General features: G+C 45.8%; 2 protein-coding genes across 9 annotated transcripts in view; both read left to right on the forward strand.

Annotated features, from left to right (window-relative positions):
• The window catches only part of DHCR7 (7-dehydrocholesterol reductase), a 20,437-nt gene extending 9,584 nt beyond the window's left edge, over positions 1 to 10,853 (forward strand). For both annotated transcript variants that reach the window (XM_056801141.1, XM_056801142.1), the window contains exons 8-9: positions 1 to 7,380; positions 10,596 to 10,853. The exon at positions 1 to 7,380 is cut by the window's left edge and continues 428 nt beyond it. In XM_056801141.1, coding sequence (XP_056657119.1) covers positions 1 to 37 — 37 coding nt within the window. In that variant the 3' untranslated portion in view covers positions 38 to 7,380; positions 10,596 to 10,853. The remainder of the gene's footprint in view (positions 7,381 to 10,595) is intronic.
• A 13,338-nt stretch (positions 10,854 to 24,191) lies between these two features.
• LOC100017854 (actin-3-like) lies at positions 24,192 to 51,556 on the forward strand. Of its 7 annotated transcripts, none has more exons than XR_008912678.1 (9): positions 24,192 to 24,347; positions 25,323 to 25,462; positions 30,985 to 31,113; positions 36,160 to 36,270; positions 38,897 to 38,981; positions 40,320 to 40,481; positions 41,685 to 41,826; positions 48,497 to 48,678; positions 51,297 to 51,433. XR_008912678.1 is itself a non-coding variant. In XM_056801143.1 (9 exons), the coding sequence occupies exons 1-9, from the start codon at positions 24,218 to 24,220 to the stop codon at positions 51,438 to 51,440; spliced, it is 1,293 nt and encodes a 430-aa protein (XP_056657121.1). In that variant the 5' UTR covers positions 24,192 to 24,217; the 3' UTR covers positions 51,441 to 51,556. The 7 variants fall into 7 exon arrangements, 6 of the variants coding, with proteins under 6 accessions (XP_056657121.1, XP_007497839.1, XP_056657123.1 ...); XM_056801143.1 differs by having other exon boundaries at positions 41,685 to 41,894; positions 51,297 to 51,556; XM_007497777.3 differs by having other exon boundaries at positions 41,685 to 41,867; positions 51,297 to 51,556.
• The last annotated feature ends 20,013 nt before the right edge of the window (positions 51,557 to 71,569 follow it).

Consider the following 71,569-nt stretch of genomic DNA (forward strand, 5'->3'; position numbering starts at 1 on the left):
CGCCGTGCCCAAGCGCCTGCTGCCCGGCCTCTTCTGAGAGCCCTCAGTGCGGCCTGGCCCCCGCAGCCGGGCTCCTCGGTCACCTTTAAGAACTGGATGGGCGCAGAGGAGGCCGGGACCAGGGAAGCCAGCGGGAAGACGCTCCCCTGTTTGGGGGGGCCTGTGGCCTCCTGGGGGACCCCTCAGGCAGTGGCCACCTTCTCGGCCTCGTCTTCCATCACAGGCCTCGGGCAATCCAATTTCTTTCCCCATGAATCGGAGGAAGCCCTTTTTCTCCTCTTTGCTGAGGTCTTCATCCAGGCAACCGTCGGTGACTGACTTGCATTTGCACCCACCTGCGTGCCAGGTGTACAGGAAGGGCGGACAATCGCCCTGACGCTCGAGGATCCCTGTCCAGTGGGGAGACAGTGTGCTCAGTCATCGGAGGGAGACCAGGAGAGGCTTCCTGTAGGAGGAGCCTCTCAGCCACAATTGGGGGCCCTTGGGGCTGTCGGGTTCAGGAATCCTGGTGATGCCTGGGGTGGCGGGGGAAGGGTCAGCGTCTTGGGTAGACCTGGACAGGGGAGGATGGGCTGGAGTTGGGGGGGGGGGGATGGAGGAAGGGACCTCACTAGCAGCCCCTGCCCTGACCCAGAGCAAGGGCCCGGTTGGAGGAGAGGCTGGTGCAAAGGCTAGTGCAGATGGCATCTGTGAGAAATGTCTCAAGGCTGAGCCAGGGGCTGATCTGGAGGCTTCTAGGCTGGGGGAAGGGATGGCCCCCAGGACAGTGGGGTCGGGCTTGGGGGATGGAGAGCTGGGACTCGAGATGGGAGGTCCTGGGTTCTAATTCGTACTCTTAAGAAGGTAAAGGGCTAAGAAAAGGCTGAGACACAGCTGAGCTCTCCATCTAGCCTGGGAAGGGAGAGAGAGGTCAGGGCTGGACAGAGAATGGCCTGACTGAGGGCCTTGATCTGGCAGAAAGCTTGGCCTTGAGGCCGCAATGACGCTAGTGCGAGTTTTGCCTTTGGCATAGACCAGCCAGAAACGAAGCACTGATGGTACTTCTCAGTGCCTCCATGAAGGGAGCTGAGCTCCTCTCATTGGTGAAACTACAGGTCTGGACCCTCCCAGCTCCCCCAAAAGTGCTCCGGACCCAGCGCCCTCAAGGCCATCAGAGATGCTGCTGGCTTCATGCCCGTCTGGAGCCATGTGGCCCCAAGCTGGTTGCTAGGAGGTCCTCCTGGTGGCAGCAAGCAGATCCTGGGGCTTGGGGTGATCCTCCCTTGCTGGGGTTCCTTGCCATCTCAGGGCCCTAGCACCCTGCTCACACAGTGCCTTTGGGGACAGCGGGCATCTAATGAATGCTCACTGGCCCAGCATGGAGCCTCGCCCCCCTCTCTGCTGCTAGACTCGGGATTCCCCCCCCCCCAGGTGCTGCCCCTCCCTTCGAGGGCCATGGCCTGGCACAGATTCCAAGTTTTGCTGCCCACCTGCTGGGGGGCTTCTTTAAAGCCATCCCAATCTCTACCCTGAAGCCTCGGCCCTCGTCATCCTGGATGCCCCCAGGGTGCTTTGCCAATCACAGGGTGCTGACTAGCACTGAACACAGTGGGGTCCTCTCTGGGGCCCCTCCAGCCTCTCCTCACCTGTGGGATTTCTAAACCCAAAGGAGGCCCCTCATTCTTAGGGGGGTCTTCCTGCTCCAGCCAGCCCAAGGCCTATCTCTAGGCTTCAGGATCCATCCTCAGCTGGGAGCGCTGGGCAGGGACATGTATCTTGGCTCAGAGCCTTCACCCTCGGCACTGACAATAAATATTTGTTAAAGAATCGATTCTGGTGCCTGCTTCCATGTCAGGCTCTGGCCTGCCCTTCTGTGGGGTAAGTCAGCCTCCCACAGGGGATGGGTTCTTGGAGGTGGGACGGTGTTGGCGAAATGATGGATGGGATACAGCTTTTGCATTCAACCCACAGCACAGATTTCACAGGATAAACTGCTCTGCCTTGGCTGAGGCCTGACTTTATTTTATACCCTCATGATCACACATCTACTTGGCACACAGTTTCTTCTCATCACACGTTTCCATGGAACCTAACAACAGACAGTGAGCCTAGAGAGATAGTCAATGAAACATTGTTGCTAAGTCTAGGATCAGAGGGTAGAATCAACATGACCCAGATATAGGTTAGGGAATTCAAAGCACAGATTTGCCAGAAGTTTTTATGCCTAGGAAAGAGGGTCCTATCTAAGTGGGTATATAAGAATCCTTAGGTTTAGTTTTGTAAGTGGGCTCTCCTGGTAGTATCCTAGGGGAACAGTGGGACATCTGTATTAACTCTGAAAGCATGTTGCTCTCATCTATTTTTCCTGGGGCTAAGTAAGAATAATGATCATGGCAATTCTAATAATAAGGGAATGTTAATGAAAGTCACTTAGAGGGATTTCAGTGGGTGTTTCCATCCTTCCTGGGGGCTGCTTTGTAGTCCCTGGTTTCCATGTGTGACAGCGTGTTCTTTGATGGCTCCCGGTGTCTCCCCCTTTTCCGTTTTTTATTGGAGTGACTTCAATTCATCTTGGACTTGATATAGGGTAGAACCTAGTTATGAATGCTAACTGTTATGCAGTCAATCAATCTAATATGTATGTGACATTCTACAATTTGGATATTATCAAATCGCCTAAACAACACTCTTGCGACATTACTACAACAAAGAATTCCGTGATCATTTACTAGGTTTCTACAACACTGTGATAGACATGATTAATGTGAATAAAGCCATTTGTAGGTTAGCACCCCTTGACCTGCTGAGAGGATCGCTGTGCTTTTGGTCAGCTTTCACTATCAATCACAACAACAAAACATATTTGTATCTAGGTTAAAGCAGGCCAGTTTGGGGTTTTTCCTCAGTTTACAAGTTCTTTTTTTCTTGTGTTACTTTAAAGCACCTGGCAGTGTTGCTTGGTTTCTGTCCATAAACAGAATTCAGTGGAGTGTGTCTTGAAGGTGGTTGATGTTCTTGGCTTGCCTGGCTTGTAATGGGAGTGAATGTAGCTCTGTGAACAAGGAAAGGAGGGGGGCAATGGGTAGTGATCTTTGGGTTTTAATTCTGTAACTGCAAGCTTTTGGGGAAATAACCTAGGGGGGCTTAAAGTAGGGTATATGTTTATTGAACCTACAAGTATTTGCTCTCATATTATTTCTCCTATATTGGGGAGAGAATAATAACCATAACAAGTCCATTAGTGGGGGAAATTTGGGAAGAGAAGTCACGGAGGGGGATCATGAGGGGGGCTCATTCTGGGGTCTGCTTTGCAGACCTCCTTTCCTCAGACCGTGACCTTGTCAGCCAGTCAGGGTCTTCCTTTTTGTTTTTTAAAGTAAACGACTTCATCTCGATTTTGACTTGACGTATGGTGGATTCTAGGCATCCAATGACAATTGGAAAGCAAACAAGAATGAGAAAAAATAAGACGAGAGCAAATCCACAGGCAATAAGGGTGTGAATGAGACTATTATGGGACCCATAGGCAGAAACCTTGTCATAAAATGAATTTGCAATAGATGAGGCCGAATAAAGGGAAGTCCTGGAATGGCCAGTATCCATCACTTGCGTATGCAGTGTTCTCAGGTCCATGGAGAATTCTGAGTGGCTCCACATTCCAAAGATGTGCTGTTGTATGTTCTCCCATTATGAGGAAGGGGAGAAAGCAATCCGTTTGGCCTCCGCACGGCGCTTCGATTTCCATCTCTCCTTTATATTCTGTAACTGGCTGCCAATAGAAATGATGGCTTCTTCCAAGACATTGAAAGGAGCCTGAGCCTCGCCTCGTCTCTGTGTTCGTGGGTTAGGAGGCCAAGGGAAACATTCTTTTTTTTTTTTAAATATATTTTATTTGATCATTTCCAAGCATTATTCGTTAAAGACATAGATCATTTTCTTTTCCTCCCCCCCCCCACCCCCCATAGCCGACGCGTAAGTCCACTGGGCATTAGATGTTTTCTTGATTTGAACCAAGGGAAACATTCTTAGGAAGCTTGTCTACACGTGCGCAGCGTGGACTGCTGGGCCAGGCGCAGTAACGGATACAGCCCGGGATGCGATCGCTGAAATAAGAGCAGCTGTGCCCAGAATTAGGGCGGAATGAAGCGTTTAGGACCGCTTAGACGGTTCGACGAGCCCGGGACCATCATGCCACTCCGTTGCCCAGTTCACAGGGAGCATAATGAAGGGGGGTTAACAACGAATAGGGTTGCAGAAATAGCTGGATCAATACAGTTGGCCAAAATACGTCCTGAACAAGAAATCTTACACGTTGTGGGAGATTCACGTGGCCATCGTGAGGAGGAGAAACTGCTGATTGTTTGAAGAAGCAAAGCATGGGGAGATCTGACACAGGCGCAGCCACATCTGAAGTCTTCCTTGTTGTTGGGACGGAACGAAACAGGACGAAGCAAGGCAATCGATCTCCACAAAGTGCCTGGGCATTGCTTCCAAGGCAGAAGAGCAGTAAGCGCTGGGCAATGGGGGTTCAATGACTTGCCCAGGGTCACGTTCAGCTGGGAAGTGACTGAGACTTGAACCCAGGACCTCCTGCCTCTCAGCCTGTCTCCTGCTTGGCCCCAGAGCGAAGCCCTGGGAATGATAAATTTGGTCTTGATGACAGGAAAGCTTCCCAATGACCAGGGCTTGGGGAGTGGAACGGTGCCTTCGCTGGAGAGGGAGGTCTGTCCCAGGCAGGCCTCAGAGGTCCCTTCTGTGTCTGGGATCCTCCTGTGCTGAGGAGGCTCACTGCTCACCTCGGTCTGTTGTGGTATCCCCTGGGCCACTGAAACAGGAATTCCTGAGGCAATCAGTTGGGCCAGGTCAGCCGACAGGAATTTATTAAGCTCCCCCCTCCCCCCCCCCCCCCCGGTGGTGTGCCCAGAACTGTGCTAAGGGCTGAGGATGTTCCCCCCAAATGTGAGAAGAAAACCACTCCATGAAACACCTTAGAGAAGCGGCTTTCAAGTAGCCTCGGTGAAGGGTTTGTGGGGGCCATTTGGACACATGGGATGACCTGGGTGACCCAGGCAGCAGCTCCCGGTGGGGGGGTCAGCTTCAACCCCCAAACAGTGCCGGGGCTGGCTCAGGCTCGGGCATTCCAGTACAGGTGGGCACCCATGGAGACACCCTTCCCTTGGCCGACAATGGCCACTGCCAATAAGCCATTAGATGGCTGCTTCGAGCCAGGGGGCCAAATGGACATTCCTCAAACCCAAGGAACGTCCCTTTCATAGGCCCAGCACAGGGTGGCCCAATGCATATAGCCTGGGCTCAGAGGCCCCCAAGCAGAATTCAAATCCTTCCTCGGCCACCCAAGATGGAGAACCCTGGGCCATCACTTTGGTCCTCAGTTTCCTTATCTGTAAAATTGGGATGATGATAATAAGAGCATTTAGAGGATGTTTTAAGATTGATCCTCCTTAGCTCCATTTTATAGATGAGAAAATCGAGGGGGAATGAGGAAGAGATTTTCTCAGTCGCACAACGAAGACACCATTTGAGGAAGGATTTGAACTCCCTGACTTGTTCCCTGCAGACCCTTAGCTGCCTCCCTCCAAAGGCTCCATCTCTAAGAGGAGCCTCCTAATCCCAGCCTCCACCGCCTCTGCCTTAGGAGCTATTTAAGTCCGCCCATTCCTAGGGGGATTCCGGGTAAAACAAGGCACTTCATCTGTGGCCAGCTCTGAGCAGCCCCCCACAATGGCTTGTGTCGCTCTCTGGCGTCCTGGAACAGGAAGGAGCAGGTTCTCCTGCCTCAGGAGAAACCCCTGCGCAGAGCTCCTGGGCCTCTGAGGAGCCTCTAGGACAGAAGCTGGAGAAGGGCCTCGCCCTGCTGTGCCTAGGCTCGTGCCCTTCCTCATGGCCCCTGAGCAGAGCTCCGGACCCCTCTGATGACCCAGGTTGGGGCACTGTGTGTAGAGTGACTGGTGTGGGCTCCGTAGCTCCTCCCCTCCAGCCAGTGCCTGGAGGCCAAAGAGCCAAGGCGAGCCAGAGGAGGAGGGGAAACCCTGGGAAAGTGGGAAGGCCAGTGGGCCGTTGGAGGTGCTCCCTAAAAGAAGGGGCGTCCCCTCATCCTCACTGACACTCATAGAGCTCCTCCTATGTACCAGCGCTTTACAATGAACTCCTCTGTGCTCACAATCACCCTAGAAGGGAGCTGCTGTTATTATCCCCATTTTACAGTTGAGGAAACTGAGGCAAACAGGTGAAGTGCCTTTGCCAAGTGGCTGAGGTCACACTTGAACTCCGGTCTTCCTGACTCTAGGCTCCTCTTCCGCAGGGGCCCCCTAAGCTGCTTCTCAGAAGGGGAGGCCCTAGTCACCCTGCCCTGTGGAGGAGCCCTTCCTCACCTGTTGTCTCAGTTACCGTAGTCCTCTGGACCACCAGAACTGCTTCCCTCTACAAATCAGTCTGGACCAGAACCTCTGACTGGGTCCCCCCCCCCTCCTGCAATAAGCTCCTATGGATCCCCATTACCCCCATCGCAGCTCTTCTCTGACCCTTCCAGCCTTCTGCACAGTCCCGCTGCCAGCGCCGGCCTCGAACCCCAGACTCCTTCCCACTCTCTCCTACCCCCCCCCCCACAGCTTTCCCTGCCTCCTTCTCTTGGGTGGCAGCCCGAGGGGGCAGGCCCCTGTCCATCCTTCCCTGGGTAGACCTCATGGGAGCCTCGTGGAACCAGAGCCGGGGGGCTCGTGACCTTCCGAGCCCCGCTGGCTTGTTGGTCCCCAGAGGATTCCTCTTCGTCGTTCTTAAAGCCTCCCGTGTGACCTCGAATCCATACCAAGCACTGCTTCGAGACAGAAGGGTGGGAAGGGAATGGGGGTCAAGTGACTGGTCCAGGGTCACCCAGCTGGGAAGGGTCTGAGTCGGATTGGAACCCAGGCCTGACTCTCCAGCCACCGGGCCACCCCCTCTCCCAGCTGGACCTCACAAAGCCAGCAGCAGCTTGGGAACAAAGCTTGCATTGTGATCTCAGGGCGGCATCACTGGGCGGCACCGGGGCGCCCCAGGCCAGAGTCCCGGCCTCCTCCCAGCCCCCAGGGGTTAAAGGTTGGGGGATTCCCGCCCTCCCGGCCCAGGCCTGCCGTCCATCCCGAGAGGCTGCACGCGATGGGCAAACTGCTCTCCCAGCATCACAGGAACCCGGAGGCTGCCAGCTCGGGGAGTCGCTGCTGCTTGATGCAAGAGCTCGGCTCTGAGGCGGACCTCTGCTCCGAGCCCGGCACGGCCCCGAGCGCCGCCGCGGCTCCCACAGGCGCCAGCTCCGACAGCTGGCACCAGGCCTTGGACTACCTGGACGACTTCGACTCCTCGGGGCAGGACTGCAGTTCCACCAAGCTGCTCTGCGCCTCGGAGGTAGGGGCGGGGCCGGGCGGGGCGGGGCGGGGCGGGGCGGGGCCTCCTCCTCGGCCCTCCCCTGCCCTCGGCCCCCGGGCTCCCAGCCTTGGGGCGGCTTAGAGGAAAGCTAGAGACGCAGCCCTTCCCAGCGCTGCCCCTCCAGGTTCTGGCCCCCCGCCTGCAGTTAAGGCCGGAGCCACCAGAGGGCAGCGGTGAGGAGCAGCAAATGCTCTCCCTCGTCTTTGGCATCCCGGCGAATGGGCGAGATCTCGCCCGCTGCGGTTACGCTCGCGCCCAGCGTGGATCACTGCGTAGCGTCAGATCGCGGCTTTTCTCTCTAGTTTGTAATCCGCTGCAGCTATTTTACTGCGTGCTCGAGCTGTACGTGCCATCCCTGGGCAGGGCAGGGCAGGGCAGCAGAGAGCCCGCCCGCCCGCCGCTCTCACCCGCAGTGCCCGGGGCCTGATGGGACCCCTGCGGAACGCACGCGCTTCCCAGCCCTCCTGGCCTTTGATCTTCGCAAATGGCTCCTGACGTGGTCCGGCCGCCGGGCACCATGCTGGGCACTTTTGAACCCGGCTTCCCGCCCTCCCCCTTGGCCCCGGGAGATCCCCGCTCCCGCCCTTGTGATCCATCCTCAGGAGGGAGGCATCACAGAACCGTCCCTGTGCCCATGTTGCAGATAAGGAAACTGAGGCTGGGAAGGGGAGCGACTGGTCAGCTGTGGTGCCAGTATACACACGACACCACGTGGGCCTCCCCAGCGCCCTGCTCACGGAAAGGAGCCCATAATCCACTAAGCATTTATTGAGCACCTACTGTGTGCGCCAGGGGACTGCTAGGTAGTGCCAGGGGAGGGTGCAAAGGTAGGGAAGGGATCTCCAAGCCAGATGAGGCCGTGGAAGGTGGACTGAGGGAGGAGAGACTAGACCCCCCACCCCCACCCCAGCAGGCCGGGTGAGGAGGGGAAAGAAGAGAACCCATGTAAGAGGGCAAAAGACACAAGCCACAGGCCTGGGCACATCAAAGGAGAGGAATGGCGGCAGTTCTGGCTCAAGAGCAGGAAGATCTGGGTTCAAATGTAGCTTTCCAGCTGCGTGACCTTGGGCGAGTCACTCCACTCTCTGCCTGGGCTTCCTCCGCTGTAAATGGGGATAGACAGAGCCTCCCTTCCTGAAGTTGGTGTGAGAATCAAAGGGGAAAGTGACTGCCTGTGTGCAGTGCTGAGCGCTGAGCCCAACCCCAGGACGTGATTCTGGTGGTTATCTGAGCTGGGGGGCGGGGTGGTGCCCCAACACGGTCCTGGGGAGGTTTAAAAGGGAGGTCATGAATACAAATGACAGGCCTGGGGCAGCGAGGCAGCCAGTCCTGGCATCGGGAAGACCTAGGTTCAAATATGGCCTCCAATACTTCCTAAATGGGTAACCTGGGCAAGACTCAGTGTCTGGGGGTCCGAGAGAAAGGGAGGGGCAAAGAGAACCAGAGAAGGGCAGGCAAAGCCCAGCCTCCAGGGATACAGAGAAATGGGGTCACCCAACTGGGACAAAGGCTGGGAGGGGGGAGATCTCAGACTTTCTCAAAAGATGACCCTTTTACAGGTGTCTCCTCAGGCTCAGAACAATGGCGAATGGAGTTGCGGGGGTCTGTTAGAGATGAGAGCCTGCTCATCCAGTGCACTGGGTTCAAATTCCGTTATGCTCTCGATGAGTTCTGGGGCTTTGCACAGCTCCTTGAGCCTCAGTTTCCTCATCTGAAAAAGGAGGAGGCTAGACTTGGGGCCTTGAAGGTCCCTTAACTGTCTGCCTGGGGATGCCTGAGATGGAAAGCTATTCATGGAGGAATACTCAGACCTCTCCTCCCCGTCATTGAGTCCTCACAAAACCTTTGCACAGAGAAGGAAATTCAGGGTCCTCAGAGAACAAAAAGCATCTGAGGTGAGATTCAAACTCAGATCCCCTGACCCAGGTGTTCCTGAGCTCCTACCCCACTCCCACCCCAAGGCAGGCTCTTGATGGACTCCTGAGACTCTCCAGGGAGGAATGGTGGAAGGAGCCATGAATTTAGAGTCAAAGGGCTTGAGTTCAAATTCTCTGCTCTGTATTACCTTAATGCTGGTGCCCTTGAAATCTAAGAGAGGACACAGTGCATTGGATGGCGGACTTGGGAGTCAGAAAGATCTGAGTTCAAATCTTGACTCTGTGTGGCCCTGGGTGACCCCCCTCGGGTCTCTGCCTCAGTTTCCTCACCTTTAAACTGGAGCCAATAAACACATATGCCGCATCTTGCCAGCCTCCAAGCACTCTCCAAACCCTGGCTCATGGCATCAAGCTCTCTAGTCCTGCCTGCACTCAGGCCAGACAGCTGCCGGGGGCTCTCCCTATTCCCCGGGGGTGGCTGCACACACTGACCGGTCTGTGCCAAGGCGCAGGAGGTGGCCTCCAGGTTTCCTGGTTCTTCCTCTGGCCGGCCAAGGCAGGGAGAGAAGCGGAGAACCCGCTGTCGGTCAGAATCAGGCCATGGGGGGTGGTCAGCGTGCCGCCTCCTCCCCTCTGCACGGCCCTCCTCTGACCCCCCGATGCCCACCCCAGGCTGCTTAGGCTTCGTGCCTCCTGTCAGCCCTCTGGGCCAGGCAGAACAAGTCTGCTCCCTCTGGCCTGGCCCAGACTGGAAGGCAGCCAGTGTGTCCGGGTGGAAGAACCCCGTCTGCTCTGATGGATGCCCATTTGGCTGGCCTGCTGCCACACTGGGCCGCCCTATCCTCGTGCACCGACCACAGCTCCCTCGGCGGGTTCTCCCCAGGACAGGAAGGGGCAGCACGCCTTCCTCCAGAGGCCTGGCCAGGCTCAGGTGGTCTCCGGGTACTTCCGTGGTGACACTGAAAAAGCTAACTTCTGGGGGCAGCTGGGTGGCTCAGTGGGTGGAGAGGGGGGCCTCCTGGGTTCCAGTGTGGCCTCAGGCACTTCCTGGCTGGGTGACCCTGGGTGAGTCACTTCCCCCCCCCCATCCTTGCCCTTAGCACTCTTCTGGCCTGGAAGTGATACTAAGGGGGCAGCTGGGTGGCTCAGTGGAGGGAGAGGGGGCCTCCTGAGTTCCGGTGTGGCCTCAGGCACTTCCTGGCTGGGTGACCCTGGGTGAGTCACTTCCCCCCAGACAGGACGTAGGTGAGGGCTTGAGAAAAGCAAAGACAAGATGACTCTAACTTGCCGCCTACTCTGCTTGCTTTCCGAGTCTAGAATCTGAAGCACGAGCTCGGGCTTCCTCAGCAGCACCCTGGGGACGGCCCCACCTACCCGAGACTCCCAAAGATATGGAGGAGAAACTGAGCCCACGACCCCCGCAGGGCCGAGTCGCCGTCTGAGCACCTTCCTGGGCTCCACGGGGAGAAGCGCCTGGGAAGCGGCTGGCCCTGGACAAAGCAGCAGGCAGGCGGGAAGGGAATGGTGGGAGCCTTTTTCTGAGGCAGAAATTAAAAACTTTCTGATTTAGAGGAATGAAGCGTGCAGTGAGTGAAGCCAGCGGGGCCGGCCTTGCCCAGGGGAGCCCGGAGCGCCCCTCCCCCCCCCCCATCCCGGCCCTTCTGGCAGGGCCGTCTAGGACGGGCTCAGCAGGCCAACGAGATCCGTCCTGGCTGGATGGCGCTGGGGTGGCGGAGCGAGCGCAGGACCGCGGAGGGCGGAGCCGGGCCTGGGGGTAGGTGGGTCCGCGCTGTCTAGGAGAGAAGGGGAAGGGCTGCCGCGGCCCGCACTGCCGCCCCCAACTGGCAGAGGCGGCCGGAGCAGATTTCGTCTCTGTGGCCGAGCCTCCCGCACAGGCTGGGACGCTCTGAGACGGGGCTCCCCGCAGCCCCCTGCCTCGCTGCCCACCCTGCGCAGCACCCAGCGTGCTCGAGTTGGCTCTCCAGGGCACCCTCGTCCGCTCGCCGAGCCCCCCTTTCTTGTGTTTCGGCAGTTCTCGGGTGGCGTCGCGGGCGGGCGGGCGGGCGCTCCTCCTCCCTTGGGGGCTGCCCGCGCTCCCTCCCCTGCCCGGGCTGCTCGCCTCTAGCGCGTCCTCCCTGGGAAGAGCTCCCCGTCCCTGCCGAGAGACGCCGAGGCCCGAGGGAGCCCAGAACCGGCCGAGCCCCGCGGGTGGCTCCTCTCCCATCTTCCATCTCCGGCTGGAGGCTGCCCTCCTCGGAAGGCTGCCGGCCTCTTCCGTGTCCCAGAGCGCCCCGGCTGCGAGCTCGGCAGAAGCGATGAGGCTGCCCCGACCCTGTCCCAGCGGAGCCTTCGCCGCCGGGATCTCCCGGGCCCAAGTCGAGGCTGGCCTCCGCCCGGCCAGAGCTCCTCTTCCTGGACGGACATTCGTTCCTTTACAGACCTTTAGGACGGCCTGCCGGGCGGCACTGGAACGCCAAAGCCAAGCGATCCGTGCGGGAGACGGCCTGGAAGAGCCCCGTCACACCCTACCTCGCCGTGTGACCCTGGCTGAGTCACGTGGCCTTTGGGTTTACCCACCAGCCAGCTAGTAGTGAAGCCCAAACGAGGCCAGAAGGTATAAAGTGCTTCGCCTGTCGCAAAGCGTCCTCCGTGCTAGCTATTACTTATGCAAAGGGCAGCTAGAGCTCTGGGCTGACCGCAGACACTCACTGGGTGACCCTGGACAAGTCACTTAACTGGTTGCCTCAGTTTCCTCATCTGTAAAATGACCTGGAAAAGGAAATGGCAAACCACCCCAATCTCTGCTGAGAAAACCCTGGATGGGATCACGGACAGCGAGACATCCATAACTGAACAGCGGCAATTATGGGGTAGCATCGAGTACCAGACCTAGAGCCAAGAAGACCTGGGTTCAAATGTGACCTCAAGACACTCCTCCTGGCGCCTAGCTCTCTCCCCTCTGTCTTAGAGTTGTCACTAAGACAGAAAGTAAAGTTTGGAAAACGGAATAAACAATGTCCAAATGCACAGAGTTCAGAGAGGAAGCGCCTCAGTGATTGCAGTGTGCAAGGGAGGAAGTTCTGCTCTCTGGGCTGCCCAGGGAGACTGAGCAAAGGCCCAGAGGAGGGGAAAACTCATAGACCCCTAACGAGGGCTCCACCTGGTCGGACCACCAGCTGCGCCGAGGGGAGGAGCAGGGAATAAGCAGCTGGTCATGTAGGCTGGAGCCGGGACGGTTGTATGGGACCCCCAGCGCAATAGCAAAGAGCCGCCAAAGCCTCGAGCAGGGCCCGCTGGACTCAGCCGCCAGTGGGGAAAGTGGGGGACAAAGGCAAGACCAGGCAGTGAGATCAGCCCAAGGGAGAAGGGGCAGACCTGGCTGAGCAAAACCAGGGGTGGCAGGCACAAAACCCAGGAGACCTGGGTTCAAATCACAGTGCAGACACTAAAAGCATAACCCTGCCAATGTCAGCTTCGGGTTCCTCATCTGTAACACGGGTTACTGACTACAAATGAGATGATATCCGTCAAGTGCTTTGCAAACCTTTATTATATTATAGCGATGCCAATTATTATTTACATTCATTTATTATATACTACCTATAGACGTTATTGTTTATAATGATTTACTATAGATGTAGAAAAAGTTTATTATACAATAGCTATGGAAAAGATGTATATTTATTATGTTATAGCTATAGGAGTTATTTATATTCTATAATAGCTATGTAAATTATTACCCATATGTATTATACCTATAGAAATTATTATTTATATTCACATATATATTTGTTCTTATATTACAGCTGTATAAATTATTATTCATATTTATATTAGTTGCATACATTATTTTTATTGATCATATTATGCCTATAGAAATTATATTTATTATAAGTATAAGCATTATGGTTCATGTTTATTTTATTAGTCATATTTGTTCTTGTTCATATTGATTTTAACTATAGAAATTGTCGTTTATACTTATTATATTATTGCAATAGAAATGCTAGTCTCAGTCATCATCTCACTGCAACATCATTGTTAGAAATCACCTAGAGCTGTGATGGTGAACCTCTGGCACACAGAACCCTCCCTTTAGGTCACATATCTCTGGGATTATAACTCTTCTTATCATTTCTTGCATGCACAACTTCCTTGGTAATATTAGGCAACTACTCCTTCAGCCATCATTCTTCCATGGCCCCTTGGATAACCCAGAATTTTGATTCCTCTGGAGAGCCGTGTGCTCCAGGAATTTCTCCAATATAGATAAGGAAGATTGGTTGAGACTCTAGCCCAGGCCACCAAGACTCTAGCTAGCTATGCTCACTTCACTCCTGATTCAACTCCCTCTCCAAACTTCTTCCCCACCAGTCTTGTTTCCCACTTAACTATTCTTCCCCTAATTTCCTCTTTTCTTTGGTCCTTCCTCATTAAAAAGTAAACTCCTTGAGGGTAGAAATTGTCTCGTTTGTTTCTGTTTGTATTTCCAATACTCAGTACAATGCCTATTGTAAACATTCTTTCTTTCATGCATGTCTCCATTGCCTCAATCTTGTCCTTCATAATTAAAATCATTTGCTTTTAACTCTGAGTCCTTAGTAATCCACAACACAATAGATTTCAATCTATCACCAATACCAAACACCACAAATTTACACTTATATAAAATAAAAAAACATATACACATCAAAGGCACATATGACAACACAGATTGCATAGTTAAAAACATAATTGGTTTCATCCACTGATATCCCAACATCACATACATACATTGAAGAAACAGATAAAAAATTACATAAGGGATGTGTAAAGCACAATCCCACAACAGGTATAATAAATCATTTATCATGTTCCCTGACATATTTACATTCAACATAAAGCCACTATATGTATAGCATATGATGTATTACTATCCACTTTGATTTATATATATAAACAGTAAAGAGCAGAAGGAAAAAAAAATTTTAATGGCTGCCTAGCACATGTGCCTTTGGGCCTTTAAAGTTTAAATACCCCTCAGAGTTCAGTCAGAGTCAGAGAATTCTGTGGCCACCCCCCTGGTACCTACTAAGTGTTGGGAGTGAAAATTAAATCTTTCAGTTATCCCCTACTTGCCTATCTATTCTCTAACAGGTTTTCCCTATCTAAAGTCAAACGTTTTCCCAGATTTAACTAGCTGGCTTGCCAAATGTAATAGGGAGGTTTTAGGGAAGGGGTCACACTAACCAATTTTATAAAACAGATTTATTATCTAAAGGGATAAGGGAATGAAAGGGTAACAGGAGATTACTTACTACTATTAACCCAACCAGATATTCTTAGATCTTCTAAATAAACCTTAACCTAACTAAATAAACTAATAAAAGATAAAAGGGGCTGGTAATGTCCACAGGGCCAGATTCTTACAACTCCAGAGTCTTTGGTTAAGTCAAACTGCAGAATCAAGATGTAGGGTCCTTACAAGGTCCAGGAAGGGAGGAGGTTCATACCCATTCACAGGGTCCAACAGGGTGTAGAGGAACACTCACTAAACCTTTGAAAAGATAATCTAAGTCCTTGGCAGCTCCACAGTTGGTTTCTTCAGGGAGATACTTTGACACACAGCCTCTGTCTTCCACACAGTTTGAGAGAAACAGTTGCCAGTTGCCCAACTGTCTTAGCATGCTGAGCATGCTTAGTATATGTATAGGGATACATATCATTTTAACTTATTGAGTCTCTTTAAAAAGGGGTTTTGTTTTGTTTTGTTTTGTTTTCCCAGCTAATTGGATACAGGCTGTGGAAGAAAAAAGAAAAACAAAACAAAACAAAACAAAACCCCTTTTTAAAGAGACTCAATAAGTTAAAATGATATGTATCCCTATAAGAAAAGAGGTCATTGGTAACTCTTAAAAACTGTTGCTATCACCTGAGCAGCTAGAAGAATTACACTCAGAGGGAACAGTGACAAACTGTATAGGATGAAAGGACAAGACATAAATAGGTATATAGATACATGCATACATAAATACATATATATGTGTATGTGTATATATATATATACACACATAACTAGAGCTAAAAAAGAAAAGAGGTTATGACTAAAAGAAATGGGAAAAGAAACAAATGGAGGTAAATTTATATGTAACAAAGAATCTCATGGTGGGAGGGGGGAGAACATCAATACACTGGAAGGGTAAAGAGGTTGGAGACAGGAAATACTCCAACTCCTATGTACTTTGAAACTGACCCAAATAGGGAAGAACACCCCAATCCATTGGGGGAAGAGAATAGATTTGTGCCCCATAGGGGAGTAGAAGGGTAAAAAACAGACTGGTGGGGAGGGAAGCAGTACAAGGGAGGGAGAGGGTGGGGGGGAATTTTAAAAAGACTATAGGGGAAAATGAGGGAGGGAATAAGAAGGGAAGGGGGTAGAAAGGGAAGTAAAATAAGGGAGGGAAGGGGGGGGGCGGGGCTGACTGTAAACAAACATTGGTATAGAAGGAAATAGTGAAAGAAGAAAAGGCAGGACCAGGAGTAGAAATCAAAATGCTGGGAAATACACAGTTAGTAATCACTACTCTGAATGTGAATGGAATGAACTCACCCATAAAATGCAAGCGAATAGCAGAGTACATTAGAATCCAAAACCCTACCATATGCTGTCTGCAAGAAACAGACATGAGGAAGGTAGATACGCATAGGGTGAAAGTAAGAGGATGGAGCCAAACCTGTTGGGCATCAAATGATAAAAAGAAGGCAAGAGTAGCAATCATGATATGGGACAAAGCCAAAGTAAAAATAAATCTAGTTAAAAGAGATAGGGAAGGTAATTACATCCTGATAAAAGGCAGTATACACAACGAGGAAATATCTGTACTCAATATGTATGCACCAAATGGCAGAGCATCCAAATTTTTAAAGGAGAAACTAGAGGAGCTCAAGGATGAAATAGATAGAAAAACTATACTAGTGGGAGATCTGAACCTTCCCCTATCCGAACTAGATAAATCAAATCAAAAAATAAATAAGAAAGAGGTGAGAGAAGCAAATGAAATCTTAGAAAAATTAGAGTTAGTAGACATATGGAGAAAAATAAATAGGGACAAAAAGGAATACACCTTCTTTTCAGCAGTACATGGTACATTCACAAAAATTGACCATGTACTAGGGCACGAAATCATTGCAAACAAGTGCAAAAGGGCAGAAATAATTTTGCAATAAAAATAATAATTATTAAGGGTACATGCATAGATAAATCAAAAATTAATTAGAAATTAAACAATATGATTCTCCAAAACCAGCTAGTTAAAGAACAAAACGTAGAAACAATAACTTCATTGAAGAAAATGACAATGGTGAGACATCCTTTCAAAACCTATGGGATGCAGCCAAAGCAGTACTCAGGGGGAAATTTATATCCTTGAGCTCATATATAAACAAATTAAGAAGGGCAGAGGTCAATGAATTGGGCATGCAAATTAAAAAACTAGAAAGTGAAAAAATTAAAAATCCTCAGATGAAGACTAAATTAGAGATCCTAAAAATCAAAGGAGAAATTAATAAAATTGAAAATCAAAGAACTATTGATTTAATAAGTAGGACTAGAAGCTGGTACTTTGAAAAAAACAAATAAAATTGACAAAGTACTAGTCAGTCTAATTAAAAAAAGGAAAGAAAAAAACCAAATTGACAGTATCCAAGATGAAAAGGGAGACCTCACCTCTAATGAAGAGGAAATCAAGGCAATCATTAAAAATTACTATGCCCAATTATATGGCAAAAATATGGCAATCTAAGTGATATGGATGGATACTTACAAAAATATTAATTGCCTAGCCTAAAAGAAGAAGAAATAAATTACCTAAACAACCCCATATCAGAAAAAGAAATTGAACAAGCCATCAAAGAACTCCCTAAGAAAAAATCCCCAGGTCCAGATGGATTCACAAATGAATTCTATCAAACATTCAAAGAACAGCTAACCCCAATACTATACATACTATTTGACAGGATAAGCCAAGAAGGGGTTCTACCAAATTCTTTTTACGACACAAACATGGTACTGATCCCAAAGCCAGGCAGGTTAAAAACAGAGAAAGAAAACTATAGGCCAATCTCCCTAATGAATACAGATGAAAAAATCTTAAATAGGATACTAGCAAAAAGACTCCAGCAAGTCATCACAAGGGTTATCCACTATGATCAGGTAGGATTCATTCCAGGAATGCAAGGATGGTTCAATATTAGGAAAACCATCCACATAATTGACCATATAAACAAGCAAACCAACAAAAATCACCTGATTATTTCAATAGATGCAGAAAAAGCCTTTGACAAAATACAACACCCATCTATTGAAAACACTAGAAAGTATAGGAATAGAAGGGCCTTTCCTAAAAATAATAAACAGTATATACCTAAAACCATCAACAAACATCATCTGCAATGGGGAAAAACTCAAAGCCTTCCCAATAAGATCAGGAGTCAAACAAGGATGCCCATTATCACCTTTATTATTTAATATTGTACTAGAAACACTAGCAGTAGCAATTAGAGAAGAAAAAGAAATTGAAGGTATTAAAATTGGCAATGAGGAGACCAAGCTGTCACTCTTTGCGGATGATATGATGATTTACTTAAAGAATCCCAGGGAATCAGCCAAAAAGCTAATCAAATAATCAACAACTTTAGCAAAGTTGCAGGATACAAAATAAACCCACATAAGTCATCAGCATTTCTATATTTCTCCAACCCAGTTCAGCAGCAAGAATTAGAAAGAGAAATTCCATTCAAAATTACCCAAGACAATATAAAATACTTAGGAGTCTATCTGCCCAGACAAACACAGGAACTATATGAACACAACTACAAAACACTCTCCACACAATTAAAACTATATCTGAACAATTGGAAAAACATTGATTGCTCATGGGTGGGACAAGCTAACATAATAAAAATGACCATCCTACCCAAACTTATCTATCTATTTAGTGCCATACCCATTGAACTACCAAAAAACTATTTTACTGAATTAGAGAAAACCATAACAAAGTTCATTTGGAAGAATAAAGGATCAAGGATATCCAGGGAAATAATGAAAAAAAATACAAAGGAAGGTGGCCTTGCAGTCCCATATCTCAAACTATATTACAAAGCAGCAGTCATCAAAACAATTTGGTACTGGCTAAGAGACAGGAAGGAGTATCAGTGGAATAGAATTGGGGTAAATGACCTCAGTAAGACAGTCTTTGACAAACCCAAAGACCCCAGCTTTTGGGACAAAAATCCAGTATTTGATAAAAACTGCTGGGAAAATTGGAAGACAGTGTGGGAGAGATTAGGCTTGGATCAACACCTCACACCCTACACCAAGATAAACTCAGAATGGATGAATGACTTGAATATAAAGAAGGAAACTATAAGTAAATTAGCTGAACACAGAATAGTATACATGTCAGAACTTTGGGAAGGGAAAGATTTTAAAACCAAGCAAGACTTAGAAAAAGAGTCACAAAATGCAAAATAAATAATTTTGACTACATCAAATTAAAAAGTTTTTGTACAAACAAAACCAATGTAACTAAAATTAGAAGGAAAGCAACAAATTGGGAAACAATCTTCATAACAATAACATCTGGCAAAGGTCTAATTACTCAAATCTATAAAGAGCTAAACCAGTTGTACAAAAAATCAAGCCATTCTCCAATTGAAAAATGGGCAAGGGACATGAATAGGCAATTTTCAGTTAAAGAAATCAAGACTATTGTAACAAGGGAATCACTTTAAAAGACTGATATATATTAATTTAAGGTCGCCAAGGAATCAGCTATGTAATTCCTAAATGAAAAACTCAAGTCAGCTGTCAGCCTTTTTTGGAGTTTAATTACAATAGGAGCAAGAAAGGAATTAGAGATATATATAGAGAGAGAAAGGGGAGAGAAGGGAATAGGGCTTAAATACCCCTTCTGTTTAGGCTGGGCCAAAAGGCCCAAGCCCTTAGATAGCTGGGGCAAAGAAAAGAGATCAGTCCCTATTACTCACGTGTCCAAAATGGAGAAACAGTCTCAGAGGCCCCCACCTTCAGCTTCCTTCAGAGCAAGCTTCCTCAGAGCCCCGGAACCACACCGACCCAAAAAAACTCAACCACCTCCAGTCTCCAGACCCTCCTATCTTTAAGGACACCATCCAAGTTGCCTCCCCTCAGTCCTCACATCTACCAATCACTCTTCATCAATTTCCCTGTCAATGGAGGCTCTCACTTAACCCAGGACCGCCCAGAGGTCTCTGGCTTTGCACATGTCTGTTGAAGGTCATATTTTTCAAATGATTAAATCTTTACTCCTTTGCTACAGCCCTTTCTAAATCCTGTTAACTTGAGTATGGTAGAGATTGGAATAATTAAATTTTGATCTAGGCTGCAGCCCTTACTCAATCCTATTAGGACTGAATAGGGTGGAGTATCTCCATTGTATCAATTCTAAAATCAATCATGACTCAAAGAAATTCCTGTTCTATGCTTAAGCATAGGTCAAAGTTCTTTCCATTGTTCAGCAAAGGGTTTCTGTCCTAAAGTAATCTTAAGAAGGGAAGAGAAGGAACCTCCCATGCCAATGGAGTTCCCATTCCAATAGACTATCAGTAAGAAATTTTCCAAGTATGAAATATCCCAATGGTGAAATTTCCAACATTTATAAGTCTAAGGAATTTTGAGGTTTACACTATTAATAAGAAGTGTTCTAAATCTCTTATAATCAGAGAGATTATATGGGATCTCCTATGAGAACAGCTGATAGAAATCCTAGCACTCCTCCTGCCTAGCAGATGATTGTTCCAGGACAAAGAAGCAAAGACTATAATCAGAAGGCAAGCGACAGCAAATGGAATCAAGTGAAGATGCTGGCTCTGGGGTGTGCCAGCCAGAGTTGTTGGCCAGGAAACTGATGACTGCCAATTACATAGGATGCTCAGAAGAAGAGATCAGAGCTGTCCTCTGGAGGGGCAAGGCAGCACAATTATGGCATCATTGTGAAAAGCAAATGGATTCAATTGACTTCAATATGCATTTGTTGTTGGAGTGTCCCAAAGCAATCATGAAAAAGTAAAGAAAAATCATCAGTCCTTAGACTGAAAACGTCTTAGAAGAAATTACACAAATGAAAGGCAGCTAGGAACAATCCCTCCGAAAAGAGAACAAACTAATTGAACTCCACTCTTGTGCTCATTTACTTCAAGAACAGAGTTGAGAAAACAAGTGTTGAAATTCTTCCCCATTTTAAGAGATCGGTGATATCTCTTTGGACTGGACGCCACCTCCTATCACTGCAGGGCACAAGCCTCCAAGCCTCCTTGTCCTGGGATAATGTACTAGGCCTTTCTAGGTCTCCAGTGAGGAGCCGTCTAAGTTGCTAAAAGACGGTCCCTGATTTATTCTGTAGGCACCCTTGCAGGGTCACTAACTGCGCCTGTCCCTCTGTGATGCTTTGCTCTTGCTATGTGATCAACCCACCTCCTTGGATGACCCAGTCCTTGTTTTTTCATAAAATTAACTTAAAGGTGTTAAAGGCTCCCACGAATTTAAAAATGAACACAAGAAACTAAATGGTGCAAGTGCAAAGCAGCAGACCTTTTCGAAGAGGGATCCATCTTCAGAGGTTAAGTGCTTATTAAATGGCCACGAAGTGCCTCTATTCTGGGTACCGAGAATGCAGAGGCAGAAAGGAAACATCCTGTCCTGAAGTATGTCACATTCCATCATTATGTCTGGAACCCTGGACTTGGAATTCTGGAATATGCTGAATGTCACGCATGGACAAGTAGGGAACTGTCTTCTCTCAGAAAGGCCCTCTGCACTAAAAAAAAAAAAAATAGCCTCCTGCAGCTTCCCCAAAGTGTGCGATTCCCTTTGACACATTCAATCTTCAGTTTCTATCATCTAATGGCCTTCTTCTTCCTTTGATGATGTTTCCATTTGTTCATCTGGCCCCATTTGGATCCATGCCAGACATCCGTGGCTTTGGGTTTAACAAAGACATTTCTAGTGTTCAAAATGGTAAATTCCAACTTCTAGGTTGTGTTCCAGAACAAATGAGGCTGCTCTTGGCTTTGACCAGAGTCCCAGAACATGTGTGTTTTCTATGCTCTCGGTTACATGGACTAGCCTGAGTCTGGGGACTGTAACACCAACCTTGTTGCCATCTTAAGAATGATGTAGGTCTCCAAGAATCCTTGCAACCTGCTCTACTTCTATTAACTTTTGTGAATACATGAAGTGTCTTATTGTGCCTTTTCCTTTTAAAATCGAGATAATGGATACGGCCCCTGTTGTAACTTCCTAAGAAGAGGCAGAAAGTAGACTCGGTACTACTTAGCCAAAATTGTATTCATGATTTCGGGCAATGAATCATTTTTTAAATTTTTATTTATTTTATTTTCCATGGTTACATGATTCATGTTCTTTCCCTCCCCTCTCCCCAACCCCCTTCCATAGATAACGAGCAATTCCATTGGGTTTTACATGTGTCATTGATCAAGATCTATTTCCATATTATTGATATTTGCCCTGGGGTGATCTTTTAGAGTCTACATCTCCAGTCATATCCCCTTTGACCCATGGGATCAAGCAGTTGTTTTTCTTCTGTGTTTCTGCTCCCACGGTTCTTTCTCTGGATGTGGAGAGCACAATGAATCATTTTTAAAGATGGCTCCTTCAATTCGATTCAATTCAATAAGCATCCATTAAACACCTAAAACCCTAAAGTGCTGGGTCTTGTTCTAGGCACCACTGAGAAAGAGAGGGAAAACAAAATGGCCCTTAGCCTTTAGGAATGTAGATCCGACTGGAATGTCAGTAGATAGTTCCCAGTGATTCTTAATGAAATAGATCCGGTGTCCAACTTTCTGTAGAGCTCAGAGCTGGCTAGATGTTGAATCCCAAGAGTCAGGAGATGATTCTGATAAACAGTTGAGTTAACTGTGAATTGGCAATGGAGACAACCCCAAAGGGCAGCAAGTTTCAACATGCCCAGGGCTATGGGGTTGGGCTTAGCTTGTAAAAGTTGGAAATCATGGCCTTCCTTCTTTTGTGATGGTCTACAGTAGCCTCTAGCCCTCTTTGTGTTGACTTGAGTGGAGTCTTCAGAGAGGCTTCATCTATGTTTGCTGTTATGGTGGTTCTCAGCTGAGGTCAAAAACTGCCTGTGACCAGCTAACAAATGCCCCATTAAAAACACTTTTTCTGCAGCATAAGCAACATTTTATGGCTGTCTGAGGTGGTAGCTGCCCCCCACCCCCCACCCCCGCCCTGTTCATTTACTCACTGCATGAACTAATGCCCCCTGCATGTCACAAGCTGCTGGCACCTAGGGATTCGGGGAAAGCACAGTGAGCGCGGGATTAGATGGACGGAGCCCTGGGTTAACCACCCATGCTTGCCTTTGCTTCTCTGAGCCTTAGTTTCTTCATCTATGAAACAAACAAGTTGAATGGGACCATCTCCAAGTTTCCTTCTATCTCCGAGATTTGTAGCTCTTCGTCTTGGGGATCCTCCCTGTCAAGCAAGGGAAGAGACACAACCCAGAAACTACAATAAACCATGTCACATGGCAGAGCTGGGTCTTTTGCTTTGCTTTCTTTTCTGCTTTGTTAGCAAGGGAGTCTTCCATTGGGAGAGGGGCTGAGGTTCCATTGGAAACAACAGTGATGGCCAATCAAAACAAAGCCAAGGACATTCGTTTTAAAAAGCTGAGAGGGTATCCTAGAGGGGGCAAAGCAAGGCAGGGCCCCGGAACACGGAGAACCAAAGGGCTTTTTACCCCAAGCTCCCCATGTTCAAAGCTGATCTCCAGTCTGTCACTGTCCTTCAATGTTCTTTGAGACTCACGTGAACGAAGCTCTCCACTATTCTGGTGTAGCCCCTTCCTCCCCTTATCCCGGCCCTGGCCTGGCCCCTCCAGAGCTGGTGGTGGGCCCCAGTGATGGTAACTGAGCCCTTAGCCTGCCCCTGAATGGCTTCGTTGCCCCTTTACGCAGTCCCTCCTTCCCCTCTTTTGGTCCCTCAGTATCCTCCCCTGCAAGATGCAGCTTTTACTTCCCTGGATTTATTAAGCTAAAGGGTAACCCAAGAGACCGTTGAAGTCTCTTCACCAGGACTGGTTCTCTGTCCAGTCTTTAGCACTGCCTCTCACTGTATGAAAGCAGCTCGCTCGCTTGTGCCAGGGTTTGAGGACCGGCAACATTTGCTAGCTGCAACGGAGCTGAAAAGTAGGAAAGGGGCAAAGCAATAACCACCAACCTCCAAAAGATGTGGCAAATCCATTCCGTAAGTAAATAGTCCACGTGCTCTCTTCGGAGAAGAACCCTTCAGGTCCCGGCCCCCTGTTTGCTCTATTTTTGATACGACCCGATGGAACTGGACATCGGGCTTCCCAGCCCATCATGCATGGGAAGCTGCAAACCACTCCGGACAAGAATTACTTCCGTTTCCATGACATTTTCAAGTTTCCAAAGCTTTCCTCTTTCACACATTTCTTTCTCCTTATTGCGAGTGTCTTCCCTCCAAGACTGCCTCCAATTTATCCTTATATAGCTTGTTCATGTGTAGTTAGTTGCTTATTGCCTTTCCTAGTAGCCTGGGAGCTACTTGAGGGCAGAGACTGTTGAAGGCTGTTGAAGAAGAAAGAGAGGAAGGGGGAGGAGAGAAAAAGAAAGAGAAAGAAAGGAAAAAAGAGACTGAAAGAAAAGACCGAAAGAAAAAGAGGGCAGGAAGGAAGAAAGAAAAAGGAAGAAAGAGGAAGAGGAAGTAGAGGAAGAAAAGGAGGAGGAGAATCAGAATCAAACAGCCTCTAACAAGCCAAGGCCATTAAGTACAAGGATAACCATCTCAGCAACCCCTGAGGTCATCCCTTTATGAGAACACAATACCCCAACCATGGCTCATTCCAAATGATCTTGATACCATGGAAGAAAGTTCAGTCGCTTTTTTAAGGGAGTCAGAAGAGAACAGCGATGAAGAAATCACAGAAATTGTTGGTCTGAGAAGACCAACTCTCTCAGAAGTCAGTTACAAGACATCGAGTGAATCATCAAGTCAGTTCTAGGAGCCCTAGATAAAGAGATAAAGCAACTGATGTTCTTGTCTGTGGACCGGTCCAAGGATAACCATTTCCTAAAACCGAGGTCCAGTGAAAACTGGCTCAGGCTACTCGAGAGTCTAAGGAGATGAGCAAATCTACTATAAGTCCAGCCTGCAAATATAGCCAGCTCACTGGATCTGAATTCGAGAGGGTCCTTAGAACAAGGAATGTGGAATGTCAGGATGAGGCTGATCTTTAGAGATTACCTAGTCCAATGATCACCTCATTTTACAGGGTCAGAAACTAAGGCGTAGGGAAAGAAAGAGACTGACCCTCATCATGGGCAGCAAAGCCAAACTGAAGCTAAGTTCTAGGACTTCCAATCTAGGAGTCTTTCCACCACCCAACCTTGACCAGGAAAGTGTCTGGAGGTGAACAGAAATCAGCCAAAGGAGGCCCCATCTGATCAGTTCAGGCCCGAGCTGTCTCAGCCTAGTGAGTTAGCCAGAAGTGAGGTCCAAAGACCTCCAAGGTCAGAGATGGTCATAATACAGACAGGCCTGCCAAATCAGGGCCCAAGGATTCCTAGGGCAGTCAGAAAGCAGTGAGAGTCACTGTGAACATGGTTAAAAATGCTTGGGAAGCTCCAAACAAATCATGGGAGAAATTGAGAAGTAGGAGAAAGAGAGTCAGGAGCCAAGATGCCAGTTCTGACACCTGCCTGGGTGCCTGAGTGGATGGAATTGGACTATAGGGGGCTGGGTGACCTGCCCTGATTGGAAAGGAGCACAATTCCAGTGGGGCTCAGTTTCTATTTAGCAACTGCCTTCCGAAATCTGGTTATGGGTGGGAGAATGGGTTAGACTTCCCAGGGACCCACGGAATGATCCTCCCTCCGGGTCTCTGAGACCCTTTAATCTTTTCCTCTTTGCCGAGGACCCAGAGGCCTTAAGACTGGACCCAGGACAATGTTGTCTCTTTTCTATAGCTGAAGAAAAGTTGATAGAACTCGGAGAATCGTTGCCTGTTATATTTGATGGTGGTTCCAGATACTTCAAAGTGGGATATGGCGGAGAATACAGCCCCCGATTTGTCTTCCCCAGTGCCATTGGGCACTACAGATGGCAGGTTAGTGTCCCCTAAGATGAGTGGCTATCATCTCTGTGGAGTCCCTTGGGATTGTCCCAGGCCAAGGCAAGTGTCCATAGAAGATCACACACATGGAAGAAAGCTGAGCCAGGAGTTCTGAATGATGTCCAAGACTGAGATGGTGCCTCAGGTTAGAGTGGACTCAGCCTTGTTGGTACTGTTCTTTTTGTTCATTCTCTTTCCCCCTAGGCTCTTCCAAACTTTCCTAGTACTGTGTTCAGGGCACCATCTTCCTCTTAGGTCATCCGTGTTCCTAACTTAGATCATGATAGCAACAATAATAATCACCAGCACTTAGATAACATGTACTATGTGTCCAGGCTCTGGGCTAAGCACTTTACAACTGTTTTCTCATTCAGTTTGGGGAGGTAGATGTAATTATTATCCCCATTTTGCAGCTGAGAAAACGGAGGCAGGAAATGATTAAATGGCTTGCCCAGGGACACATAGCTATTAAGTATCTGAGGGTAGATTTGAACTCTGGACTTCCTGACTCCAGGTTCAGTAGCCCATACACTGTGGTAACCCCTAATTGCTACTAGTTGAATGACCTGGAGTATTTCACAGTCTTTCTGGGCCTTAGTTTGCCCATCTGCAAAACGATAGAATTGGACTGGCCTTCGTATGGTCATCTCAGCACTAAATTCTGTGTTCCTGTACATCAGAGAAGGAGGCTTTGGGAAGTGCTCCTCAAAAATGTCCCCAGTGGCCCACAAAGCAAGTCAGCACGGAGATCACTGGGCATTGGACCAAGTTTTGTTCTCAGCTTCCTTCGAGGGCAGAGGAGCCCTGAGTCAGCCCAGAAGATAACCCAGGCTGGTCCCCAACAGCCCCAGGCCATGGGCAGTCTAGACGCTTAGTTGACAAGACCTTTTCAAGAGTGGGTTTTTTCCGAATTGGAAATACATTGAAGAAGCATCTAGACTCCCTTTTTGGAAGTCCCAACATGGAGGTTAAGCTGCCCCCTCTCCCACCAAACATACACACAAACACATATGCACACAGGCACACACGTGTGTACACACATTCCCTGAGCCTGATGATTCACAGGGATCCATTGGTCATACTCTTGGCATCCCTGGTTTCTCCTTCGTTGTGGAGGACCTCATGCAGCCACCAAGACTGGTCTGGTTTTGCCTCCTGGCCTTCTCTCTGCTGAGAAAGAGTCCAGGTTCTAAGAAGGGATCGAACAGGACCATCACCTCACTGATCTGCCAAAGGGCAGCGAGTTTGCTGTTCCCGGAGACCCAAGATCCCGGGGTGGGCCTCGGAGACCCCCGAGCCCAGACTACGCTGAAAGCCAATATCCAACTGGCCTCCAGGACCCCTGGGAAAGCAGCTGCTTGTAGGCCTCCAGACAGACACACCATCGGTCCTGGGACAGTGTTATGGGACAGTCCCCTCCCAGCCCTGAGTTCTGGACCTTTCCCTCCATGAAGCCTAGGACAGCACACATTTCATTGGCTGCCCTGCCAGGCACTCAGTTAATCAGCACTTAGTAAGTGCCTATGATGTGCCAAGCACTGGACTAGTTTCTGGGATGCAAAGAAAGGCAAAAAAACAGTCCCTTCTCTCAAGGGACTCCCAATCTATTAGGACAGACAATAAGCAACTATGTACAAATAAGCTATATAGACAGGATAAATAGTAAATAATTTAGGACAAGTGCTAGAATTAAGAGAAATTAGAAAATGCTTCCTTTCTTCTTCCCTTCCTTCCTCCCTCCCTTCCTTCCTTCCTTCCTTCCTTCCTTCCTTCCTTCCTTCCTTCCTTCCTTCCCTCCTTCCTTCCTTCCTTCCTTCCTTCCTTCCTTCCTTCCTTCCTTCCTTCCTTCCTTCCTTCCTTCCTTCCTTCCTTCCTTCCTTCCCTCCTCCCTCCCTCCCTTCCTTCCTTCCTTCCTTCCTTCCTTCCTTCCTTCCTTCCTTCCTTCCTTCCTTCCTCCCTTCCTTCCTCCCTTCCTTTCTTCCTCCCTCCTTTCCTTTCTTCCTCCCTCCCTCCCTTTCTTCCTCCCTCCTTCCCTCCCTCCCTCTCTCCCTCTCTCCCTTCCTTCCTTCCTTCCTTCCTTCCTTCCTTCCTTCCTTCCTTCCTTCCTTCCTTCCTTCCTTCCTTCCTTCCTTCCTTCCCTCCTTCCTTCCTTCCTTCCCTCCTTCCTTCCTTCCTTCCTTCCTTCCTTCCTTCCTTCCTTCCTTCCTTCCCTCCTTCCTTCCTTCCTTCCCTCCTTCCTTCCTTCCTTCCTTCCTTCCTTCCTTCCTTCCTTCCCTCCTTCCTTCCTTCCTTCCCTCCTTCCTTCCTTCCTTCCTTCCTTCCTTCCTTCCTTCCTTCCTTCCTTCCTTCCTTCCTTCCTTCCTTCCTTCCTTCCTTCCTTCCTTCCTTCCTTCCTCCCTCCCTTCCTTCCTCCCTCCCTTCCTTTCTTTCCCTCTCCCTCAGTCAGAGCCACTAAAGATTTTTCAATGTCAAACAGACAATTGGGTTCTTGATCTCTGAAGCCAGTGGAAAGAAATGCCCAGACATTTTTGAGCTGAGAAATGTCTTGCTTGGGATGTACTTTAGGGGTCTCACTTTTGCAGCTATGCAGAGGATGGATCAGAGAGAGGAGCCCCCCTCCCCGATGCTGAGGAGTCCAGTTGGGAGGCTCTTGTAAGAGTCCAGAGAAAAGAAGGGGGTCCTTAGGTCCTGAAGAAGATGAATGGAAGTGAAGTCATGGAGGTAAAATAGGTAAGACTTGGCATCTGATGGAAGTTCGCTATGTAGGTAGCGAGAAAGCAGAGCTGTGTAGAGTCCCGGAGTGCTTGTGTTTGTCCTAGGATTGCATCTCCTTCAGACAGCTATGTAAATATGGCCCAGATTCTATCCACAAGCACCGCCCCCCTTTCCGCCATCCCTCAGCCAGCATCTGGACAAGGAGGCAGCAAAGGGCGAGCACAAGCAAGAGCCCCTTTCCTTGCTCTTAGTGATGGATATTTCGGATGGTGAGTGAATCCCAGAGATGGAGCTCACTGAAGGGACTTTACAGGCATAGACTCTGATTTCTCCTTCTGTGATGAGCAAACAGGTCCAAGGAAGCCAGGTCATTCACACAATGGGACCCACCATCATAGGTCAAAGGGTGGCCTTGAACCTAGATGTTCCTCATCAGCTACTATATGCTACTGGATCTGAGGAATAGAAATGAGGCCTGGTGGGGTTATGAATGTATGTATATACCGATATACACATTGACATGTATATAGTTGAAGGAATGAGGAAATACATAGCTTGGAGTAGTGAAGACAAAAGGAGGTGAGATAACTACCTTTGATTGAGGAGGTTTGTTCTGCTTGGCCTGGAAGGCACCACTGGGAAATTTGGATGGAAGCTGTTCAGAGGCAAATAGAATCTGGATTCCCTAAGGATGGTGGCTCCCCAAATACATCAGGAGCCTGCTTTGGGAGGTAGTGAGCTTCCCATCCCTGGAGGTCTTCAAGCAGGAGCTGATGAGCCCCTGGTATGGGATCTGTGTCCCTGAAGGGATCCTTGGTCAGCTGTAGCTTGTTCTATATGGCCCCAAGTTCTTTCTAGCTGTGAAATTCTACGATTCTCTATCTGAAGACAACAATAAAAATTAATCACAATGAATTTATCCTAGGTTGCACTGTTTGGGGCTTTATGTTTACTAAGCACCATCACAACCCATGTGAGTTTCTTATGTGTTAACACTCAGCCAGGGGTTCTGATTATTCTCTTTTTTGAAAAACTCTTCCTTTCTATCTAAAAATTGATACTGAATGTTGATTCTAAGGCAGAAGAGTGGTAAGGGCTAGGCAGTGGGGGTTGTGACTTGCCCAGGGTCACACTCAGCCGGTCAGATTGACACCCAGGCCCTACCATCTCCAGGCCTGGTGTTCTATCTACTGAGCCACCTGGATGGCCCATTATTATCCTCATTTTTCAAAGGAGGAGACCATCATCACCGTTGCAGGAGTGTGCTCCTGGGGGCCAGGGTATGCCTGCAAAACTTTTGTCCCTGGAGGTATCCTTAATGAGGATTCGTGTAGCACCACAGCACATGGGCTTGTATTCCTTCAAGGATGCTTTAAAGTCTGGATAGGTTTCCTCTTTCCACATGATGTGTTTGGGGTCACTGGGTATCAGTAGACCTGAGACAACGGCTCTTCAGGCTCCAAAAACAAGGCTCTCCTCTGTCCATGTTTTCTTGTTTCTTAAACACAGATCCTATTCCTGGCTGCTTAGTTGAGTCCAGGGACACAGTGATGCAAGTTAAGTCATTTGCCTTGAGTCTTGAGGCCCATGAGAGCAGGGCACATAGCATTCCCCATCTTCTGCCCTCCTGGCAACCTCCTGTATTGAGCTGGAATTCTCACTTCTCTGTTCCTAGCTATTGGTGCCTGGGAAAGGGTATCCAGTCATCCAGTCATGGGGCCTTGCTTGACTTGAGGCCAGCCCCTACCACAGCGAAGAACATAGGACTGGGGTTCAGAGCCAAAGAGCTGAGAGCAGGGAGATACGTGTGGATAGGATTGTAAATGCTCCTCTGGGGGGCAGAACTGGGGCCAGGAGTTCCTTAGGTAAGAGGGAGGGAAAAGACAAGGCCAGGGGGATCAAAAGGACCTCATAAGCATTTATGGCAAATGAGTACAGTTTAATGCAAGCTGGTTATATATATATCTATTAAAGGCAAAAACCACAGAAAGTAAAAACAATCCTTGGAGAAACATCAAAGAGAAAGTGTAGCAGATATGGCTCCGACCGTCATCTGGGTTCATAGAATGGTCAAATCAGCAATAACATGTTTTGCTATGCTAAGCATAAAGAGGGTGAAGGCAAGGGCACTCAGACCTTGTCTTAGACAGACCCTGAGCTATTGACCTCTGACGAGGGCACTCAGATCTTTGTCTTAGGTGGACCCTTAGTTATCGACTTCTGACAAGGGTGAGAAAGATGAAGCATGACTGGGGTCACTGGGGGGAAATGGGCCTCATGTCCTGGGACTCCGAGATGCTTGACATACAGAATAGAAATAACCATCCTTGACTACCTCTGAGGGGAGTTATTAAGAGTAATTAATGTAGGGCAAATCCAGAAGTGGTGGCTGAAAGAAACAGATGTTCATGTGGGAGTAGAAATCCAGAAGAAAACATGTACTTTATTGCTTGTTTATAGGGGGTTACTTAGAGTTTTGGCTTTAAAGGGCTGCTCTTTTACAAAAATGAATAATCTGGAATTGGGTTCGAGTGATAATATATAGATGTATAACCCAGTGGAATTGCTTGTCCACTCTGGGAGCAGGGAGGGAGAAAACACGAATTATGGAACCATGGAAAAAATGTAGAAAGAACTTGAAAAAGAAAGAAAACGAAAAGAAAAAAGAAACCTAAATTCAGCCTTGCCCTCCTCCCTGAATGCCCTTCTGTAAAGCTCCCACAGATGAGAACAGGCTGTCCTCCTATTATGTATGATACAACAAGTCCAGCCAATGACAAATTGCCACCTACCTTTTACAGAATATAAAATCTGGAATGGATTTAAGGGATACCTTCATTGGCAACGAAGTCATCGAAAAGTGGGCAAATCTCCTTGTGAAATATCCCATTGAACATGGAATCATTGTCAACTGGGACGACATGGAAAAGGTCAGTGTATGGCCAGGGGATGGAGGTGGGAAACTGGCAGGATGGCTGCTCTTGGGACCAGTCAGCTCAGTATAATCACCAGAACAGCTACTTCCATGTCCAGGGAAGAAGTCCTTTAAGAGAGGAGGTTTGTTAGGCCATGTTCAGAAAGTTGTACCCCAGGACTAAATAAGAAAGGAATCCTGTCCACGAAGACGGTTCAACTGGACACTTCAGCCTACTAGGTTTTCTTCTCTAATTCTATTCAATCAATAAACATTTATGAAGTCCCTACTGTATGCCAAGCACTCTACCAGGTGCTAGGGATCAAAAGATAAAAATGAGATGGGCCTTGCCTTCAAGGACACACCAAGTCCATAGAAAAGGAAATCAAAATCTATGCAGAGTCAATCCAAAAGAATTTGGGGGGAGGTTCAGGAAAGGCCTTGTTTGGGATTCAGCATTGGAGCTAAACTTTGAAAAGAGTGAGTAGCCCAGTCACAGAACCAGGAGGGGGAAGGCCAAGTCCAGCCAACAGCAAGCACGTATTACTGCCTCTGGTCAGACCCATCATGGTCAAGGAGGAAATCCTTCATTCCACGAAGGCTGAGCACCAGGGGTCAATCCCAAGGTCTCCATCTCAACAAGAAAACAGGACTGTCCCCCTCAGCCTACAATGGCAGTGACTAACTCAAGCATCCTCTCTGAGCCTTCCTGCACAAAGTAGGAATAGCGAAAAGGCAAACATTTATTCCCTCCCAGGGACTTACTAAGCCTTATGATGCTCCAGAGATGAGATATGACTGTCCTGGTAGACTAGGTGCCACATGATAGGTATCTCCTTGTGGCCATGATAGAATTAGACCTGCAGAAGGGGGAGGAGGGGTGGGAATAAGCCTTTTCTAATCAAGCACCTACTATGTGGCAGGCACTGTGCTAAGCACTTTACAGATATCTCCTTTAATCCTCACAACAACCCAGTGCCATACTGTCTCTGTTTTACAGTTGAAGAAACTGAGGCAGGCCAAAGTTAAGTAACACAGTGAGTAAGTTCCCGAGGCAAAAACTCCAAGCCCAGTGCTCTATCCAGAGCACCACTTAGCTCTAGAACCGTGATGGTGAACCTATGACACACATGTCAGTACTGACACACAGCCATTTTTATGACACACGGCCACATACAGAGAAGTCTGGGGCCACATGCTAAGAAGGCAATTTCATCCGCCATAAAGTGTCTAGTTCTGGGACTTCCAGTTAGGCCATTAGGGGATCTTTGACCTCACTTCCGACCAGCAGAGCAGGGAACAGCGAGATACGGCAGGGACGCATCTCTGGAGCCCTGTGATTGCCATTACCAGCAACCACATAACCACAGCAACCATCATCCAATCTACTGTTCTGAGGTGTCGTGGATTTCTATTTAACCATCCTTACTGAGATAAGTGAGGGGGAGGCTGGGAGAGGCGAGAGCCTCTATGTGCTATGGGTGCTGTTTCCCACCATCAGAAATAGTGGCAGCCATCTTAATTTATATAAGGAATGCCATCTTGCAGCATAATGCAGACTTCACCCCTATTTCTGCTTATTGACCCTGCCCTTTCCTTGTGCCATCTTGTGGTCAGTTAGACTAGTTAACCCCTAATTGCCTGCAGGGCTAACCGACTATCTATAATTCTATCATCTGTCACTGCCCCCCATGGAGAACCCCAAAAATAAAAGCCAAGGTTAAGTAAAGGAGTTATCCAGATATCTGCTGAAGGTTTCTCTCTACCAAAAGCAGAGCAGTTAATAACTACTTTACTTGCAGTAATAATTTTAAATACTTCAAAAGGTAAACAAACCTCAAGAGAAATTACATTCTTTTATTTCCATTACTAATGTAGCAGTAGCCAACCCTTTCAAGAGACATGGACCGAGATGTATGGCATTATAGAAAAAAAATGGCAGATCATTTTGCATTCTATGTACTGAAACCATAGTAAGCAGAACATGGAATATAAATAGACATTTTGAAATTAATCATTCTCAGCACTTGAAAAAAAGTGAGGATGAAAGGATGGAATACATTTCCAGGCAGCTACACCTTTATAAGAACCAATCTAATTTCATCCTTAAATGTGTAAAAGGCTCTACAAATTTAACATCTGCAAGTTTGAGCATTGCTCACTCCCTAGCTCATCATGGAAAAGCAGTCAGGGAGGGAGAAAATTATTAAAGAAACTCTCCTAAGAGGTACACCAGTTCTATTTCACAATATGCAGAATAAAGATGCAATTATTAAGAGAATATCTGAGTTGCCACTCAATAGATATATCATAAAAGACCAAATAATGATTCTAAACACAAACATACAACATCAATTAAAGAGAGACATAAGTCATTGTAAATATTTTTTGATCTCTCTTGATGAAACTACTGATGTCACATCACATGCTCAGTTGGCCATTATTGGTTGATATTCTGCTGGTCTAACAATGAGAGAAGAGTTGATAAAGTTAGTATCAATGCCAACAAGGACATCAGGAAACGAAATATGTAAGGTTGTTATACAAACATTCCATGACCTAAGCATTGATATCTCTAAAGTTGTGTCAATGACGACAGATGAGGCACCAAACATGATGGGGAAAAAAGTTGTATTTGTCAAATTGTTTAAGGAAGCTGTTGGACATCTGTTGGACAGCCTTTTCATTATATTATCCATCCGGAGGCTTTATGTGCCAAGGCAGGATTCACCAATTTAAACTTCATGTCAGTTCATACAAAAAGTTAATTTAATAGCTGCTCTCCCCCTTCACAAGTGAGAATGTTCTGCAATTTTACTGGAGGTTGATTCCGCCTACAGTGGACTGCTGATGTACAATAATGTAAGATGGCTAAGCCAAGGCAAAGTTCTTGAGTGCTTTGTGGAGTGCTTTGAAGAAATTAATGTATTTCTTGAAGATAAGGATCTGGTAAACTTTCCTCATCTCAATGATGATAAGTGGGTCATCACCCTGATGTTTTTTCAGATCTCTCTGTTCATATTAATGAATTGAACTTAAAAGTTACAAGTTTTGGCAAAAATATTGATGTTATGTTTGGATACATAAAAGCTTTTGAAAAACTTAAAATTTTCAAGCAAGATATAGAAATTAAAACTTATAAGTATTTTCTTTGAGTTACAAAGTATTTTGAGAAGGCCAGTGCAGCTGTACAAAATGAAATGGAACCCTTGCATATAAAGTACCAACATGTTTTAGAATTGTTACTTGACCAGTTCAATGATAAGTTTAATCAATTTAGAAGCCTAGAAGAGACCATGAAAATAATTAAGTATCCTGATGTAGTAGTCTACAGTAGTTTGGAATTAAATGGTTTCCGATGGATGCAAATTGATGATTTGAAGATGCAACTTGCAGAATTTCAAGATAGCATCTGGGCTCAGGTGTTTGTTGACTTGAGGTCAAAGCTTGAGAATCTAGAAAGGTGCCGCTTGGAGAATCAAGAGGAGTGCTATTATGAACAGGAAATTTGGAGTGCCTGGAACCAATTACCAGACACTTTTAGCACCCTGAAAAATATAGCAATGGCTTTGCTCACATTTTTTCCCTCTACATATTTTTGTGAGACCTTATTCTCAGCATTAATCAAAACCAACAAAAGAAGCAGATTGACAGATGAAGTTAGTAGCACTTGCTTGGGCTGGAAGTGTACAAAATACTGACCTTCAATTGAAGATTTAGCCAATGAAATTCAGCAACAAAAAAGTCACAAATAGACAGGTTAGTTAAAGAATTCCCCCTCCCCCTCATTTATCTTAGTTCATGGCACCCCATACAAGTTAAGTATATCAAGACCAACAAAAGAAACTGACTGACAGATGAACAAAGAAGTCACTAAGCAGGTAAGTTAAATAATTAGTTTTTGGTTTATTAAATACAGTTATATATTAAAATTATGCATTTTTGTTATTTGAACTAAAAATATCATGAAATTATGGTTATTTTCATGAAGTGACACACCATACAAGTTATGCTTGGTTTTTTGGTGAATTCTGACACACCAAGCTCAAAAGGTTGCCCATCACTACTCTAGAATGTCATCTGGAGGGGACCTCAAACACTACTGAGTTCTCCCCTTTAACTTATAGGAGAAGAAATTGAGGCCTCTGTAGAGCACTTGCCCAAGGTAACACATTCACATGATTTCAACAACTCAAAAAGATTTCCCTACCAGTACATACATTTCTAATATTTTTCACATAGTTGTCTACCAGTGAAGGAAGAAAAACATTCTGGAAACTAATTTAGAATTATATACAAAAAGGTGCCCAACAATGGCTAACCTGTGACTTAGGTATATGGCTGATAGACTCATTCTCAAAGGAGATCAACAACATTTATAGTGACTTTTCTTCTGGGTAGGAAAAAAAAAGGAAGCCAGAAGGAGGAGCAACAATTGAGGAATGACTCAATCAGTCATGGTCTAAGAATGTAGGAGGTGATGAGGGGATGGTTTCAGAGAAACTTATATGTATGTAGACTTGTGTGAACTGATGCAAGGCAAAATGGGCAGAACCAGAACCATGTATCCTGGAGCATCAAGATGAACAAAAATGAACAATTCCAAAGACTTGTGGGAATGGATGATGGATGAAATGAGCAGAACCAGAACAGTTTACACAGTAACTTCTCTGTTGAGACAAATTACTTTGAAAGCTGTGAGAACCAGGTAGAACCATCCACAGCTGAAGATGATCAATGAGGAAGCGTATCTACCTCCCAAGAGAAAGGAAAGCCCAAAAGAGAAAGGGAGCCCAGTGAGATGAGCCAATGAGGGAGTTTCTTTTGCTCCACTATGCATAACTGTTTCAAGGAACTTAGTCTCCCTTTCATTTACCCCTAATCGAAGTGGAAGGCTGGAAGGGAAAGACATTTTGTTTAATTAAAAAAAGAGAGAGAGAGAGCAGGCAGGAGGGACGTATTACAGAAGCAGAATCTTGTGTGAATCCCCAGATGAGGTCATGGTAAATGACTGCTGTTCTGGATAGGAGAGGAATCACACCAAGTTCTTTTTTCTCCTAAGATCTGGCATCACTCCTTCTACAATGTGCTCCATGTAGACCCAGAAAAACATCCTCTTCTGGTGACAGAACACCTCTTTACTCCAAAAGCCAATAAAGAGAAATTGATAGAGGTAAGCAAGGTGGGAGGAGAGAGAAGGAAAGGCAAGAATGCCAGCTTCTAAACCCTCCTGTGCCAGCACTCTCTGTTCTTACAGCCTTCCTAACTCTGACACTCTCTTTTACATTCTAAGGTTCTTCCAAGTTCTGATGTTCTGAGTTCTAGTAATCCTTCCAGTTCTGATTGTGTTCTAAGATTCCTTCTGGGTCCCTGTTATTGGTGTGGGTGTGTCCCTGTGGGTCAAGGAGTCAAACATCATTCACAGCTTAAATACATTGTAATCCTGATTTAGCCTCTCACGAATTCGGAGCGTGTGTGTGTGTGTGTGTGTGTGTGTGTGTGTGTGTGTGTGTGTGTGTGTGTTGGGAAATGAGGGAAGTGTTTAAGGACAGTATACATTGCCCAGCACCCTGAACAACCTCTTGTTGGAGGTTGTGATATCTCCCAATCCTACCCATGATGCTATTTGCCAACTTGGTACCCGAGGCATCCGTTTCCTCTGTAAAAGAGCAATGGGCTGTCTCCTCTTATTGGAAGTTTGCAAGCAAAGGTTTAATGGCTGCTTGTTGGTTTTGGAGAAGAGATTTCTGTTCAAAGCAATTCAATGAACATTTGGTCCAGGTACTGCTCTAAGGGCTAGAAATGCAAAGATAAAACATTCCTGTCTTAGAGAACTTCTAGTCTATCTTCAAGAGAACATGGGTCTGAGATAAATGCAAAGGAAGGCTGCAAAGTAATTGAGAGAGAGAGAGCACTAGTGCCGGGGTCCCCAATCTTTTTACACAGGGGGCCAGTTCACTGTCCCTCAGACCATTGGAGGGCCGGACTATAAGAACATAACCCTAACCCTAAATACGTTTCTATCCTAACCCTAACCCTAACCCTAACCCTAACTCTAATCCTAACCCTAACCCTAACCCTAACTGGGCAGCAGTATACACAGTGCGGAATCCCCTCCCCCAGATCACCACTCACCAATGCTGACGTCTTCCATTGAGCAGCCTCCAAGGTGCCACTGTGAGATTTAAAATGGTTGATGTCTTAAACTGTAGTGATTAAAATATCACAGTTAAAATAAATTGTGATAGATATAAGAGAGGGTGAGTAAATTTGACCACAGAAATATGTTTCACTACAGTGTCTTGGGTTTTTAAAATCAAATATAAGGTGGTCGCCAGGGAAATATTCCCAATTATTCAAATACCCAACTCAATTGGGTTTTATTGAGATTTTAATTAACAATACAATGAGTAATCAAAGAAAGAAAGAGAAAGAAAGGAATAAGTATGAAGGGCCTCAAGCCAATATGGCCTAGACCTGAGTCTTAAAAGAGAAATCAGTCAGTTTTTTAACACTCACCACAAGGTCTGACTAAACAAGGATACTAGTGACACCAGGCCAGCATCCTTCCTCAAAGAGTCTTCCAGCCAGAGATTGTTTCAAAGGGCCTCTCTCAAGAGCCTCCAGAGCTCCTACCCCAGAGGGACAGAGCCCCTCAGAGGAGCTCCTCAAGGAGCTCTCCTTCAGAATGAGATTTCCTCCAAGAGCACTTCTCCTCAAAGAGATCTATCTCCAAGGAAAGAGCCCTCAAGCATCAGTCCTCAAGGAAATGAGTCTCTCAGAATGAGATCCTCCAGAATGAGAATCAGAAATCGAGATCCCTGAATGAGACCCAAGCTCTTATTTTTAAGGGCAAAATTTTCTCTGTCACCTCCCCTAAGTCCTTACATCTACCAGTCACTGTAGCTGTTTCTAAAGGACCGCCCATTTTGAATTCACAGCTGAGTAGTTTTAATCTCTTTAGTAAGTCAGAAAAAAATGCTGCTGTGTCGACAAATTTCATTAAGAAAAAACCTCTGAATAAGTTATCACCCTTTTAGGTTTAAGTAGTTTACAAGTTGCCCCACCTTTATAGGCACTTAGCATCCCATTGTATCAATTTTAAAAACAGGCATGACTCAAAGAACTTCCTGTCCTTTCCATAAGCATGGATCAAAGTACTTTTCATTGTTCTCAAGGAGCTCTCTGTCATAAAGCAGTCCTAAGTAGGGTGGAGTAGGGATATTCCCAAGGCAAGGAGCCCCCACACTCAAGTAGAGTTCTCACCATCTGCTAGGGAATTTTTTTAAGTAGAAGATTCCCCAATGGGGAAATTTCCAACATTCATAAGTCTGAGAAATTTTAAGGTTTACACCACTCAAAGGATTATGTCACTGGAAATAGTTCTGTATGTGAGTGATGCCACGCTTTGAGGCACTGCCACATGCGGTGCTCCTCTCACTGACCACCAATGAAAGAGATGTCCCTTCCAGAAGTGTGGTGGGGGTCGGATACATGGCCTCAGGGGGCTGCAGGGGGCCTGGGGCCCTAGATTGGGAGTGGGCATGAGGAGGGGAATAAGAAAGGCCTCCAGTAGGATTTGGGCAGTGCTTTGAAAGAAGTTGGGGATCCCTTGAGGTGGAGAGGTTCAAGTGCCCCAGATGGAGATTCAGTGGCCCGGGGTCTCTTCCGGCAATGACACCCCAGGACCATGTAAGTAGATATTGCTTATGTGACTGATAGACGGGGCACTGCCTTCTCCCTACTTTTTCCCTCTGGCCCTCAATAGTGGCCCTTCCTGACCACTGACTCTCTTGCAGGTCATGTTTGAATCCTTTAGAGTTCCTGCCTTATACGTAGCAATCCAGGACATCTTGTCACTGTTTTCTTCAGGCCGGACATCTGGTGAGTGCTGGCATCTCCATTCTGTTTTGCCTTGAAATTAGTTTTCCCAAATGTGTCCGTCAGAACCAAAATCTGCCCAGGCTATAGAATGCCCCATTCTTACCAAAGGGGGTCGCATGAGGAGCTCCTCTAAGGCCTCCCTCCTTGCTGGCAGTCTCTTTCCATGCTCTGAAGTCCTGCTTAGCTCTGCCGTTCTGTATTCCGGGACCCCTTCAGACTCTGCATTCTAAGGTTCTCCCCAGCCTCGCCCTCCTCTATTGGTCTCAGATTCCTCCCACCTCATGTGCTACATTCTAAGGGCTCTCCAGGCTCCATTGCCTGCCAGGCCACCTTTTAGGTCCTGTTTCCTCCCACTCCCACCATGCCAGTTCTAAGGTCCATCCCCGCTTTGCTAGTTTATAGCCTTCTGCTGATCAGAGGGGGGGTGGGGCGTGGAACCTGCTAGAGAGCTGCCAGCCAATGGGCAATGCCCATCTGCACAGGTTTCCTCAGCCTGGGTAGTGCCAGGATTATTCCTCTTATTCTACACGTGAGGAAGCTGAGGCTCCGCTGGGCCACTCTGACCTTTGGTCTTGTTTTCGTCTTGGCAATCTCTAAGGTTCTTTCCAGCCCTCCATCGGTGAAAGGCCCACACTGGTCAGAGGTTACCCAACCTGAGGCAGGGCTCGCCAGGCCTCGTCCCTCTGATCCGGTGCTCTCTATACACGAATGCCTCTTTGGAATTCCCGGGGAGATGGCGGCCTCTCTCTCCGAACCTGGCTGAAGGGGCCCCACTTTGAGCTTCAGGCCAAAATCCGATCCTGTCCCGACACCCACTAGACCTGGGCTTTGGCTTCTTTCGAGCAAAAGGACCCGCCCGCTTGGGAGGGAGCCAGTCTTGAGGCTGGACAATCGCCTTCCCAGAAAAATTAGGTCTGGTCTGCCTCTGGCATCCCAGCGCAGAAGGGGGGGGGGGTGGGGGACCCTCCAGGCTCTCCTCCAGCTCCCATTCCCATCCTCGCCTTTTCTGGGTTCTGAGTTGTGCCCGGCTCTGGGCCTCCGCTCCAGGCCAGCGGCCGCTCCGGTCACTCCCCTCCCGAGGTCTCCGGCTCTCTTAAGATTTCATGGCCGTCCCATACCCATGTTCCAAGGGTCGTCCAAGCTCGGAAGGGCCTCAAGGCTCCGGAGGGAGTGAGGGCCGGCTTCCCCGGTAGGCGGTGTCTCTGGAGCCCCGCCCCTCTGCCTTTGGTCCACATCTCCCCCCCACCCCCCCAGTTTTCCCCGCTCAGCTCCGCTGAAGAGAGCGGCGGACGCTGCTCTGGCTTCGCCGGGGCTCACCTGGGCCTCCTCCTCTTCCAGGACTCATCGTGAACTCCGGAGATCAGATGACGTACGGCGTGCCCATCGAGGGCGGCGACATCCTGCCCGACTCCATCATGACCATGGAGGTGGCCGGCCACGACCTCTCTATGGCCCTCATGAAGAGCCTCGTCAACAAGGGCTACTCGCTGTGCACCATGGGTGAGGCGGCACAGCCCCGTCAGGCAGCGGGCCAGGGGCCGCCCACAGACCTTCCCCTCATTGCGGCAAGCGTGGCTTAAACGTGTGCCCAGCCTGGGCCCTCATTCCGTCTCCCTGGAACTGTGCCACCCCTTCTCCGACGGCCACTTTGCCCAGAGCCCGTCTCCCATAACCGCCCCATCTAGTGCCAGACTGATCTTCCCAGGGGCACACACAGCACACTTGCATACACCTGCACTTGCACACACGCATGCAGGCACACTCACACGTGTACACACATGGCACTTGCACACACGCATGCACACACGAACACGCATGCACACGTGCACACACACACAAGAAACGTCTGTCAGTGGCTCTCTGGTGCCACGAGCACCAAGTACAAACTCTTCTGGCTGGCAGTGAAAGCCCTTCCGAGCCTGCTCCGGCCGGCCTTTCCGAGGAGATTTCCACCAGGCTCCCTCCTGGCGGCCCTCCGCGTGGCCGCCTTTACCAGAAGCCATTTCCACACACCATGTCCCGCCTCCTGCCCCCCGTAGCTCTCTTCCCCACCCCCTCCAAGCTCAGCCCAGGGCCGCCTCCTTCCGGAAGTCCATTTACAGTGGATGCACCCCCTCCCCGGCCAGCAAAGGTTTGGGCTGTCCTCGGGTCTGATCTGCTGCCCCATCTGCTGAGATCCCGGGCGGGGGGGGGGGGGTGTCTCCATAGTCACTTCTGTGTGCCCCCCCCAGCCCCTTCCCCACACCCGGCTTCCCCCCAGCACGGGCCCTGGGGCACAGCGGGTGCTCCCTGGATACCTGAAAGGCTGGATGGATGCATGCCCAGAGCTGAGGATAAAGAGATCACCGGAAAAGAAAAAGCCTCAAGGAGTGGCTTATATATTGGGGGGGGGGGGAGCATTTCTGTCATATAAAGGGGGCTATGAGGGCAGCTGGGTGGCTCAGGGGATGGAGAGCCAGGCCCGGAGATGGGAAGTCCTGGGTTCAAATTTGACTTCAGATACTTCCCAGCTGGGTGACCCTGGGCAAGTCACTTGGCCTCACCTTTACTGCTCTTCTGCCTTAGAACCACTATATCATATTGAATCTAGTGGAAGGTGGGGGGTTTTCTAAAGGAAATGACATGAGAAAGGGGTCCTCCTGGCCCTCCCCCATCCCGGCTCTGAAACAGGCAGTTCCCATCCTGGGTCTTCTCTTCCCCCAGTTGAACTGAACTTAGTGAGAGCCATCAAGGAGAAGCTGTGCTACGTGGCTTTGGACTTCTTCGATGAGATGTTTTCAGAAGATGCCACAGCGGAGACCTTCACGCTCCCTGACGGCCGCATCATTTCCGTGAAGGAGGAGAGGTACCGAGTTCCTGAGGCTTTCTTCCAGCCCTCCTTGCTAAGTATGTCCACCAGAGACAGACAGGCTGGTAAATGAACATGTCCTCACACGTGTGTGCACACACATGCACACACATGCCTGTGGTAGCCATGCATGGCTCTGGGATGTCCTAAAGCAGGCAGTGGGGATTGTGGGGTCCAGCAGGGAGAGATGACGTGGGTGGGGTGGCCACAGCCAGAACGAGGAGGGGACTTGAAGGCTTTTCGGGGTGGGGGTGGGGATGCTGCTGGTTCAGTCACTTATTCAGTGCCTGCCCTGTGCTAGGCACTTTGTCAAGCAGCCTGGTCACGTGGACACGAGAGACTCCGTCTTGCCTGGAGGAGCCTCTCAGAGGCCAGCCTCGTGGCCTCGGTCCATTGGGCAGGCCGCCTGGCGAAGCCTGCAGAGTCGTATCAGAATACGCACAAAGTAAGAGCTTCAAAGGGCTTCCTAGGATGCAGGATGCAGGATGCAGGCCCCGGGAAAGGCAGTGATGGCTGTTCCGGCCTCGGGGCAGTCAGCCAGGGTGGGTGTCCAGAGTCCATACATGGATAAGCTTCATTGGGGAGGGAGGAGGGCAGGAAAGGCGTCCTGTGGAAGCTGACTTTGGGAGGCCACGAGGAATTCCAGGGGCTCATCTGGGATGGAGGGACAGGAAAGCCTGTCCTTAGGGACAGCACTCTGAGGGAACAGTGCCAGCAGCCCAGCTCAGGGGAAAGCCGGGAGACAGCCTGTGACGTCAAGGAAGTAAGAAACTGACTAGTGAGGGAGAAGAGCAGCACCAAGGCCAGCGTCTGTGCAATGAGAGGGATGAAGAAAAGGGGAAAGCCTGGGAAGGAAGGCCAGAGCCAGAGTTGTAAAATCCAAAGGCAAAATGAGTTTGTGTTATACTAAAAGCACCTGGAAGCCCCTAGAGGGACCCCTTGAGCAGAGGAGTGCCAGTCAGGCCTGGATCTTGGAAACGTCCAGGATCCGAGTGTGGAGACACCAGAAAGCAGGGAGGTGGGTTAGGAAGCCAGCACAGTGATGGCAGGCAAGCTAGTGGAGCTGAGGGCCTGGGCTTGGGCAGTGGTGAGGAGGGATGGACAGGAGAGATTGATGCCTTGGTGGCACAACGGATAAAACCCAACAGCTGATTAGACTATAGGAGTTGGAGCAAGAGAAAAATAAAGAATTCCAAGATTCCAAAGAAGGATGTCTGTGAGGATGGTCTGGAAGTGGTGGAGAAGAGGGGAAGAAGGCAAGGTGGGGAGGAGATCAGGAGCTCAGTTTGGGACAGGGCGAGTTTGTGAGGCCCAGGGGGCACCCAGCTTGAAATGACTAGCAAACAGCTCTGGTGAGAGTGGTCCAGAGCTCAAAATGGTTAGAGCTGGCCACAGACATCCAGGAATGCATAGAATGGAACTCACGAGAGCAGAGAGAAACAGAGGTGGAGAGGGAAACAGAGAGACAGAGGAAGAGGAAAAGAAGGAAGGAAGAAAGAGAAGAAACAGAGGAGAGAAAGTGACAGAGGGGAAGGAGAGAGAGAGAGAGAGAGAGAGAGAGAGAGAGAGAGAGAGAGAGAGAGAGAGAGAGAGAGAGAGAGAGAGAGAGAGGGAGAGACACAGAGAGAGACAGAGACTGACAGAGAGACAGAGAGACAGAGAGAGACAGAGATGGAGAGACAGAGAGACAGAGAGAGACAGAGACACACAGAGAGAGAAACAGAGAGACAGAGAGAGAGAATGGTTATCTGACTTCAAATACCCACTGAGCTGGCATGTGGATGAAGATTTAGCCTTGTTCTGCTTGGCCATATCAAGAGGGCAGAACAGAAGCCAAGAAAAGTATCACAAAGGCAGAATTAGCTATAAAGACAAAGTCACTGCCAATTAGAACATCCCAACATGAAACAGGCTTCCTTGAAAGATAGTGAGTCCCTTTCAGTGGAGGTATTCAAGCAGAGGTTGCATAGCCATTTGAACAAGGATCCTGGTTCAGCTGTGGGTTGGATGAGAGCCCTCTGGGGCTAGAACACCCCATGACTTTGCACGTCTGATTATGGCACAGGAATAGATGAGAGTTGGGTGTCAAGAGAGAAAGAGGTTGGAAATACTTTCTGCTTTTCTAATTCTGGTAGTCATGGAAGGGGCCCCGGGGGGAGCTGAGACTCTTTTTTTTTTATTTTTGAAATTTTTATTTAATTAGTCAATTCAGAACATTTTCCCATGGTTACAAGAATCATATTCTTTCCCTCCCCTTCCCCTGCCCTTCCCGTAGCCTACTCACAATTCCACTGGATTTTTACATGTGTGTCCTTGATCAAAACCTATTTCCATGTTGTTGATGTTTGTACTAGGGTTATCATTTAGAGTCTACATCCCCAATCATATCCCCTTGACCCATGTATTCAAGCAGTTGTTTTTCTTAGGTATTTTTACTCCCACAGAGTTTCCTCTGAATGTGGATAGTGTTCTTTCTTGTAAATCCCTCTGAGTTGTTCAGGATCACTGCATTGCCTCAAATGGCAAAGTCCATTGCATTTGATTATGCCACAGTGTATCAGTCCCTGTGTAAAATGTTCTCCTGGTTCTGCTCCTTTCACTCTGCATCAGTTCCTGGAGGTCTTTCCAGTTCACATAAAGTCCTTCCAGTTCATTCCTTTGAGCACAACAGTATTCCATCACCAACATATACCACAATGTGTACAGCCATTCCCCAATTGAAGGGCATCCTCTCAATTTTCCAATTTTTTGCCACTACAAAGAGCACAGCTATGAATATTCTTGTACATGTCTTTTTCCCTTATTATTTCTTTGATTCAGCAGTGCTATGGCTGTATCAAAGGGCAGACAGTCTTTTAGTGCCCTTTGGGCATAGTTCCAAATTGCCCTCCATAACAGTTGGACCAATTCACAATTCCAACAGCAATGCATTAGTATCCCAATTTTGTCACATCATTCATTACTTTCCTTTTCTATCATCTTAGCCAATCTGCTAGGTGTGAGGTAGTACCTCAGAGTTGTTTTCATTTGCATTTCTTTGATTATAAGAGATTTAGAACACTTTTTCATGTGCTTATTGATAGTTTTGATTTCTTTATCTGAAAATTACCTATTCACGTTCCTTGCCCACTCATCAATTGGGGAATGGCTTGATTTTTTGTACAATTAATTTAGCTCTTTATAAATTTGAGTAATTAGACTTTTGTCAGAGGTTTTTTTATGAAGATTTTTTCTCAATTTGTTGCTTCCCTTCTAATTTTGGTTGCATTGGTTTTGTTTGTACAAAATCTTTTTAATTTAAAGAGCTGAGGTTTCAAGTACTATCTGAATGATGGCAGAAATTGGGGCTCTTAAATAGATGGGGCTTGAAGGAAAGCCTAAGAACTGAGCTGGTAAAAATAGGCAGAGGAAGATTCTGCTAGGTGTGGGTAGAGATCATAGGAGCAGAGCAATGGATCATCTGGTCTTCTCCTTCCCTGCCCTCCCTTTCTCCATGTGAAAATAGTGGAGGCCTTAGAGGTAAAGCAACCTGCCCAAGATCATGTAACCAGTAGGTAACAGAGCTGGATTCCAACCCAGACTCCAAAGGCAATGAATGTTCTTTCCATTATCATGGGCTACCTCCAATCCTAATGCAGTGATGGAATTTTTAAAAATAATCTGGTTTCTTCAATTTCTCTTGGCTTTTCAATCCCAAAGAACTTTTTGAGAGATAGAGCAAAGTGTAGATAAGCAACAGAACCCCTGAGACTGTTTTATTGTCTCTCAGCCAGTCCATCAGAGACCAGGGTCGAAGCTTAATTGGCCTCCTTATAACAGCCACCCATTACTCTTGGTTTTGTCCCCCTTCTCCTAACAAGGCTAAGCCCTCCCTTCAAAAACTTGAAGACAACTTTTTAGTCTTCCCCACATCACTACCACACACAATCTTCTCTTCCCAAGACTAATCATGCCAAGTTTATTGAATGAATATTCATATGATATGGACTATCACTATAGGTGCCAACTAGGTTGCTCACTAGATAGAGCCCTGACCCTATAGTTATGAAAACTTGAGTTTGAATCTGGCCTCAGACACCTACTAGGTGTGTAACCCTGGACAAGTTACTCCAGCCTATTGTACTCAGTTTCCTCACCTATAAAATGAGCCAAAGAAGGAAATGGCAAGCCACTTCAGTAGCATTACCAAGAAAACCTCACATGAGGCCAAAAAGAGTCAGATATACCTGAGCAAAAAAAAAATGTCCTTCTCTGGTCAGCCTTCTACCTAATCAATGTTCATTTTAAACCATGGCTCCCTGATCTGACCTCGATACTCCAGATGAGATCTGATGAGGCAGAAGGGAGGAGAGGACCTACCATTTCAATATTTCTGGAGACTATGCCCTTCTTAATGTCTCCCAAGAACACAAGACCTTTTTTGGCAATCCCAATACATGGAAGACTCATATTGAGCTTGTGATCCTAGATTTTTTTTTCATAACTGCTGTCTAACTACAGTCTCCATTTCATACTTATAAAGTTGATTTTTTTGGTACCCAAAATGCAAGATTTCACATTTATCCCAAGTGCCTTTGCTTTATTAGAATCAGGGCAATACTCTAATCTATCATGTGTTTAAGTGGTATAGTGGATAGAGAAGTGGTCCTGGAGTCTAGAAGACCTGAGTTCAAATGCAGCCTCAGACACTTACTTGCTGTATGACCCTGGGCATGTCACTTACCTTAGTTTAGTTAACTGCAAAAAGGTGGTGATAACTTTTCGGAGTTGTCATGGGGCTCAAATGAGATAATATTTGCAAAACACTTAGTACAATGCATGACCCCTAGAAGGTTTTTAATAAGTGCCTGTTTCTTTACTCCAAATCCTTCAAGATCCTTTTGATTCCTGACTGTAATCTACTATGGTAGTTACCCTTCCCAGCTTGGTGGCATCTGAAAACTTGCTGAGCAGATAAATGGTGATAAATCATATTATGATGAATGATAATGCAAACTTTTATGCCTTCATCCAAATAATTAACAAAAATATTCATTAACACAGGACCAAATAGAGATTTTTAAAGTATGCCACTGGAGACCTCCTGCCATGTTACCATTGAATTATTAACAACACCTCTTTGAGTCTAGTCAGCCAATTAGTTTTGAGACTATCTGATTGATGTAATCCATCTCTCCATCAGAAAAAAAAATAGTTTGAAATGTTTTTTCAAAAGCTTTGCAAAAATCTAGATAAACCACGGGCGTTCCATTCCTCAGCCATTTGTTTAAAGATCCTGTTAAAAGGGGAACCAATGCCTTCGCTCTGCTTCTCCACTCCCATCCGTGCTTTTCCAGATCTATTCCTTTTATACTTTTTCCTGCCTGTGTTGCAGAACCTCTGAGCATGCATCCCTGGGAAAAGAATTCATTCTAAGGTGTCAATAACCAAAAAAGCTCGGAAAACCATGGAATTTTAACAACAATCTGTGTGCCTTAACTCAAAAAGACAATTAACGAGAATATTTCAGATGTGGGGAAAATTTAGGGGTGAGGTGGAGATATTCAGACTACAACATGAACTTTTTCTACTTGTGGCTCCACACTTGACACCTGACCCCACTTTCAGGAGCATAGCTCTGCCTTCCGAGACACACACACACACACACACACACACACACACACACACACACACCTCTGCTCTGATTACTCAGGCTACATTAAGGCTCTCTTTTGTGTCTTTGGGTTTCAGAATTTATAATGGTAGTCATTGGTGGGGAGGGAGTGGCAGGTAGAAAAGAGCTACTGAGGGTTGGCAGGGGTCAGTTCCCTCTCTACTGTGTTCTGTATGCTTGTCATGTGATAGAACAGAACATTTTATAAGAATTCTATCCCAAGTTGTTTTGCTACAGGCTTATTGTCACAGCCTCAACCTTGATTGGCAAATAAACACATTTCTCACATGGGCACATGGGGGTTAGGGTGGCACAGGAATTGCTATATCATACATAATACCTGAGCAGGGAATGGAGAGCTAGAGGGTGCTTTTCCCTATCTCCCTGCTTGTCTGTGCATCAAGGGAAGCTCAGAAATATATTAAAATCCCACTTTCTTTTAGAAATCTTTCCCGATTCCTCCATGAAGGTTAGGAGCTTTCCCTCTTTTGAATATCTCTGATTTATCATGTCTAAAGTTTATTTGTATGTAGCCGATTGCATGTTGTCTCCCCCATTCAGACTTAGCTCCTTGAGAACAGGGGGCCTGTCTTTTGCTTTTCTTTGTATCCTCAATAAGTGTGTGTTGACTGACTGACAGACCCATATCAGGTACATTTCTCTTTGGGAAACAAGCACTCTCACCCAGAACTTTCTGACCCGAGTGGGTTTACTCATGCTTGACTTAGTTGGGGAACAATCCAAATAGCCTGGGGCCCCAGAAGGCAGCCCAGCTGGATAATTCTCACCTCCTGGAAACAGCCCTTCCTCCCTCTTGAAATAGTTCCATCAGACTTGAGCAGTATCACCAGCAGCAAAGTGTGCCCAATAGTTTGTCCCCTGGGCTTGGCCATTGGCCCTAGCCATGGTGCTGAAGCAGCTGTCCTCAGGTCTGCTCTTTCAGTAACGGTGGTGGTGCGTTCAGCTTTGCTAAGAGACAAATGCTAAGCCATCCCCTCTCTGTTTTCCTCCCAGATTTCACATGTCCGGGTCTTCACAAAAGCATACACGAACTCATTATGAACTGTGACCCAGTTCTAAGGAAGATATTCAAAATGAACACCATCCTTTGTGGAGGCAGCATGGCATTCCCAGGCATGGAACGACGGATGGTAAAGGAGCTCCAGGCCCAGGAGCATCAACTGACTAATATTAAGGTAGTTTATTCCTGAAGGAGGTGGGTCCTTCCCACTCAGTGGTCCTGAGCCTGGCAGCTCTTGCAGTTAGGACAGAGAGTTCTACTGCTAAGACCTGCTAGAAACATCAGGTGATTCTTGGTCCATGGTCTGACAGCGAGAAACAATGACCCTTCTCAGCAGCCTGCAGACTGCATAGGATAGTCCTTTGAACAAGCTTCTGGCGGGCTTTGAGAGAACATGAATGGTTGTTTGATTTCATAATTCAATAACTGATTTTTCCTCCTCTTGGCCCCTCGGCTTTTTTTCTGCTGCTGATTATTTACAGCACAGCAGAGGTTGGAACATGGAGCTGTCTTCCCATTGGAGTTCTCCTCCTAACTCACTATATGATCTCAGTAAGTCATTTCTGAGGATCCATTTCTTCAGTAGTGAAATATGGATAAAACCATCTTTTAGATCATGGGGAGCTTTATATCTTTTTTCTCCTTTTTTCAAGACTACTTCATTGAAGCTTATTTTTGTGATTTTTCCAAACATACTTGCCACTTCAAATAACTTTTCCCCCACCAAGAAGTACCCTCCTGTGTAACCAAGGGCCCTAGTTATGGAAAGCAAGCATGCATGCCTAATAGCATCATCACTTCTCTGTTTAGAAGAGGAAAAAAATCTCCCCCTCTTCACTTTGTAAGATTATTGTGGAATCTGATATGGAAATATGGAAATGAGGAGGGAAAGGCAGAAAGAAGCACAAGAAAATTGAGATGAACCTCAGGGGTTCAGCATTATCAATAACAGGGCAGGCAGGAAGGGCTAGAGTGTCAAGCCTACCAAGGACCAGCTCGACAGAATCAGTTAGCGTTCCCCAAAGGCATCAAGGACAGATTCAATTGGGGGTCTGGAGGGCTTGAGGCACTGAGAGCAGCAACCAGAAGCACTTTATTGGAAATTACATCTTTTTTATATGGGGGAAAAGCAAGCTGGGGATTTTGCACAAGTTTCCATTTACCCAGTGAAGGTAAATGATTTACAAATTTGATACAAAGGATTTGGTTTACCTTATCGAATCTAGACAGAGTTTTCTATAGGCTAATAAATCAATATGTCAATGTGTAACTATCTAACCCAGATTCACATTGAATGCATACCTCAGATTTTGTAGGAACATACAGTTTCAGCAGATGGGGAGGAAAAGGAGGGAATTGAAACCTCAGGTGGTATAGGCTACATGTCTGACTTTAGCTGAACTATGGCTACCTCCAGAGCTTTGCCCCCCTACACTAGAGGACATGCCTCTAAGGTTGGACCCTTTCCCAACAAGACACGAGCTTGAGTTGCTTGCTGGTGGTCCAGACAGCCAGGGGTAGAAGTCCAGCCCTCTCTCCCCTTGAAAATTTGCAGCTGATAAAAGTTTAATTGTTTCAGCATTGTTTCAATCATAATTACAGGAAAAAATCCATCATTTCCCAAGTTGCTTCTCTCTACCACCCACATGTCCTGGACACCCCACTTCTCTCCTGTTTCTAGCTAGATAGGGAGTTATCTTGTGGTTGCCTAGAGAAACATGGAAATGAAATGGGTTTCATGGTGATGATAAGGCCTTGTTGGGGCCACATATAGGCAGGAGTCTACTTGAGAAGACCTGTGATTGTGGCTCTAAGGCCAATAGGAAGTAGCACTACCACATGACAATTCACAGTAATAACGGTTTCCCCTAAGATGGGAAAAGAGCATTCAGCAATAAGGAAATCCTAAAGGGCTCTGAGGTCTGTCTCTGATCACAGCTGAAATATCAAGCTTACTTGTGGGATTCATATTATTGAAAAGACAATGGAGAAGCTAAAGAGCTTGTGTTCAAAACCCAACTCTACTTCTTATTTTGAGTGTGGGAGACCCTCTTTCTCTCTCTGGGACTTAGCCTCCTTTTTTGAGAGGGGTGAAAATAGAAAGTCTTTTCTAGGGAATGCATTGAAGACATTTATTATGGGCTTCCTGGGTGCCAAGGCATGGAAATATGAATATATGCTCTAAGTCCTATGATCTATGAATGCCTTTACTTTCCAGGAAAATACATTCCCTGTCCAGAGTCCTGGTGAGCAACGATGAACTCCAGCCCATCATCTTTAAGGAGATCATTCACTCAGTCAGGTTTATAAGCCTGTTAAGTTCCTATAGGCACTGGGGATGCTCCTTATGCAAAATCAGGAGGGCTCAATGTATGACCTTGAGAAAGTCACAGACTCCTCTGCCTCAGTGCCCCTATCTGATAAAATGGTCGTCTATGCTCCTGTACTAGCTCATAAACCAGGAGAGCTTAAGCAAAGCCCCACACAGTTAAACTGAGGCTCAGGATGGTTTTGACTCACCCATGATATTGCAGTAAGTGCCAGAGGCAGGTCTTGAATCCCTTCCTCTGATCCCACAGTCAGTATTCTTAACCTTGTACTATATTTATAACAGCCTTTTGAGATCATAGTAAAAGTATGAGGAAAACTCAAGAGAGTGACTTGCACAAGGCTACGCAGCCAGTAAGAGTTTGAGCAAGGTCTTTCCTGACTCTGAATTCCACCCTGCTCCCACTCCACCACACGGCTTTAGTTCCTTCCTAGGAACTCTTTTTCCATGGTTCCTTCCTTCAGGTGATCGTGCCTTCAGAATGCTGGTTCTCTTCCTGGTGTGGTGGCTCCATCCTGACTGGTCTGAATTCTTTTCAACATATGTGGATCTATGATTATGAATATCAGGACATTGGCGCTACCATCATCCATCGTAGATGCTTCTGAGCTTGGTCCTACCCCCCCGCCCCCCACACACACACCAGGCCATTCTATCTTGCTTCCAACTCCAAACTTCTCCTCCTGAGGTAGCCCTCAATAAAAGTCTGGGGTGCCAACACCCATTCTGTTGACCTTATTTCTGAAGGTTCAACCTTGAATCTTCTTTGAGGCAAATGTTAGAGATAATAATGTATGTGGTGGGGATAGAGACAGCCCCTCACAATGAAAATTTGGAGTCAGAGGGTATGAGCAGAAAAGACAGACTTTTTATTTCTTTTTCATGAAAAGGGGCATCACCCTCTGATCATGGACAAGTACGCCCTCTTATAGCCGAACCCCACCTTTATAGGCTTTAACCACAAGCCCCCCTCTTTTCCCTGACTGCCCTCACCCCACCCCCCCAGAAAATGGCGAGCCAAGACTCCCAAGCTAAGATTTTCCAACTTGGACTAAACTTAAGATCTAAGACTTTACCCAACCAGAAAACAGCACAACCACAACTTAGAACACCTGTAGCATGCTGGGGCCGACTACTCTGGGCAAAGCCCAGCAAAAGCAGGGGGGTTCATGATTAGAGGGTTCTGGGGATAAAACACTTGTTAGCATGCTTGGAAATAGCCCACAGCTCAGCCAGAGGGTTTTGAGAAACATGTTCTGAGAGCAACACAGCCCACTTCTCACAATAATAACTTCAGGATTTACTCCCAGCAAGGTAGTTATGAAGCTGAAATGAGAGATCACACACACACACACACACACACACACACACACACACACACTTACATGCACACACATGCATGTCTATTTACATAAAGTGCTTTGCAAATTTTAAAGTACCATGTAAGTGATGCTAGAGGAGCAAATGAAATCATGTATGTTTCTTTTCATAATAACATTTATTAATAATATTTTAAATTGCAGGAGGTGGGTCTAATGACAGTAACACTGGGAAGTAGGTAATATTTTCATGCCCCTTTTACAGATGACAAAACTGAGGCACATCAGGGTTAACTGATTTGCAGCTAGTAAATATCTGAAGCCAGATTGGAATTCATGTCTTCTTGACTGAAGACCCAGTGACATTCTTTCCTCTGTGCCCTCTAGCTGCCTGGGTGATTTATAAGCTATCCTTGGGAGGATCGCTGGAAATAAAGTTACTTAAAGGTTCTGACAATGGGGCTCCAACCTCAGAGAGCCACCTGAACCCAAGATCAGGACTGACTATTCAGCTTCATGAACCTGAAGTCTTTTTTGATTGTGAGAATGAATCTGTGTCTAATTTTTGCAGCTCTAATGTGGATCTAGCTCTGTGAAAGACCATAGGCTTGGGTTTAATGAATAGCATCCACTTGCAGTAGTAGTAGTAGTAGTAGTAGTAGTAGTAGTAGTAGTAGTAGTAGTAGTAGTAGTCTCTCGGTAACCGAGGATGACAATTATCTTTGTGCATTTTTGTGCACAAAGACAATTGTGCATGAAGATTTAAGTGGAAAAGTCATTGCACAGAGACAGTCCCACTCTCTCGGCGTTGGAAGCCTGGGTCCAGTGGCATGAAAAGTCGTTACACCTGGAGACTTCCTCAGCTGCATTGGGTGGTCGTGTTGTCCTTTGTGCTCCAACACGCCCTGAGCACTCCACAGTGCTTTGCTGCGTCGCCCTCTCAGCCGTTGAACCTTCTTGTTGGTTTCTTCCGTCTGTTCCGCCGAAGCAGTCTTCACATGCTGGGTGAGCAAAGCCCTGGTTCACCAGGGGTCGATGACCCGATGGCTACTCTCACAAGGTTTAGCCGGCCTGTCAAAGCCGTTGCCCGGGGTATGACCGCTGCCACATGCTAGCAGCTACTGGGAGCCACAAGTGAGAGCTGGGTGTCAGGTGAGGGTCAGAGGCTGGAGAGATGCCCTAGGAGGGCACGACAAGCCCTCCATACCAGAGATACTACCCCTCCCTGAGCACCCCATCCACATGCACACACTTCTATATAGACATCATCCAGCTATCTCAGCCTTGAGAAAGAGTTCTCATGCCAAACAATCTGAGTTCTTCCATAATGCCTTGTATGGAGCATATTCTCTTGCTTCTGCTCCAGATGCATGAGTCACTTAGCCCTCTGGGATTCAGCTTCCCCCTTTTAACACTTGGGATAACAGCCCTTGCTTCTGTCCAGGTAAGAGACTTCATGACTTTCCATTTGCAAAGGCATTAACTCTATGATTGATCATCTTTATTACTAGTTCATGGTGTGACAGTGACACTCACTCCATCCCTTCTTCAGACTATAACAGTTTTGATCTGGAATTCAACTGAATGAGAAAGAAGGCTGAGAATATGGATAGAAACCTCTCTGCTGGGGATAGGGGGAAATGAATCTTTGCTTTTGGTTGCTTTAAAAATTTATCAGAGACTTGAACACTACGTCCCCATATCCAGGAATCCTAGAGTCCCAGAGCCAAAAGATACATGAGGACAGAGTCCATCTTGTCCCTAAAAAGGAATTCTCTCAAAAGGGATGGGTGAGATGGAATGGGCAAATTATATAACATAAAGAGGAATGAAAAATTATTATAGTAGAGGGGAGGATGAGGGTGGTGGTGGGCAATGCTTAACTTAACTTTAATGCTTTACTCTAATTGTACCTGGTTCAGAGAGGGAATAACAACTATACTCATTAGGGTATAGAATCCTATTTTACCCTGCAGAGAAGAAGAAGGGGAATAAGACAAGGAAAGGGAGGTGGTAATAGTAAGAAGGGGGAAATGAAGGGGTGATAAAAAGCAAAACACTGGTGAGGAGGAACAGAGTAAAAGGGAAAAAAAAACAGAATTAAAAGGGGAAAATAAGATGGAGGGGAATACACAGTTTTAATCATAACTGTGAATGTGAACGGGATGAACTCACCCATAAAATGGAAGCAGATAGCATAGTGGATTTAAAAAACCAGAATTCTACTATATGTTGTTTACAAGAAACACATTTGAGGCAGGGTGACACACAGAGATGGTAAGGGACTGGAGCAGAATTTATTATGCATCATCTAAAGGGGGAAAAAGTGGGAATAGCAATCATGATCTCAAATAAAGCTAAAATAAAAAAGAGAAATTCTCTCTATACTGTCCCTGACAAGGAACCATCCAGACACTACTGGAAAAGGGAGCCATACTTTGATATCTATACCCCCATTCCCTTTTGGGCCAATTTGAATTTTTATCAAGTTCTCTCCCATACCCCCTAAAGCCTATAGAAAGCCTAAATCGGCTTCTTTGAAACTTTCCCTTACAGTTCCTGATTCTACTTTCTGGGACCAAAAAGAACAAATCTCATGCTCTTTTAGATGATAGCCTTCTGGATGCCTAGGGACAGCTGTCACATGCCCTCGAGCCTTTTCTTCTGGCTAAACATATCCATTCCTTCAGCTTGTGCTCATCTGTCATGGACCCCAAACCCTTCTTAAGCACCTTTCTTTGGATATTCTTTAGATCCTTAAGATCCTCCTAGAACTGGGATACTTAGAGCTGAACACAACATTCCAGATGGGGTTTGACCAGGCCAGAAGACAGAAGGACCCTGATGGACAGTTCTGTGATTCTCTTGGTAAAAAGCCCATTTACTAAAGGTCATCTCAGGCAGTCAGTGAGCTCTGCCTTAGGCTAACTTCCTAAGCACCTTCATTTACTACTACTTTTGAGCCCTAGGATCTAGGAGCTCAGTGGTACAGAAGAGAAAGCGATGGACTTGGAGTCAAGAAGACCTGAGTTCAAATTCTACCTTGGACATGTATTAATCTCTACTTTAGTTTCCTCACTTTTAGAATGGGGGTCATAGTAGCACCTATCCCACAAGATGGTTATGATGAGTGAATTAAATCATGTAGGAAAAAATGCTTTGCAAACCTTAAAGGGCTGTGTGTGTGTACACACTCCACCCACTCTCACATATATGCACACACATGCATGTGTACAGAGGTATGTGTCTGATATACACACATGTACATGTGTGTACCTTATACACATGATGTGTATACATAGAATTATACCTGATCTATATATGGGATGCACACATGTATGCATGTATTTACATAGATATACATATATAATTTAGGATACACTGAGTATATGGGAAGCACTGTGCAAATACATGTGTGCTCATATGTACATATGTACATAGACATGCTTCTATGTCTAGATATACACACCATATAGGATTGCACACCTGTAGGAACATACATGTATGTGCATATATACCCGTGTGCACACATGCGACACATCTGCATGCACATACACATATACACATGTGTATATCATTATAATACAGAGTCTACATATATAGGGTACATGTGTATATATGTGTGTGTATATACATTTGTGCATGTTTATACAGACAGACATGTATATATAAAATCTAGGATATACACACATCTATACATATAGATACACACACATTCAGACACCCGTAATTTATTGTTGTTGCTTTTATTACGATGACTCTGAGCTCTTGGGTGGGGGGCTGCTACAGGCTTTGAGGCTGGGGAATACTCAGCTTGTGGTCTTACCGCATTTCTGAGGCCAGAGTCTCTTCCCCAGACCCAGACTGTGCCCATCACTTGCTCTGGAGGTTCACAAGACACTAAACAAGGAAATCCACAATTTTAGATACAAAAGTTCTGTTGAAAGTTGATACTTTAGACTTCCGGGTAATCATGGCTGCAATCTAGACGCCGCACGCTTCCTCTCCCCGGCACCGAACGAAATAGACTACATCAAAGGAGCATAAAATCACCTTTGGAGGAACAGAAGGACTCCCCAGTACCCCACAGAGGCAAAGGTACGTGGGGCTTGAACATTTCCACACTAAAATAAGAAGGAAAAGCTTGCACAGAAAAGTGAACTGAGCCGCCCTTCCCCCACCCCACCTCCCCCACTAAACCAGAGTGAGCTACCTGAGCGCTCACCGGGACAGCGAGTGAGTGGGGAGCGTCTCTGTCTGGGGGGGCACTCCAGGGTCCTTGGGATCTGGGGACTGCCAGGAAAAAACGTCTCAGGGCGCTTTCACTGGAGAATCCAGCGGACCTGGACTTGGGGCGGGCTGCGCTGAACAACGCGCGCTGATTTATCTGGGCGGAGCTGAATACCTGGGCTCTGAGGCTGGGAAGAACTAGTCTGAAGCAACCTAAATTCACAGAAAAACCACACATATAACCCAGATCCCAGACCAAAAAGGAAAGGGAAATAAAACCACCAAAGGGATGGCTCACATGGCCCAAAATCAAGCCTCCAGGAAGAAAGGGAAAAAAGTGACTATTGAAAACTTTTATGGTGGAAGTACCCAAGGAAAAGAGGAGAATGAGGAGGAAATCCAAAAAAATTCAGAACACGCCTCCCAAAATGGAAACTATCAACAAGCTCTGGAAGATCTCAAACTGGAACTTATCCAAAAGATGGAAACCTTCTGGAAAGAAAAATGGGAGAAAGAGATCAGCTGTCTGACAGATAAGACTGCTCAATTGGAAAAAGAACTCGAAGCATCCAATAGAAGGGCAGACAAGGCTGAAAAGCAAATCCAGTCCCTAATGACCAGAATTAAGCACCTCGAAGAAAGTGAGATGATAAAACAGCAAGAATCAATAAAGCAAACCCAAATAATTAATGAATTGGAAGAAAACATAAAATATCTCACTGAGAAGGTCACGGACCTGGAGAACAGAGGAAGACGAGAAAATCTCCGTATCATCAGTCTCCCAGAAAAACCAGAGGTAAACAACAAATTGGATATTATTCTAGAGGAGATTATAAAAGAAAATTGCCCCCACGTTCTGGAGCAAGGGGGCAAAATAGAAATAGAAAGGATTCATAGAACACCTTCTATACTAAATCCCCAAAAGACAACGCCTAGGAATGTAATTGCCAAATTCAAGAGCTTCCAAGTAAAGGAGAAAATCCTACAAGAAGCCAAGAAGAAGAGCTTCAGATATAAGGGGGCTCCCATAAGGATCACACACGACTTAGCGGCTAATACACTAAGAGACCGCAAAGCATGGAACACGATATTTAGAAAGGCAAGAGAGCTGGGTCTCCAACCAAGAATCAACTACCCAGCAAAACTGACTATATACTTCCAGGGGAAAGTATGGGCATTCAACAAAATAGAAGATTTCCAAGCATTTGCTAAGAAAAGACCAGAACTTAGTGGAAAATTTGATATCCAAGCACAGAAAGCAAGAGAAACATGAAAAGGTAAATATGAAAGAAAGGGAAAAGGAGATAAATCTTATCTTTCTCTTTAAGTCAAACTCTCTTCTATAAGGACTACATTTACATCTAATTATATATATTAATATGTGGGGAAAATGTTTTGTGTAACTCTCATAAATTGTATCATCATAAGAGTAGTTAGAAGAAACATGCATAGGGAAAGATTGGGGAATTAAGAAGATTTGGGGAAAGTTGGGGCAAAAAAAGGAAAAGGGAGGGGGGAACCGTGATAATACTAAGATTAACTTCAAGAAATAGGGGGGGAATCAATAGAATAAACTTTCCCATATAAAGATACACATGGGAAGGGGAGGGGAAGAACTCTCATATGAGAAGGAGAGGAAGAGAGCGTGAAGTGGAATTACTTAAACCTTACTCTCAGTGAAATCAAATCTGAGAGGGAAGAACATCTAGATCCAGTGGGATCCTGAATTCTATCTTATCCATTAGGGCAAGAAAGAAAGGAAAATTAAGGAGGGGGTGGGGGGAGGGAGTACAAAAAGGGAGGGAAGGAGAGGGGGGAGGGGAAGGGAGCATAAAAAGGGAGGGGCTAGAAAGGGAAGCATCTCAAGGGAGGGGACTAGGGGGACTGACCTAAAGTAAATCACTGGTTCAAAAGGAGAAAGCTAAAGAAGAAAGGTCAGAACTAGGGGAAGACATCAAAATGCCAGCGAATCCACAAATAACAATCATAACTTTGAACGTGAATGGGATGAACTCACCCATAAAACGCAGACAAATAGCAGATTGGATTAGAACCCAAAACCCTACCATATGTTGTCTTCAAGAAACACATATGAGACAGGTTGACACTCACAAGGTTAGAATTAAAGGTTGGAGTAAGACCTTTTGGGCCTCAACCGATAGAAAGAAGGCAGGAGTTGCAATCATGATATCTGACAAAGCCAAAGTACAAATAGACCTGATCAAAAGGGACAGGGAAAGTAAATATATTCTGCTAAAAGGAAGTATAGACAATGAGGAAATATCACTAATCAACATGTATGCACCAAATGGTATAGCATCCAAATTTTTAATAGAGAAACTAGGAGAATTGAAGGAGGAATTAGACAGTAAAACCATATTAGTGGGAGACTTGAACCAACCACTATCAAATTTAGATAAATCAAATCAAAAAATAAATAAGAAAGAGGTAAAAGAGGTGAATGAAATCTTAGAAAAATTAGAATTAATAGACATATGGAGAAAAATAAATAGGGACAAAAAAGAATACACCTTCTTTTCAGCACCACATGGCACATTCACAAAAATAGATCATACACTAGGTCATAGAAACATGGCACTTAAATGCAGAAAAGCAGAAATATTAACTGCAGCCTTTTCAGATCACAAGGCAATTAAAATATTGATCGGCAAGGGTACATGGAGACCCAAATCAAAAATTAATTGGAAATTAAATAACATGATACTCCAAAATCGGATAGTTAGAGAAGAAATCATAGAAACAATTAACAATTTCGTTGAAGAAAATGACAACGGCAAAACATCCTTTCAAACCTTATGGGATGCAGCCAAGGCAGTACTTAGAGGAAAATTCATATCCCTGAGTGCATATATTAACAAATTAGGGAGGACAGAGACCAAGGAATTGGAAATGCAAATAAAAAAACTTGAGAATGAACAAATTAAAAACCCCCAGAAGAAAACCATACTAGAGATCCTAAAAATTAAGGGAGAAATTAATAAAATAGAAAGTGACAGAACTATTGAGCTAATAAACAAGATTAGAAGCTGGTACTTTGAAAAAACAGACAAAATAGACAAAGTACTGGTTAATTTAATTTAAAAAAGGAAAGAAGAAAGGCAAATTAATAGCATCAAGGATGAAAAGGGGGATCTCACCTCAAATGAAGAGGAAATTAAGGCAATCATTAAAAACTACTTTGCCCAACTATATGGCAATAAATATACCAACCTAGGTGATATGGATGAATATTTACAAAAATATATATTGCCTAGACTAACAGAAGAAGAAATAGTTTTCTTAAATAATCCCATATCAGAAATTGAAATCCATCAAGCCATCAAAGAACTGCCTAAGAAAAAATCCCCAGGGCCTGATGGATTCACCAGTGAATTCTATCAAACATTCAGAGAACAGTTAACCCCAATATTATACAAACTATTTGACATAATAAGCAAAGAGGGAGTCCTACCAAACTCCTTTTATGACACAAGCATGGTACTAATTCCAAAGCCAGGCAGGCCAAAAACAGAGAAAGAAAACTATAGGCCAATCTCCCTAATGAATATAGATGCAAAAATCTTAAATAGGATACTAGCAAAAAGACTCCAGCAAGTGATTAGAAGGGTCATCCACCATGATCAAGTAGGATTCATACCAGGGATGCAGGGCTGGTTCAACATTAGGAAAACTATCCACATAATTGACCACATCAACAAGCAAACCAACAAGAATCACATGATTATCTCAATAGATGCAGAAAAAGCCTTTGATAAAATACAACACCCATTCCTACTAAAAACACTAGAAAGCATAGGAATAGAAGGGTCATTCCTAAAAATAATAAACAGTATATATCTAAAACCATCAGCTAATATCATCTGCAATGGGGATAAACTAAATCCATTCCCATTAAGATCAGGAGTGAAACAAGGATGCCCATTATCACCTCTATTATTTGACATTGTATTAGAAACACTAGCAGTAGCAATTAGAGAAGAAAAAGAAATTGAAGGCATCAAAATAGGCAAGGAGGAGACCAAATTATCACTCTTTGCAGATGACATGATGGTCTACTTAAAGAATCCTAGAGACTCAACCAAAAAGCTAATTGAAATAATCAACAACTTTAGCAAAGTTGCAGGATACAAAATAAACCCACATAAGTCATCAGCATTTCTATATAATTCCAACACAGCTCAGCAGCAAGAACTAGAAAGAGAAATCCCATTCAAAATTACCCAAGACAAAATAAAATACTTAGGAATCTATCTCCCGAGACAAACACAGGATCTATATGAACACAACTACAAAACACTTTCCACACAACTAAAACTAGACTTGAACAATTGGAAGAACATTAACTGCTCATGGGTAGGACGAGCCAATATAATAAAAATGACCATCCTACCCAAACTCATCTATCTATTTAGTGCCATACCCATGGAACTTCCAAAAATTTTTTTTTACTGATTTAGAAAAAAACATAACAAAGTTCATTTGGAAGAACAAAAGATCAAGGATATCCAGGGAATTAATGAAAAAAAATACAAAGGAAGGGGGTCTTGCAGTCCCAGATCTCAGACTATATTATAAAGCAGCGGTCATCAAAACAATTTGGTACTGGCTAAGAGACAGAAAGGAGGATCAGTGGAATAGACTGGGGGCAAGCAACCTCAGCAAGACAGTATATGACAAACCCAAAGATCCCAGCTTTTGGGACAAAAATCCACTATTTCATAAAAACTGTTGGGAAAATTGGAGGACAGTGTGGGAAAGATTAGGCTTAGATCAACACCTCACACCCTACACCAAGATAAATTCAAAATGGATGAATGACTTGAACATAAAGAAGGAAACTATAAGAAAATTAGGCGAACACAGAATAGTATACATGTCAGACCTTTGGGAAGGGAAATACTTCAAAACCAAGCAAGAATTAGAAAGAATTACAAAATGCAAAATAAATAATCTAGATTACATCAAATTAAAAAGTTTTTGTACAAACAAAACCAATGTAACCAAAATCAGAAGGGTAGCAACAAATTGGGAAACAATCTTCATAAAAACCTCTGACAAGGGTTTAATTACTAAAATTTATAAAGAACTAAATCAATTGTACAAAAAATCAAGCCATTCTCCAATTGACAAATGGGCAAGGGACATGAACAGGCAATTCTCAGCCAAAGAAATCAAAACTATTAATAAGCACATGAAAAAGTGTTCTAAATCTCTTATAATCAGAGAGATGCAAATCAAAACAACTCTGAGGTATCACCTCACACCTAGCAGATTGGCTAACATGACAGCTATGCAAAGTAATGAATGCTGGAGGGGATGTGGCAAAGTGGGGACATTAATTCATTGCTGGTGGAGTTGTGAATTGATCCAACCATTCTGGAGGGCAATTTGGAACTATGTCCAAAGGGCGATAAAAGACTGTCTGCCCTTTGATCCAGCCATAGCACTGCTGGGCTTGTACCCCAAAGAGATAATGGACAAAAAGACTTGTACAAAAATATTCATAGCTGCGCTCTTTGTGGTGGCCAAAAATTGGAAAATGAGGGGATGCCCTTCAATTGGGGAATGGCTGAACACATTGTGGTATATGTTGGTGATGGAATACTATTGTGCTAAAAGGAATAATAAAGTGGAGAAGTTCCATGGAGACTGGAACAACCTCCAGGAAGTAATGCAGAGCGAGAGGAGCAGAACCAGGAAAACATTGTACACAGAGACTGATACATTGTGGTACAATCGAAGGTGATGGACTTCTCCATTAGTATCAATGCAATCCCTGAACAATCTGCAGGGATCTAAAAAAAAATACTACCCACAAGCAGAGGATAAACTGTGGGAGTAAAAACACCGCTGAAAAGCAACTGCTTGACTACAGGGTTGGAGGAGATAAGACTGAGGAGAGACTCTAAATGAACACTATAATGCAAACTCCAACAACAGGGAAATGGGTTCGAGTCAAGAACACATGTGATAACCAGTGGAATCATGCGTCGGCTATGGGAGAGGGAAAGGCGGGGGGGGGGGGGGCGAGGGGGAGGGGAGGGGAGGAAAAGAAAACGATCTTTGTTTCCAGTGAATAATGTATGAAAACGACCAAATAAAATAATATTAAAATTAAAAAAAAAAGTTGATACTTTAGAAATCAGGGACACCTAGCGGGAGCCCTCACTAGAAGAGAAGCCGAGCTGGGAGACGCGTCCTGTGCCCTTCGCCCCCCACAAAGTCACGCCCAGCCAGGACCCGGATGGACTTGGCTCCTTAAGGTGCATGTGAGAGGTGGGAAGCAGGCGCTCCTCTAGCCTGAGGAGTTCACCCTGCGTCAGCCTGGCTTTCCTGATTGCTGGAGGGAAGCTTTGGTCCTCACTCGGCTCCGTCTTGGACCCCGACACGTGCGTGCAATTTCCCCTCTATTTCCTAGCATACACTCAGGTATAGCGTAGACGATAACTTGGTTGCCAGATCCTGAACTGCCATCTAATTGTGCCTCTGGTTATCAAGCTGAGTCTTAGCTCTAGAGAGCATTCAACATGAGTCCAACCCTTCTCTTTACAGACAAAGGAGCCAAAGATTCTGGAAAAACCAAGGGACGTACGTAGCCCAAGAACACACAGGTAGGAGCGATAGCAACAGCGGCAGCCGGGTTTCGAGGCCGGGTCCTTCAGCTCAGCACTTCACTGAGAAGAAAAAAGAGACAAAGAAAGAAGGAACACTGAGGAGGCCCAGGAAGAACAGCACAGATGTGCTGACACTTCTTCCTCCCTTCCCCTCCTCCTGTAAAACTTGAGCTAAATCCAAGCCCTGGCCTTGTCACACACACACATCATGCCTCCATTCTCACCTTATTCTGTTAGGGAAGACACCCCCCCCCCCGAAGCCTTTCTCTTCCTGAATGACCCATGATGAGCCATTGTCATGGATGTCTTAGAGCAGGCAAACCCAACACGCTACACGATGCCAGACAGAGGAGGTGCAGGAAGGGACATGCTCAGAAGAGACTCTGCAACCACAAGGAGTCTTGTGAAGAGCTCAGAAAAAAGAGGAACAATTCCGGGGGCTCATAGAACTAGGAATGTGGCTTGTGCTGGGCCCATGTGCTCCCTACAGGTGTGCCCCACTCCCAGGGTGTGCTCATTCCTCTCACTGATATTGAGTGTATTTCTAGATTTCTCATACACACCCTGGGCTTATTGGAAGAACTTTTTATAGCTACTGTCCTGATGATGTTACCCTGGTAATAATACCTTTGGTTTGTGTCAAAAGATTTTATACAACCAAAGATGATGACAGGCAGCCAGATGGGCAATCCCATGAAGGGGGTCTCTCAAATTGGATAAATGCAACGTATGGGTTATGTGCTGGGCTGAGAAGTACACACCTGGACAACTTTAGGATAAATGTTGGGGGGACCCCCCCAACAAACCAAATGATGCCAGTGCCACCAAACCTGACCTTCAGAACATCAACCTTCCCTCAATAACCCCTCTGGATAACGGAGAAGCTCAGCCCCAGAAGAATCACAATTTACTTAAGAAGTCTACAGGATTGGGGGCAGCTGGGTAGCTCAGTGGATTGAGAGCCAGGCCTGGAGACAGGAGGTCCTGGGTTCAAATCTGGCCTCAGACACTTCTCAGCTGTGTGACCCTGGGCAAGTCACTTGACCCCCATTGCCAGCCCTTACCACTCTTCTGCCTTGGAGCCAATACTCAGTATTGACTTCAAGACGGAAGGTAAGGGTTTAAAAAAAAAGAAGTCTACAGGATGCCATTGGCTGTTGCCAATATCAACTTCCTCAGCAGATGTAGAAGAAAAATGTATATGAAGAATATGAATTCCTGAAAAAAGAAGGAATGCGATCTAGTCATGAAGCAAAAACAAAGGACAACCAATGGCAACACCCATGGCAAAGTGTTTCTCCTCAAGGTATAAAAAAGAAGCGAAATAAAGTGAGAGTCCCTGGGAGTAGTTCTTGTCTATAAGTCTTGTGGAAAATCACAAAGCAGAACTGCACCATTAGAGAAGACAGGTAGAAAGGCGGCAGCAGGCCCTTGCTACCAGCAAGAGAGTGGTCATTTTTTCCTTTCCTTTGTTCAAATTAATTGTGGTTGGACTCAAATATATTATTAGGTGGCCACCAGGGATTTGATTTCTAAATCCCAAAATGAATTACTAAAGTAAATGGAATTTATAGTAGTTTATTTACAATGTTTACAATAGAAGGAAGATGTTAAGGAATAAGAGAGAGAAAGAGAGAGAGAGAGAGAGAGAGAGAAAGAGAGAGAGAGAGAGAGAGAGAGAGAGAGAGAGAGAGAGAGAGAGAGAGAGAGAGAGAGAGAGAGAGAGAGAGAGAGAGAGAGAGAGAGAGAGAACTCTGGCTTCTTCTGATATCTCCAGCCAGGGGAAGAGAAAAGCAGGATTACTAAATCAGCCTTTCACTCACCAACGGTGACAGTCTAAAAGGAAAGAAGTCTGGGTGTCTGTCTTCCAATCTCTCCTCTGAGTGCAACTCTGAGTCAGAGATCCTTCTTCAACTCAAAATTCGAATCGAATATCTCTCAGAAATGAATCTTCTTCTGCCCTTTTCATCCTTTTAAAGATCTTTTTCTCTTGTATCACTTCCTCTAAATTTCCACATCTACCAATCATAGCAGATGCTTTTCTCTAGGACTGCCCACTCTTTAGTTCACACCTTTTTGGGTTAGATTACATCTTTAGGGTTACTTAACACTTTTTTCATAAGTTCACCTTTTGTAGTTACTTAACACCATTTTGTAGTTTAAAATGGTTAGATGTACTTCAAATACTGAGTTATCACTTCTTTGTGGATTAAAATCTAAAAATAGATTGTGAATTACAATTCTAGCTTTACTAAGAAGGAAGAGCTAAGTACCTTCATTGTTATAATCAGGAGATTACAATTTTATCTTCACAATAAAGGAAGAGCTAAGTATCTTCATTGTTATAATCTGGGGAGAGTTAAATCCAGTATTCACACCTTTCTACTTAATCCTGCCCATTTTTATGGAAGAAAAGTTGATGGTTCACATAGACTTTCATTCACATCAACCATAGGCGTGATCTAATCCACAACATACAGAAAAGTGGATGTCTACTTAGTTCAGTTTCCAGTCCCTGGAAAGACCTTCCCACCCCTCCTCCTTACAGCCTTGTTGTCTGCCTTGCTGGAAATAGAGTACACAGCAGCAGATTCTTTATGGTGTATTTGTCAAGGCCTGAAATTATTCTGAATGGAGCAGGGATGCTTGCCTGTGATGAACAAAGCCTAAAATTCAGAGCCCTTGTTTGCCTTTGTCTATATTCAGTGTACCATCTGTTGCCAGCACCAGAGATGGAGTCCCTCCAGGGGCCTCAGCATCCCAGATGAAACCATTTTCCCTTTGCAATGGGCTGATTAGGGCCTGAATGCATTCACAATAATATGAGCAGATCATTCAAAATTAAGATTCATTTTATAACAGGAATTAATTATAGGCTAATGCTTAGTCCACACAAAAACTCTTTTCCAAACCAATGGAAGCAAGATGCAAACTTCTTCTTATCCAGACTTCAGGTATAGGATTTGTGAGGGAAACCCAAGCATTAAAACCCCAATGATCTCAGAACAAAATGTGGGATCTCTTCATTAAACATTTCTTTCGACTTCAGAAACTACCATACAGACATTCATTAATCAACCATCTCTTGAGTGCCTACTCTGTGCCAGGCACAATAAAGAATCCAAAGCAAAAGGAGAGACAGTCTCTACCTTTATGGGACTTACAGTCCAGTTGGGAATTAATGATTCAGCTTAGTAACAACAAAACCAAAACTGTTTGTTTCCTGGGTGCTTAGAGGTTTCAAACAATTCTCCAAAATGAGAAGTTTATCATTACTCTGGAAAGAACTTTATTCATTGTAGTACTATGACCAAACCATTCTTCTATGAGATCCATGGCATCCTGGTTTGAAAGAGGGTCTTGGGACTAAAAAATGAGAATCATTTGAAGGGATTAGAGATGTTTGATCTAGAAATGAGAAGAGTTAGAGGATGTAATAAATATCTTCAGGTATCTGAAGGGCATCCGAATGAGAGAAGGATCAGCCTTGTTTTGCTTGACCCCAGAAGTCAAAACTAGAAGCAGCAAACTGCAGAAACTGCAGAAAAGAAGATGTTGGCTCAAAAAAGGTCAGAAAGAAATATCCTAACAAGGAGAGTTGTTCAAAAGAATAACGTAGAAATCATTTAGCAATTTTTGGTTAGCTGTTGGCATCAGAGAGCCATTCTAAGATTCCATGGTCTGGGGCAGTACCAATGTAATCATACCTAAAGACCTAGGGGGCGTGAACTCCACTCCTATCATGGAACTAGACTCTTCATGAGTTATACAATCTGGTCTGATTGGCCAGATCCAAAGAGGAGTAGTTAATAGCTTTAATAGTGTGATCAATGACTTTTATTGGTGTGCCCAAAGAGTAGCCTTCAGCACTGTTTGGCACTTTTGTTGACAATTTGGACAAAGGCATAGATGGCATACTAATCAAATTTGCATGGCACAGATCTGGGAGGCCAATATCCCAGCAGGTTACAGGTTGGGAATCAATCAAGTTCAATGAAATTTTTAAAAGATAACAATGAAATCTTGCACTTAGATTTAAAAAATCAGCATCTCAGGTCTAAGGTGGTGTTAACTGTGGCTAAATTGTCATCTGCCTTGAAGTGATATGAGAGTTTTATTGGAATGGAGGCTCAATGTGAGTTACCAATTTCATATGGCAACCAAGAAAAGCTAATGTGATCTTAGGAGGCATTAAGAAAAACATACAGACCAGAACTAGGAAAGTGATGGTCCTGCTTCTTTCTGCTAGCCTCAGGCCTTATCTGCACACTTGTGTTCAAGCCTAAGGGTTTGATTTAATAAGCTAGAATAGCATCCTGAGGATGACCAGACCAGACAAGATCCTTGAGGTCTCACCACAAGAGATTTAGCTAAGACAACTGGGTCAATGGAGCCTGGAGAAGGGCAGATTTATAGGAGACATAGGAGCACAGTTTGGAGTTCAGGTTTGAAGGAATGGGTTGTCTCAGTGAAAGTCTCCAAATAAAAGCTGGAAAGTCAAGAGAAGAGATTCTTGGCCAAGTAAAATTTCAATTAAATGTTGCCTAGGGTCTCTTGCAGATCAGAGATTCTGCTTGGATGGGTCTGTCTGCATGAATGCTCCTCCAGGAAGAGATGTCACGAGGTAGCCGTGCTTTCTGGAGCAGAAAAGTATTTCAAGTGAAGCATCCTGAGACAAGAGCCTATCAGCCACACAAGAACAGAAGATTTCACTGATATGTGTGTGTGTGTGTGTGTGTGTGTGTGTGTGTATGTGTGTGTGTGTGTGTGTGTGTAGGTTATTTATATATATATAGTAGTCTCTCGGTAACTGAGGATGATGATTGTCTTTGCGCGCTTTCATCTGTGATGTAGATGAGTGTGCACAAAGACACTTGTGCATGAAGGAGATTTAAGTGGAAAAGTTGGTGCACAGAGACAGTCCCTCTCTCGGCATTGGAAGCCTGGGTCCAGTGGCACGAAAAGTCATTACACCTGGAGACTTCCTCAGCTGCATTGGATGGCCTTGTTGTCCTTTGTGCTCCAACACGCCCTGAGTACTCCACAGTGCTTTGCTGCGTCGCCATCTCAGCCGTTGACCCTTAATATATATATAACATTTCCTAAAATATTTGGCTTTGATAAATGTTTTCTTTACACGGAATAGTAGTTACTAGCACTTACATTGCAATTCAACACTCGGAGAATACTTTCTATGTCTCCTCTGATTGCTCAACAATCCCAGTAGAGAGCTATTACAGAAATAAACACTGAAGTCTGCAGTTCTACTCACGGCAACAATGGAAGGTAGGTGAAGCAGTAGAGAGTGTTGGAGTTGGCAGACCCAAATTCAAATCTGATCTCAGATATGTACTAGCTGGATGACCCTGGACAATCACTTAAATCCTCTTTACCTTAGTTTCCTATTTTGTAAGATGGAGGTAATAGCATTTACCTGGCAGGGTTGTTGTGAGGCTCAAATGAGATACTTAGCTCAGTGTCTGGCACATAGTAGGTGCTACATAAATGTTAGTTATTATTAGAGAAAGGGGTGTTACTACCAGTTTCTAGATAAAGAAAATGAGGCTCAGAAACTTGAAGCAACTTACCCCAAAGCATACAATTAGTATTAGAGTCAGGCTTCAAACCCAAGCTTTTCCCAACTCTTAAGTCAAAAACTCTTCCCATAACCACTATCAGGACTGCAACTAGCATCACTACCATTGATCAAACCAAGTGGGAGAAACCACTCTAAGCTAAAAGCCCAGCATGAATAAAAGCTGAGAGGGAGGAGATCTCAAAAATGTTAAAGGCTCAGGATATGTCCAATCTGCCTGAATATATGGCATGCACTGAAGGCAGATAGCACCAAACCCTGCTGGAACTAGAATGTCAGGCAGAGGAGATGGGAACATGGTCATGGGGACTCACTGAAGACGTCAGAGTAGAGTGGCATGATCAGATCTCTACATAATCACCCTCTGAATCCTCACAGCTCTTGTCTGGATGTGGAACTGGGTTTGGGATCTAAGGGGGAGAATCTGGGGAGCATGTGGAGTTCAAGGGCCCGGCCCCCGAGTGAAAAAAGGCCTGGATTTCACTTTCATCTGTGACAGTTAAGAGTGATGTCACACACGCGTACCTTGAGAGCTGGGACTTCTCCATTGAATGAATCAGTCAAAGGTATGAACTAGATGTAGTTAAAGCAGATGCTGCTATCGATTCTACCAACCAACCAACCAAGTGCTTTAATTAAAGGGAAAAAAGGTCTAAATCAATTGGGAAGGGTTGAAATGATGCCACGCAGGAGGTAGGTTGGGATTAGCTGAAGAAACTCATTCATGACCTGTGGGTTTGGGCAAGGGTGGGATGGAAGCAGATCTATTTGGAACCTAGAAGCAATTGAGGATAAAACAGTTAAAGCCATGACTCCAAGGGGACTCATACGGAGTGGAGCCTCTGTTTGTTACACCTCTCCCTTGATTTGGACTTTTTCTGTCCCTAGAATGGCAGTGATGGGTGGCAATGCTGGCATCAATGACCAAGGACAAATCAGACACACTAAGCAAAGTAGTTTCAAGATATAAGAAGGAACCAGGAGAAAAACTGCTCCATTCCTAAGGGTAAGACCATGGCTACTCCCAAGAGGAGAGGAAAAGAAAGAACTTGTCCCAGAAGTACTTGGAACAATATGCTCCCCAAGGTTGAGCGACTCCCCCCTAGACTCTCTCCCTGTGTACAGGTGAGGCAGTGACACACGTTGGGAGGTGTTTAGAGGAATGGATCACACTATTTTTGTTGTTCACTTGGTTCAGGTGTGCCCAACTTTTCATGACCCCATTTGGAGTTTTCTTGGCAAAGATACTGGAGTCATTTGCCATTTCCTTCTCCAGCTCATTTGATAGATGAGGAAATGGAGTAAACCGGGTTTAATGACTTGCCCAGGGTCACACCTAGTGAGTGTCTGAGGCCAGCTTTGAACTCAGAAAGATCAGTCTACTTGAGACCCAACATTCTATCCCTTCTTCCATCTAGGGGCCGGATCATATTATGCCAACCTAGGAAACATTCTCTTTTGAAAGCTAATGAACTCTTGCTTACTAACTATCACCAGCTGGTAATTATTTGGGGTGGGGAGGGATCTAACCAGTAAAGGCTAATGAACTGAATTAGAAAGACCCTCCTCCCAGCCCCAAGGGTTAACACTAAAAGTCGGAGGGGATAAATAGCCAGCTGCCTGCTGGGTATCTAGGCTACCAGGAAAAATGGGGGTGGAGAATGTAGCTCCAGAGCCCTCTATCTAGGGCCTGAATCAGTCAAGTAGGCTTTGAACCTGAGGCTCTCAGACTCCAAATCCATTGTTTCTTGAATTGTACACACTGTTTCAGTGTTTGTTCCTCTTCCTAGTAAGTCCTCTTAAACCAAGTTAAAGCCAAACGCTTCTGCAAGTTTTTCAATTAATGGACATCCAATCAAAATGGGAAGACCTCCCAAAGAGAGGGAGTGTGCTACTTCCTGAGCAGTGCATTTGTCCATGAGATAGTTTTCACTGTCATGAAGGAACTTGAGATCTGGAGCCAGAGGCCCTAGGTTCAAATCCTGACTTTAATATTTACCTTTTGTGTATAACTGTAAGCAAGCATGTACCTTCCTTGCGCACCAACTGTAAGATCACCATCATCATCCTCAATGAGAGGGTATGACCTCTCTAATCCCTTCCATCTCCAAATCCATGATCCTGTGATCCTGAGCCACTTCAGCTGCCTGAGCCTCAGCTTCCTCAACTGTAGAATGGGAGCGGTCCTGGTTGCATTTAGCAAATTGGAAAGCCCTTTGGAAAGAGTAGCTCTGAAGTTCTCAGGTCTCATCCTGCTCTAATGCTTAGGGATGCCAAGAGATCCTCAGTGATCCTTAAAATGTAATGGGAATGATGAGCCACTCCTGCCAAAGGGACCCAATCTCACAGCCCTTGGTTGGCACCTGATATCCAGTGACACCAGGCTTCTCACTCAAACATATTCTTTCCCTTGAGACCTTTGTTTTCCAGAAATCATGGAGGAAGCCATGACCGAGGAGGCTGGGGGTGTGAACTCAAGCCCTGGCCTCTCTACTGTGATTTTCTCATTTTCCCTAAGAGCCACTCCAGGTTCCTGAACTCTCACTCCCTGCCTGTCCAAGCAGAAAACCCTAATGTACTAGATTGGTGACCCTCTCCCCCTCCTCCTGGCATTGAACTACTGCTTGGGAAGAGCAAAATGGTTGCTCTGTTTTGAGTGGGTTGGCAACAGATGGCTGAAGGAAATGATTAAGTACTTTATTATCCTGGCTGATAGAAATAATAATGTTTAGCATATATTAAGAGCTTTTCATTTTCAGAGCATCTTACAAACTAATTAATCCCCACATCACCCTCAGAAATAGGAGCTGTTAGCAGAGCACTGATGCTCATCAGGCTTGGGAGGCTGGTAACCATGGATCAGCACTGATTGGCACAAACGGTGATGATAATTCCCTCTGAGCAAGGTGGTATAAGGATTATTATCCTCCACTTAAGAAGCAGATCAGAGAGCACCC

This window comes from Monodelphis domestica, chromosome 6 (assembly GCF_027887165.1).
Source record: "Monodelphis domestica isolate mMonDom1 chromosome 6, mMonDom1.pri, whole genome shotgun sequence".
Classification (NCBI taxonomy): Eukaryota; Metazoa; Chordata; class Mammalia; order Didelphimorphia; family Didelphidae; genus Monodelphis; species Monodelphis domestica.

Excerpts from the sequence above, each read along its gene's own strand:
- LOC100017854 (XM_056801143.1), top strand. The coding sequence starts at position 24,218 with ATGGAAGAAAGTTCAGTCGCTTTTTTAAGGGAGTCAGAAGAGAACAGC. Across the intron at positions 31,114-36,159 it reads ACTGGGACGACATGGAAAAG|ATCTGGCATCACTCCTTCTA; the intron begins GTCAGTGTATGG and ends TTTTCTCCTAAG. Across the intron at positions 48,679-51,296 it reads ATCAACTGACTAATATTAAG|GTGATCGTGCCTTCAGAATG; the intron begins GTAGTTTATTCC and ends TCCTTCCTTCAG.